Genomic DNA, 58,724 nt, shown 5'->3' with positions numbered 1-58,724 from the left:
TCTCTGGTCCTCACAGTCCCCGACCAGGAGCTAACAAGGCCATTGTACAGTCACTTGGTATACAGCTAGATGAATTGTTTGTTAGCTTATTCCCTACCCGAATTTTCACACAAGATGTACATTTCCGGTAGGGTTCATATAGACTGAAAGTCTGTCACCCTTTGTGGACCCTGTTTGATTCGCTCTTTATGTAGCATTTCTATGTACAGGCCTGGGCCTCGTTTCCCAGTTGTGATGTAACTTAAGCATTACGATGATCGTACCAGATGCATCGTTATTTACAAACCAACTTTTTAAAGAGCTACTGCCCCTGTAATTTTGGTCATAAAGTCAGTCTCGTCCAAAACGGAGATTTGCGAGATGATAGGAAAAAATGGTATGTCACGGAATGAAGGGTACAGTAACAGTTTTCCGTAGGTTGGGTTGCCCACTGCTGGCAGCACACAAGTAATCATCTATTCAAAGCGACGCTGCACACGACCCGATCATAATGCCCATGGTCAATTTGGTTTAACATTGAATATCCCTATGGGGCAAGTTAGGGACTATCAGTAAATTACACAATATTGGGACGATATTTTAAAACGTCAATAGCTCCAAATTTCAATGACTTAACCTCAAACCAACTATAAATTGTACAAATTAATATAGAAATATTTAAAGCATTTAACCTTTTACTGCAGTGGGCTAAATCAGGGTCACAGAGTGTTTCTTGGTAGTCTTAAACAAATCTACTTTGAAACAAAAGTATACACCTCACACACATGGTTATGGGCTTACAAAAAAGGAGACACCTGTACCTTGTCAGATATGGAGTTTAAATGTATTCCAGTTTGATTTTGCATTCCAATATTGCACTTTATATACATCACAGAAGACTGAAATTTAACAAAAATGTTTGACATAGAAACACCAGAATTTCAACTGGTTTTTTGAAATAATGTTGATTTAATTATGAAAAATATTAATAACATTCCACCCATGAGGCCACTAGGTCATTTTACTGCAGGAAAGGGCTACTGAGAAAACTAAAAAATATGCAACATGGCTATCCAAAGTCAAACCATCTTTGCCCCGATCGCACACCAGCCAGCTGAAACTAATTGGCTAAATAATTTGGCTAACTATTCCCACCTGCGAACACACAAGACACCCACATCAAACCACACTCCGAAACCAACTCACGTTTGAATTCAGTCATGGCCGCTAGCATTTCTTAATGAACCAAATCTAAAACGAGGCCAAATTAGGAAGTGCAGTAGTCCTTTAAGAGTGTTTCCCAAACAAGCACGTGGAGAGGTCTAACGTTCGCATGTCGATACTAATTGGATCAAAAGAAAAGCAGTTTCTCCATTCAAAACTTACCTTAACATTAGAATTATTCCACAATCCTGACGATGGATCACCTCCTATGAGATATTACCACCTACAGTATGGCTGCAAATAGGCTATTGAGTTGTCTTATTATGCTTACCCAATAATAATGCACTAAATCACAGTGTGGGCCCATCATTGCGCACATGTTGTCACACACCATGTTACTGTACCCTTCATTCCGTGACATACCAAACACGTTGAGGCAAAAATTACAGATAGTAGCCTAGTAGCAAAATAGCACTCAATTGATTGAACATGAAATTGATTTCAATATGTTTGAAATAGCCTACATAGGCCATGTAGCCTTCAGTGAGGGAAAAAAGTATTTGATCCCCTGCTGATTTTGTACATTTGCCCACGGACAAAGAAATGATCAGTCTATAATTTTAATGGTAGGTTTATTTGAACAGTGAGAGACAGAATAACAACAACAAAATCCAGAAAAACGCATGTCAAAAATGTTATCAATTGATTTGCATTTTAATGACGGAAAATAAGTATTTGACCCCCTCTCAATCAGAAAGATTTCTGGCTCCTAGGTGTCTTTTATACAGGTAACAGCTGAGATTAGGAGCACACTCTTAAAGGGAGTGCTCCTAATCTCAGTTTGTTACCTGGATAAAAGACACCTGTCCACAGAAGCAATCAATCAATCAGATTCCAAACTCTTCACCATGGCCAAGACCAAAGAGCTCTCCAAGGATGTCAGGGACAAGATTGTAGACCTACACAAGGCTGGAATGGGCTACAAGACCATCGCCAAGCAGCTTGGTAAGAAGGTGACAACAGTTGGTGCGATTATTCGCAAATGGAAGAAACACAAAATAACTGTCAATCTCCCTCGGCCTGGTGCTTCATGCAAGATCTCACCTCGTGGAGTTGCAATGATCATGAGAACGGTGAGGAATCAGCCCATAACTACACGGGAGGATCTTGTCAATGATCTCAATGCAGCTGGGACCATAGTCACCAAGAAAACTATTAGTAACACACTACGCCGTGAAGGACTGAAATCCTGCAGCGCCCGCAAGGTCCCCCTGCTCAAAAAAGCACATATACATGCCCGTCTGAAGTTTGCCAATGAACATCTGAATGATTCAGAGAAGAACTGGGTGAAAGTGTTGTGGTCAGATGAGACCAAAATGGAGCTCTTTGGCATTAACTCAACTCGCCGTGTTTGGAGGAGGAGGAATGCTGCCTATGACCCCAAGAACACCATCCCCACCGTCAAACATGGAGGTGGAAACATTATGCTTTGGGGGTGTTTTTCTGCTAAGGGGACAGGACAACTTCACCGCATCAAAGGGACGATGGACGGGGCCATGTACCATCAAATCTTGGGCGAGAACCTCCTTCCCTCAGCCAGGGCATTGAAAATGGGTCGTGGATGGGTATTCCAGCATGACAATAACCCAAAACACACGGCCAAGGCAACAAAGGAGTGGCTCAAGAAGAAGCACATTAAGGTCCTGGAGTGGCCTAGCCAGTCTCCAGACCTTAATCCCATAGAAATTCTGTGGAGGGAGCTGAAGGTTCGAGTTGCCAAACGTCAGCCTTGAAACCTTAATGACTTGGAGAAGATCTGCAAAGAGGAGTGGGACAAAATCTCTCCTGAGATGTGTGCAAACCTGGTGGCCAACTATAAGAAACGTCTCACCTCCGTGATTGCCAACAAGGGTTTTGCCACCAAGTACTAAGTCATGTTTTGCAGAGGGGTCAGATACTTATTTCCCTCATTAAAATGCAAATCAATTTATAACATTTTTGACATGCGTTTTTCTGGATTTTTGTTGTTGTTACCCTTTAAGAGTGTGCTCCTAATGTCAGCTCGTTACCTGTATAAAAGACACCTGGGAGCCAGAAACCTTTCTGATTGAGAGGGGGTCAAATACTTATTTCCCTCATTAAAATGCAAATCAATTTCTAACATTTCTTACATGCGTTTTTCTGGATTTTTTTGTTGTAATTCTGTCTCTCACTGTTCAAATAAACCTACCATTCAAATTATAGACTGATCATTTCTTTGTCATTGGGAAAACGTACAAAATCAGCAGGGGATCAAATACTTTTTTTCCCTCACTGTATGTATCTTTTAAAGCAGTCATCTTGGTTTTCATTTGAAGCATAATTTTATCCTTGACTTATTTGTAACAATTCCAAATACTTTGGTAACTTTGAATTTGTAGTCAACTTCGTTTTGAAGTTATCGGCAGTCACAGTCAAACAGATTTATTCTATTTTTAGCAGAGATCTGTGAATAAAGTGACGCATAAGGGCAAGTGGTGTGCGAAGGTTTTTAAGAGCCACGTTACTAACGAAGGCTCTGGGAAAACACCTGGGCTACTAAAGATACATCGTAAGAAAGTTCGTAAATCGTAACAATGATCTATTAAGATGAAGGCTCTGGGAAATCAGGCCCTTCACAGTAATTGTATGTGTTAGTGTGTGTGGATGTAGCATTAGTTAGAATCACTGGAAGAACACATGCCTCAATAAAAAAAGATTGGTGTTGTGTGAGTAACTGTCTCTGCTCTCATTCTCCCTCGTCTAGCCACTTTACTCTTAATACCACCATCATGTCCTCTTTGCTCTCTCTTCGCTCTCACTCCATCATTCTCACTCACTTCCACTCTACAGATGTAGGATCTTAATTTGAGCCAGTTTGCTACAGCAGGAAAAGAATCCTGCAGCAACAGGAAATGTGAATTATTACGTGGATTATAATTAATGGATCATTGTTATATGGGTTGATACATTTTTCATAAGGGAAAAACAAGTCTGACATTTTTAAGTGGAAATTACAAACTTCAGAAGCTTTTTTAAACTGCGAACACACTACAAGTATAACTGCACTATAATTTCCTGCACTGCATTCTCCTCCAACATATCTCTTTCTTTTGTGAAATAACCTCTACACTTAATCTTATATGGTAAGATAGTGTGCAGAATTCCAATGGGTTTGGAAAATACAATGGTCTCCCAGATTCATTGTGTAAGTATAGGGATAACAAAAGCTTTACTGAAATAGTGCCTACTTCTATGACTGCCAATGACTGCAATCTGGCCTTTCTCTAGTGTGTGTGCCTCAGTGTGTGTGTGTGTGTGTGTGTGTGTGTGTGTGTGTGCCTGTGTGTGTATGCCTGTATGTGTGAATGTGTGGTGTGGGCACCCTCGCTGGCAGAGGTATGTTACAGCAGCAGGGTGCTTTTGGTGTCCTCTTGTCTGCCTGTAGTAGCCATCATCTGCCTAATTAGTCTCTAAGGACCAGAGCATGGAGGGAGGCATGCTGAGTGAAACAATACTTAATGGCACACACAGGCACAAACACAAACACATAAACGCACAGGGACTAAATATATTTATGCTTATACAAGGATCACACATAGTAAGTGGTTGTGATGTCGTTTGCTAGTTTAACACGAGGCTGCTGAAAGGAAGAGGTCTGACAGGTCAGAGATAGAGAAAAGTGGAGATAAAGACAGAGATAGAGAGAGGAAGAGAGTGGGGGGTGGAAAGAGACAGAGGGAGGGAGAGAGAGAGCGGTTCCAGAGGAAGCTTCATATCAGAATGAAAGGCAACACTTAATTTGGATAGTCCATTTGTAGATGCTCTACAGACTATATACAAACTATCAGTAACATTTAAACTAACTACCTACTAACCCTAACCTTCAACCTTATCCTAACCCTAACCTTAACCCTTACCCCAACCCTTATTCTAAACCTAACCGTAACCTTAGCAAGCAGTTGCTTATCAACAGATTGTTTGTTGATAGTATGACCATCTGTAGAGTATCTACAGATGGAGAATCCAGACAATCCAAATAAAGTGTGAACGAGTGAAATCCTCACCTCGAAAGAAATGAATCACAAGCTCTATGTTATGTCACTGACTGTCAAACATCCTCTGGCTATTGGGAGTCCTAATGGGTTCATGTTTGTTCATAACTTACAAAGCAAAATTAATGAATGGCATGCATGCAGGACACATCTCCCAAGGGAAATAAACAGGCTGTCCGCTGTAGCTAGCCTGGGAACCCTACTAAGGTAGATAGAAGGCTGCATGGAAGGCTATCTGAGGGAAGTTCGCTGGCCTGTGCAAAGCCTGATCTTAAGGCCAAGATAGTTTACTACACCTAAGGTGAACACATATACGGGGTGTACAAAACATTAAGAACACTTTCCTAATATTGAGTTACAAACGTTTTTTTATCCTCAGAACAGCCTCAATTCATCGGGCCATGGACTCTACAAGGTGTCGAAAGCCTTCCACACTGATGCTGGCCAATGTTGACTCCAATGCTTCCCACAGTTGTGTCAAGTTGGCTGGATGTCCTTTGGGTGGTGGACCATTCTTGATACACACGGGAAACCTACTACCAAACCCCAGTCAAAGGCACTTAAATATTTTGTCTTGCCCATTCACCCTCTGATTGGCACACATACACAATCCATGTCTCAATTGTCTCAAAGCTTAAAAATCCTTCTTTAATCTGTCTCCTCCCATTCATCTACACTGATTGAAGTGGATTTAACAAGTGACATCAATAAGGGACCATAGCTTTCACCTGGATTCACCTGGTCAGTTGTAGTCGGAAGTTTATTTACACTTAGGTTGGAGTCATTAAAACTCGTTTTTCAACCACTCCACAAATTTCTTGTTAACAAACTATAGTTTTGGCAAGTCAGTTAGAACATCTACTTTGTGCATGACACAAGTAATTTTTCCAACAATTGTTTACAGACAGATTATTTCACTTATAATTAACTGTATCACAATTCCAGTGGGTCAGAAGTTTACATACACTAAGTTGAATGTGCCTTTAAACAGCTTGGAGAATTCCAGAAAATGATGTCATGGCTTTAGAAGCTTCTGATAGGCTAATTGACATCAAACAATAGTACGCAAGTATTAACACCATGGGACCACGCAGCCGTCATACCGCTCAGGAAGGAGATGCGTTCTGTCTCCTAGAGATGAACGTACTTTGGTGCGAAAAGTGCAAATCAACCCCAGAACAACAGAAAATGACCTTGTGAAGATGCTGGAGGAAACAGGTACAAAAGTATCTATATCCACAGTAAAAACGAGTCCTATATCGACATAACCTGAAAGGCCGCTCAGCAAGGAAGAAGCCACTGCTCCAAAACCGCCATAAAAAAGCCAGACTACGGTTTGCAACTGCACATTTTATTTTACCTTTATTTAACTAGGCAAGTCAGTTAAGAACAAATTCTTATTTACAATGACGGCCTACACCGGCCAAACCCGGACGACGCTGGGCCAATTGTGCGCCGCCCTATGGGACTCCCAATCACGGCCGGTTGTGATACAGCCTAGTGACGCCTCATGCACTGAGATGCAGTGCCTTAGACCGCTGCGCCACTCGGGAGCCCAAACATAACAATAGTCATTATGGCCAAACAGTTCTATTTTTGTTTCATCAGACCAGAGGACATTTCTCCACAACGCACATGGGGACAAAGATCGTACGTTTTGGAGAAATGTCCTCTGGTCTGGCCATAATTACCATTGTTATGTTTGGAGGAAAAAGGGGGTATCTTGCCAGCCGAAGAACACCATCCCAACCGTGAAGCACGGGGGTGGCAGCATCATGCTGTGGGGGTGCTTAGCTGCAGGAGGGACTGGTGCACTTCACAAAATAGATGGCATCATGAGGAAGGAAAATTATGTGGATATATTGAAGCAACATCTCAAGACATCAGTCAGGAAGTTAAAGCTTGGTTGCAAATGGTCTTCCAAATGGACAATGACCTCAAGCATACTTCCAAAGTTGTGGCAAAATGGCTTAAGGACAACAAAGGTATTGGAGTGGCCATTACAAAGCCCTGACCTCAATCCTATAGAACATTTGTGGGCAGAACTGAAAAAGTGTGTGCGAGCAAGGAGGCCTACAAACCTGACTCAGTTACACCAGCTCTGTCAGGAGGAATGGGCCAAAATTCACCCAATTTATTGTGGGAAGTTTGTGGAAGGCTACCCAAAACGTTTGACCCAAGTTAAACAATTTAAAGGCAATGCTACCAAATACTAATTGAGTGTATGTCAACTTCTGAACCACTGGGAATGTGATGAAAGAAATAAAAGCTGAAATAAATAATTCTCTCTACTATTATTCTGACATTTCACATTCTTAAAATAAAGTGGTTATCCTAACTGACCTAAGACAGGGAATTTATACTAGGATTAAATGTCAGGAATTGTGAAAAACTGAATTTAAATGTATTTGGCTAAGGTGTATGTAAACTTCCGACTTCAACTGTATGTCATGGAAAGAGCAGTTGTTCTTAAAGGCAAATTCCACCCAAAAACAATATTTTGGTATTTGTTTCATAGTCCCAAACTCTTTGGCTTGTCAGCAACCACATTTTCAAGATATGTAACTTTAAAAATACAGAAATCATCCCCAAAATGCATCATACGAGGATGATTTCTGTATTTTGAAAGTTACAGATCTTGAAAACTTGATTGCTGACAAGCAAAACATTTTGGGACTATGTCAACAACAGACTAATGAAACAAATATCAAAAGCTAGTTTTTGGGTGGAGTCTTCCTTTAATGTCTTGTACACTCAGTGTAAGTTTCTGTCCTGACCCAGAAGAGCCACCACTACAGTAGTAATTCATCATCATTGACTCACCAGCTTCTATAAGCACTTCACTGTGACGCCTGCTGCCCATCTGTTGTGAGTCAAAGCCCTCTGTGTCCTCCTCCAACTGATGAACTTTGATGCTCTGCTGTGGGGGACGACTGGACAGAAACTTGTAGTTAAACAATTCCACCTCTCTCCTCTTCTCTGTTTTCCGTCTCTCTCGGTCTGCCTGTCTCTGACAGTGATCTGTTTCAATCCCTCCCACACTGTCTCATACAGGGGCGCAACTTTGGTTTTAGAAGTGGGGGGACATATCTTTTCTTATTTTATTTTTATTTATCCAGTCGGATAAACACTCCAAACAGCCTACCCGACCGCTCTGAGGCGTCTGCATGGTCCTAAAGCACACTGTTGACAGGTTTTGTATCACATTCCAATGATAACACTGGAGGGGACAAAAATGCAATTTCAGAATGTGGGGGTGACATGTCTCCAGTGAAAGTTGCGCCCCTGGTACACTCGTACACACAGACTCTCACAGACACACTCTCACTCATATCATCCCTCACTCTGTCTTACTCACTCACTCTCTCAATGTCCTTTTCTCTCCTTCAAATCAGTCTGCTTCTTCCTCTCTCTCTCTCTCTTTCCTCCCCCCTCTCTCTATGATGAATCACTGTTGACTGTGAACGACTGACTCACTCTCTATTGTTCATAGTTAATATGGTCCTTCTCTTGATGGGACTTGTGATCTGAGTTATTGTAAGTCGGTCTCTGTTAAGCCTTCATCTATATTCACCCCAACACATTAGGTGATGAGAAGAGGGAGAGGAGTAGGGGGGGGGTGAGAGGAGAGAGGGCACTGAATATGAAATTATTCATTAATAATGGCTCATCTCCTGATGCTGTTCAGGCTCAGCTCGGCGAATGTGTGACTCTAAAGGTACTAAACAGACAGAGAGTGGCAATTATGGGGCTTTATGAATCTGGTTCTGTCTGAGACACTGCACGGTGGTGTCAGTACTGGCCAGGCCCACAAAGACAGACTGGTCCTCAGGGTGGCACACATTGTTTGTGGCCCCTGAAATAAACGTCTGAAATCATTATTCAAAATGCCTCATGCAATTATTACCATCACCGTCTGACAACCTTTTGGCACGGACTTGAAGTCCCCGGATGGCTGGACAGACGAATAGCTTGTGTGTGTGTCTTTCTGTTCTGTTCAGTCCTAGATGCTGGAGAGCATGGATAAATTGGCGGAGAGCGCATCATCCGGTGTGGGTGTGGCATGTTGTTTGTCTTTTACACTCTTTTCACTTTCCCATTTGCTCCTATTCTCTCAGCCTCCACACTGTTCCATTAGAGAGAGTGTGAGTGTGTTTGTGGAGGAGTTGAGGACAATGACTTTGATCACAGAGCTCTGCATTCACGAGAAGAAACGTTGCATCACCAAAGAAAGGGGCTGTGAAATATGGAACAGAGGAGGGAGAGCAGATCAAATGCCAGAGGACTGAGAGGAGTGAGAGGAGAAAGCTAAAAGGGATGAGGTCATAACTTTCTCCAATACACACTCACACATATGGAGACATAATTGCAAACACATGTACACGGACACATAACACACTCATTATACCTAGCAGGTTAAAGTCAAACTGTCCATCTCTCTGGGTTGTGACTTCAGGAGTGATGTCATCGTTATTATATTGTGCTTATACAGTATAGTACATTTGCTCTCTCCTGATCTCTAGTTCATTATAGTGTGATTAGAGAGAGGAAAAAAAGCATAACTCTCTCTCTGTCTCTGTTTCTGTGTCTCTGTCTCTCTCTGTGTGTGAAATGGAATTGCCTTCATTAAATTGGCAGTATGTGAAGTCTCAATGTGGTTTACGCCTCACTACCACGTCCAATCAAACAAACACAGACCACCGTCAACCTCCTCCTCCTTCCAAACCCTGTGCAAAACACACAGCCATTCAACTTAATGGGCAATTCCACAGTAACGGAAATGTGCTAGTTCAGAACAGTACTGAACTATACTCTACTTTTCTTTACTCTACTATACTATACTGTGCTGTATTGTACTGTACTGTACTATGCTGTCCAAACTTGGGAGCCCAATTGTGGTTTGTGACTACTAAGATTTCCCATTGTAGCCAGTTCAACTGCAGAAATTCCATGACACATTTTTTTAAAAATTCCATTACCGATTTGGTAACGGAATTTAAAGTTTTAATCACTTAATAATTAATAAACAAATTGATATCAGTAAAAACACTATTAACTTTCATTATCCTTTCTCCTTTGAAAATATCTTAAAGATATGTGGGTTTTTGGTAACGGAATTTTAAGGCACAGGGCAATGTTTCTTAAACTTTCAGAAGGCAAAATGTATCCAAAACTAAATATGTGTTGATATTGTTGAGGAAAATAACCACTATACTTTATTACAAATAAGGTCTTACAGAGTTTTTGTTGCATCAAGAAATGACTTTATTAAAGTTTTTAACAAAGCCGATACCAGTCTGCAGAGTGGCACACCGTTCTTCCTCACTCACGCCACATTATATACCATCATACCGGGCGGCAGGTAGCTCAGTGGTTAAGAGCGTAGTGCCAGTAACCGAAAGGTTGCTGGTTCTAATCCCCGAGCCGACTAGGTGAAAAATCTGTCGATGTGCCCTTGAGCAAGGCACTTAACCCTAATTGCTCCTGTAAGTCGCTCTGGATAAGAGCGTCTGCTAAATGACCAGTTTATTTTTAATTTATCATCCCCAACTCTTCTAGCTCTAAATCCCTCCCTCTTCAGTTTCCCGCTCTTTATCACTCCACACCCACTTCCTTTGTCCCTGAGGATGGCTGAACTATTACTCCAACCAATCACTCGCTCCCCTGTCTTGCACACACACTCATGTCTAGTTTAAACATGACAAGGCCCTAAATTCTTGAATCATACACAAACCTCACCCCCTCATGCTGTAATCAATCAAGAAGATACCAAGGAGACAAATGTCTAGCCCAAACTCTATTCAACCCTGGTGCCGCTCCCTTCACTGTGTTTGAAGAGAGAGACAAAAGGCCACAAGCTAGTTTCAGTCTCTCATCAGATAAGACAGCCATGGATTTAAGTAAGAGCAAGCAATCTGACGCTAGGGCAGATTCCCTCTCTACTCACCCACACAGTGAAATTAAATGACCCAATACAATTCCTGGCCCAGTAACAAAGATTTCTAACTTTATGCTCTTGATTAACCCAGTTCTACCTCATAGTCCATTAAACTCTACAGTTCATTAATAATAATTCACCACAATATTAGTTGGCAGGGGTTTTTACTTCAACATTAGTGTTTTGATGTGTAATGTATTTCTAATACGTTTTAACCCATCAGAGTCTATGCCCTGTCTAAGCCGGGGATGGGGGGGGGGGGGGGGTGGGGGGGGTGGGGTATTTAGACCCCTTGACTTTTTCCACATTTTGATACGTTACAGCCTTATTCTAAAATTGATTAAATGAAACACTTTCCTCAGCAATCTACACACAATACCCCATAATGACAATGCGAAAACAGGTTTTTGGAAATCTTTGCTAATTTTTATTAAAAACAAAAAACAGAAATACCTAATTTACATAAGTATTCAGACTCGAAATTGAGCTCAGGTGCATCCTGTTTCCATTGATCATCCTTGAGATGTTTCTACAACTTGATTGGAGTCCACCTGTGGTACACTCAATTGATTGGACATGATTTGGAAAGGCACACTTGTCTATATAAGATCCCACAGTTGACAGTGCGTGTCAGAGCAAAAACTAAGCCATGAGGTCGAAGGAATTGTCCATAGAGATCCAAGACAGGATTGTGTAAAGGCACAGATCTGGGGAAGGGTACCAAAAAATCTCTGCAACATTGACGGTCCCCAAGAACACAGTGGCCTCCATCATTCTTAAATGGAAGAAGTTTGGAACCACCAAGACTCTTCCTAGAGCTGGCCAAACAGAGCAATCGGGGGAGAAGGGCCTTGGTCAGGGAGGTGACCAAGAACCCGATGGTCACTCTGACAGAGCTCTAGAGTTCCTCTCTGGAGATGGGAGAACCTTCCAGAAGGACAACCATCTCTGCAGTACTCCACCAATCAGACCTTTATGGTAGAGTGGCCAGACGGAAGCCACTCCTCAGTAAAAGGCACATGACAGCCCACTTGGAGTTTGCTAAAAGGCACCTAAAGACTCTCAGACAAGATTCTCTGGTCTGATGAAACCAAGATTGAACTCTTTGGCCTGAATGGCAAGCATCACATCTGGAGGAAACCTGGCACCATCCCTACGGTGAAGCATGGTGGTGGCAGCATCATGCTGTGGGGATGTTTTTCAGCGGCAGGAACTGGGAGACTAGTCAGGATAGAGGCAAAGATGAATGGAGCAAAGTACAGAGAGATCCTTGATGAAAACCTGCTCCAGAGCGCTCAGAACCTCAGACTGGGGCGAAGGTTCACCTTCCAACAGGACAACGATCCTAAGCACACAGCCAAGACAACGCAGGAGTGGCTTCAGGACAAGTCTCTGAATGTCCTTGAGTGGCCCAGCCAGAGCCCAGTCTTGAACCCGATTGAACATCTCTGAAGAGACCTGAAAATAGTTGTGCAGCAACACTCCCCATCCAACCTGACAGAGCTTGAGAGGATCTGCAGAGAAAAGAATGGGACAAACTCCACAAATACAGGTGTGCCAAGCTTGTAGCATCATACCCAATAAGACCCGAGGCTGTAATCGCTGCCAAAGGTGCTTCAATAAAGTACTGAGTAGAAGGTCTGAATACTTATGTAAATGTAATATTTCCATTTTAAATTTTTAGGGGTATTGTGTGTAGATTGATGAGGGGGGGAAAACAATGTAATCAATTTTAGAAGAAGGCTGTAACGTAACAAAATGTGGAAAAAGTCAAGGGGTCTGAATACTTTTTGATGGCACTGTACATATATTTGATGAAAAACATTTTGGGCCTTACTGCTATTAACCCATACAAACGCATTGGGTAACAGATTAACTACATGGAACAACAGATAGTCCCCCAAAAATATTGAAAGGAAGTTTGTTTTGAAGTGTCTCTTCTAAACTCAGCAAAAAAAACGTCCCTTTTTCAGGACCCTGTCTTTCAAAGATAATTCGTAGAAATCCAAATAACTTCACAAATCTTCATTGTAAAGGGTTTAAACACTGTTTCCCATGCTTGTTCAATGAACCATAAACAATTAATAAACATGTACATGTGGAACGGTCGTTAAGACACTAACAGCTTACAGACGGTAGGCAATTAAGGTCACAGTTATGAAAACTTAGGACACTAAAGATGCCTTTCTACTGACTCTGAAAAACACCAAAAGAAAGATGCCCAGGGTCCCTGCTCATCTGCGTGAATGTGCCTTAGGTATGCTGCAAGGAGTCATGAGGACTGCAGATGTGGCCAGGGAAATAAATTGCAATGTCCGTACTGTAAGAAGCCTAAGACAGCGCTACAGGGAGACAGGACGAACAGCTGATCATCCTCGCAGTGGCAGACCACGTGTAACAACACCTGCACAGGATCGGTACATCCGAACATCACACCTGCGGGACAGGTACAGGATGGCAACAACAACTGCCCGAGTTACACCTGGAATGCACAATCCCTCCATCAGTGCTCAGACTGTCCGCAATAGGCTGAGAGAGGCTGGACTGAGACATCACCGGCAACAACGTCGCCTATGGGCACAAACCCACCGTTGCTGGACCAGACAGGATGGGTAAAAAGTGCTCTTCACTGACGAGTCACGGTTTTGTCTCACCAGGGGTGATGGTCGGATTCGCGTTTATCGTCGAAGGATTGAGCGTTATACCGAGGCCTGTACTCTGGAGCGGGATCGATTTGGAGGTGGAGGGTCCGTCATGGTCTGGGGCGGTGTGTCACAGCATCATCGGACTGAGCTTGCTGTCATTGCAGGCAATCTCAACGCTGTGCGTTACAGGGAAGACATCCTCCTCCCTCATGTGGTGCAGGCTCCTCCTGACATGACCCTTCAGTATGACAGTGCCACCAGCCATACTGCTCGTTCCGTGCGTGATTTCCTGCAAGACAGGAATGTCAGTGTTCTGCCATGGCCAGCGAAGAGCCCAGATCTCAATCCCATTGAGCACGTCTGGGACCTGTTGGATCGTAGGGTGAGGGCTAGGGCCATTCCCCACAGAAATGTCTGGGAACTTGCAGGTGCCTTGGTGGAAGAGTGGGGTAACATCTCACAGCAAGAACTGGAAAATCTGGTGCAGTCCATGAGGAGGAGATGCACTGCAGTACTTAATGCAGCTGGTGGCCACACCAGATACTGACTGTTACTTTTGATTTTGACCCCCCCCCCCCCCCCCCCTTTTGTTCAGGGACACATTATTCAATTTCTGTTAGTCACATGTCTGTGGAACTTGTTCAGTTTATGTCTCAGTTGTTGAATCTTGTTACATCAATGTGAAAGACTGGTGGAGAAAGACTCACTGCAGATGTGAAAGTGCGACATTGGCGGATGCAGTGGATTGAGACGTATCCAATGCAAAACATATCTCTAGCTTAAACTGATGGATTTTATGGGGATTTGTGTATTATGCTAATTCGATTTATTCGACCTTAGGTGGCTTAATGTATATATGCCTTAAATAAACAAATATATACTCTTAGCTTTCATTTGACTCCCAATTTGACATGCTCCCATGAACAACACATGTTGGTGCTCATGGGTATTTTAAAATAGGAAATTACCAACTACAAAACAGTCATCCATGGTGCTGCTAATAGTGCTTGATGCAATTTTCTCTGTTTCCATTCTCTGAAAAGGAGGAAGCACAATCAATAGACAATGCAAACAACAACTTGTCAGAGATTCAAAGCACACGCAACAACTAAATGCTGGTTAAAACACACAGCAGGCCTATATGGCAGACACCTGCTGACAGGAGTATAATGAGTTCTTCCTGTACAACATATCATTAGGCTATCCCCATATTTCACACACACAGTAACACATGTAATGCAGCATTCTCATGCAATGCGGTATATGTATTTCTCACAATCCTGTATCTCTCTCTCTCTCTCTTTTGCTCTCTCTCTCACACACACGCATGCACACACGCATGCACGAATACATACACACAACACCATTATTTCATTCTCCAATAAGTGAATTTGTCAGTAAAAGTAATCAGATCTCATCTCAGTCAGTGGAAGAAAGGGATAGTTGTATATTTTGATCGTGGCTCTGCTTCCGCTCTCCACTGGTCCTGTCACTTAGCTATTTATGATCAAAGACAAATATCAGCAGGATATATTAGCTTTATGGAGGCGAGACAAGTCGCAGGGAAAAGGGAATGAAATGGCCGTGACACCAGATATCCAAGCAAACGCCCCAGGGACCAATTTCAGTGTTGCACAGGGAGAGGCACAGCACAGAACAGCAACACTGAAACGGTATGACAAACAGATCAGATTATAGTACATACCTTATTTTGTCTATTTCTGTACTTTGTAGACAGTAGATATATTTTGCAGTCTAACAATATTATGTTAGAGTATGTGGTGGTGGTAGTATTGTGTGACAGACAAACAGAAACACCAATGTGTCATGGCAGACTGTCTCTTTGACTTTGACTCCCACTGTAGCTGTGAACAGCAGGAGTCACACTAAGGCCAGTAGCCAGGGGGGGAAGTCCTACCTTGGACGGACACAAGTCACAGGTTATATCAGACATCCTGACTGGATGTGACTGGGCTCGGTGTGTTGTGGTTTCAGTTTGGCGGCTGTCTTTTTGGTCTGTCATGACCTTTGTTAAGTTCAAGATCAACCTACCTACTGAATTGATCCACTGACGATCAAATAACGACAGACAATAATTAAGCGTAATCTATGGCAATTGTTTTCAGTGTAAGGATACAGATCAGCTCAGTGAGTTTTTTTTTTTTTCCACACCCCGGCTCGACCCTAACCATAACCATAACCATAAGCCCCTAACCCTAACCCCAGTTCATTGAGGTTTGTCCCTGGTCCAGGATCAGTAGTGCTGGTGTCCAGGGACAGTGTTGGGTGTTTTAGGTCTTACAGACTGGTCCAGGATCAGTAATAGTGGTGTCCAGGGACAGTGTTAGATGTTGTAGGTCTGATACAGACTAGTCTAGGATCAGTAGTAGTGGTGTCCAGGGACCATGTTAGGTGTTGTAGATCTGATACAGACTGGTCTAGGATCAGTAGTAGTGGTGTCCAGGGACCATGTTAGGTGTTGTAGGTCTGATACAGACTGGTTCAGGATCAGTAGTGGTGGTGTCCAGGGACAGTGCTAGAAGTCTCAGGTCTATCATCATTACCCTGCAGAGAATTTGTTTAACACATTTCCTCTAATTAAACTGAGGTGACCCGGCCTCCTCTCTCCCTGCATGCTGCGCTGTATTAATGAAACATGAGCTTCAGCCTCAGCCTCCTCATGGGGCTGTAGTGTACCATGCAGATCGCTCAAGAGGGACTTCGAAATTCTGAGGACGTCGGGAAATGCCTTCAAAACCGGCCACTAGGGGCAGGAGTGAGCACTATTACCGTCAGGAAGGCTTGGGTTTTGCTATGGCAGTTGTGGATAGGGGTGGCGGACGGTGTAATCCTATGACTCTGGATCAGATGGTTGTGTGTTTAATCCCAGTGGTGGACTCTTGTTTTTAAAATGTTTGTTTAAACCCAAACCCAAACCTTAACCCTAACCTTAACCATTTGGAATGAGTGCTTAAACCTAATGTTTTAACCCAATCCAAAACCTTAACATTCTAAATTTTACGTTTGGAGCAACATCGAAATTTGACATTTAGAGAAAAGGAACGATACTGAGCAGGAGGAGTCAACCCAGGGTGTCAAAAACACTTTGAAATCTGCTACACTGCGAAACTGGCTGAGTGAACAATACATATCAAGCCCTTTCCTGTCTCTCTGTAAATCACCTTTCTCTCACAAAGTCCCTCTCTGTCCTCCACCAATAATTTATCAGTATACTCTTCAAATACTAAAGACTATCTCACTGCCACTCACCCTCTCCTTCTATCCATTACACACACTCCTCTTTTCCTCTGTTTACCAAGACCATTTCTATCCATCTCCATTGCTCTCTCCTCCTCCCCTCTTCAGATGAATGATACACCTCAACAAACACTACATTTGTCTCTCTCCTCTCCTCCTTATGTATTTCCCCTGACCACCTCACTGACATAGTGACAGAATACCAGAGAGATTGAATGCAACTACTAAATAAATACAGCAATCATTTCTCAGAGGATGACATGCAGACATACTGGCTATAATGTGAGCTTGTTTGCTGTCTGGTATTTTTCTCATCCTTATTACATTTCTCACAATGTTATTTCCAGAACCAGTTTACCAGTCTCCTGTATACCGGTCACCCCTCCTTGCTCTCACCTTGGTGGTCATGTCAAACACACATCTCCAGGGTTCTCCTCTACACTCTGGCCACTGGGAAATAACGAGACATGCTTCCAGTTACCACAGACACCCCAGCAGATAACACTACCGCAGACACCCCAGCAGATAACCCTACCACAGACACCTCAGCAGATAGCACTACCACAGACACCCCAGCAGATAGCACTACCACAGACACCCCAGCAGATAACACTACCACAGACACCCCAGCAGATAGCACTACCACAGACACCCCAGCAGATAGCACTACCACAGACACCCCAGCAGATAACACTACCACAGACACCCCAGCAGATAACACTACCACAGACACCCCAGCAGATAGCACTACCACAGACACCCCAGCAGATAGCACTACCACAGACACCCCAGCAGATAACACTACCACAGACACCCCAGCAGATAACGCATAGGAGAGGAGGAAGCTGAGACAGAGATAATTTGGTAGAGGATGACAGGCTATGCATGAGTAATTCATTGGTTGTATCCTCTGCAGAACTGACTGCAACAGACAGAAATTTGTACGTTTTTGGTTTCCTATTCCGAACAACAGAGAGTATAAGGAGGGGGACGTTGATTGAGTACCAAAAATATTGTTTGGAAGTTAGTCACTGTATCACAGCAAAGTTCATGTAATCAAACCAACTAAAATGTAATCAAACCAAAATTGCTCCCACCTTTTGATCATAACAAAGATGTCAGTTGCAGCAGAGGTAACAGTCATCCATGGCAGAGTAACTAAAATATAAATCAGACATAAATGAACTCGATACACTGCCGAGATCAATAATGTCACTGTGTCCTTTTCATAAAATCTAGTTTCAGATTCATGACTATATTATGCAAATCCCGGGCCACAGAGAATGCATGATATGGTTCCCCTCAACCTACGCCAGCAATCCCTTGTCAATGCATGGAGTTTGGAGATGTCAAAACTTATTGCTATTCATCCACAATTTAATCAGGGATTGCATTGCTACCTGTGATATATGACCCCTGCTGTGAACTGAAGTGGCAACACCACACAATTCACCAGACAATCAAATACATATATATATATATATATATATATACACACATACACACCATCCTCATAGCCTCCCTCCGCTCGTTGAGCCATCTCACAAGACGAATAGAAATATAATATATTTGCATTAAGCTGGAGAGAGAGAGAGAGGCAGAGAGAGAGAGGCAGAGAGAGAGAGAGGCAGAGAGAGAGAGAGGCAGAGAGAGAGGCAGAGAGAGAGAGAGAGAGGCAGAGATAGAGAGAGAGAGAGGAACTGAGATGTAGGGTGCCCTTTTCATGTATTCATGAAGCATTTGTTTGTTATAACAGGAATCCAGCTGAACAATGTGAGCACCATCCAGGATCCAGAGCCACTAGACAACCACAGAGAAGACAAAAACAACTTCATCAATAATATTGTATTGGGACATGGTATTTGTTCTAATTCACTATTTACCCCTCCAAGGGAAGTGAGTGGCTGTTCCCTAGTAAACCATCACACTGCACCTCTGCCCCCTTTTTGGTTGCTTTCAGTGTCCTGACCACTACTGTGCTGCTGGCTCCTGTTTCCTAGGAACCCAGCCCCCCTGCCTAGATATCCAATCATCTAAGCCAATTTCACAAACAGGAAGGAAGTAGGGTTTATATTGACTCTGAATGCCAACATGAAGCGTCTGCTACTCTGCCTCTCCATTGGTTTGCATTTACATCACTGTCTTTTATAGCTTGTTGATATGAGGGATTCTGAACAGTCATCACTGAGCATCATGGCATGTGACAGAAGTATCAACTTTGGATTGAACATATGGATTGAACAAATGGATCGTTAAAAGCAATTCCTGAAGTATATTATATATATTAACCTTTATTTAAAGGAGCAATCTGCAGTTGCTTCATCCATTGTTGGACATCTGAATTAAATGTACCCATTATTCTTGAAGAATATAACTTTAAAATGCCTCATGAGCTTAGTTCAACTGTCGTACCCCATCAAAACCCCCCAAATAAGCTTGTTTCGCTCCAATGTTTGGAAACACTATATAGCCCCATAAAATGTTACAAATATCATTTTGATATCATGGATGGTCAGTCCTTGCATCCATAGTTTTGTCTATGGATTTGAGAGTGGTTATATTTCTCCAGCCCCATCCCTCAGCTTTTTACCAAAACGGGTGGGGAGTCCGCTTTGTTATTGTTTCTACTGCTGATTGTGGCTTTAAACCAGGCAAGTCAATTAAGAACAAATTGTAATTTACAATGACGGCCTGACAAGAGGCCTCCTGTGGGGATGGGGGATTAAAAAAAGAAAAAACAGACAACACAGACAGAAGACACTGGCAACAGCACAAAAACAACAGCAAACAAAATAGTGAATGTGTGTGCATGGAGGCGTGTGTGTGAAGTAATAATTTTAATAAATAATAGAAATAATAATACATCTATACTGTGCATTTCCAGGAATGCATCTTCATTCCCAGGCAATCAATATTTCCATTATGGTATATAGGACCAGAAACATCGTAATACATTTTTCTTCTTGTAATCCGTCTAAATAGTACTAAAGCTGGGTTCTAGTTATGGAAAATGTTATTACTCACGACAGCTACAGCTGCTATATTCTCAAACTGGGCCAGGGATGGAGGGATGGAGGGAGAAAGGGAGGGGGAGAAGAGGTCTCACAGTTGTGGGTCATCTATTCTGGAGGTAGGAGGGCTAAATCAGGGTGTGGAGGACTGACGGCTAACCTACTTCACTTTAAGTCCCCGTCCGTTTCACAGGGTTCTCCAAATGAATGCTCGGCTCTACAACGGCCACTACCCTCCTCTGATTGTCCTATTTCCCCTTAATCAACCTCCAACTGAGACAGAAGGATGTGGGACAAAGTTATTTAAACCACATCATAGAGCTGCTCCACTACTGCAGTGAATAGCAGGTTCAGTAGAGTCTTGTTACATAATGTAGATGTTCTCTTTGGTGTAGTTGAGCAAAGAGGGTTGAGGATTTGACTATAGGCTACCCATTAACCCAATCTCTCCTCCTCAACTCTGTTACAGCTCTCAGGTCAGTCCCAGTGAGTCAGACTTGTTTGCTTTTGTATATGTTGCATACATCCTGATCAGTTAGATTGTCAAGTTCTGTGTGAGAGTATTGAAAGAACAGCAGCATGATCTAAACTAATCTGCATTATATTGAACTACCCTTAAAGTATAGAATTTTGAAAAAAATTTGAGCTGTGTTGGAATACTCATACTAACCCACTAACCATACTATTTGTGACATAAATTGAGTATGTAGTATGCTTATTTGTCATAGTACAGATATAGTTAGTATGTCGTACTAATCTCCAAAATACGAAGTATACAAGCAGTGGACGCTTTCTGTGCTTTTAGGCCCATAATGCAATTCTTCAGAAAATGGGCGTGGATTCACAATGTTTTCAGATTTGAAGAAAATGGCGGAAAATAGGCAGCCGAAGTCCGAGAGCGGATCCAAATTCCTTGCTTTAACTAATTATGACAAATGTTAAGAAAATGTTCAGCAATGTAATAAAGTAATGACTTTTCAAATAAGTTATGTTGGCTGACAATTTGTTAGCTACACTATCCTTACGAACCGCATAGCATTACAGCAGTATGTACCGGTAGTATGCACTCACTAACTGTAAGTCGCTCTGGATAAGAGCGTCTGCTAAATGACAAAAATGTAAATGTATAACCCAATCAATCAATTCACCAATTAGTCAATGTACAATCTATTCACTCAGGGATCCTTACATCCAACCAGGATATTAAACTGACTACTACTTCAGCCCACTCACTCAGCCATTCTGTAAGCCAAGCTAGCTACTCATCTAGTGCAACGACAGCTGTCATGCCTGCTGGACATCTCTACAAAGACGCTAGTGTGAGTGAGGGATGGAACCATGAAGACAAGCCAGCAACAATTCATTCAATGTATTGAGCTGACCACAAATCAGGATTCAACTCCTTCCATCTACTGTCTCTGTCTGTCTCTCTCTCTACATCTCATACAGAAACAGCCCTGCTTATGCATTCCCATGTGTGGGGCCACCATGACAAATTGATCCAATCTCCACACCACCACTTAGCTATTCAATGCAATTCATTTCAATCCATATAGTCGGCAAAACTGCAATTGGCAGGGAGACAATCAGAAAATCGATAATGAATTCAGGAATAAGCCTCCCCCTGATCCCACCATCCTATTCTTCCCTGCTGAGATAGATCCAGAGCAAAGTATCCAGCTCTGTGCCTCCACTGCACTGTGTGAGGTAAATAAGGAAGTAGTGAAGTCCAGCATTTCAAAGGTCATGACTGGCTGGAATAATTAGTGTGGCATTTCAGCCTGGTCTGATGGGAGAAGGGCTGGCTGCAACTAACAGCGTGTGTGATTCTGATCTGCGCTGTTGCTCTTGTCAGAGCTACAAACCCAAACGTGCAGGTCAAACCAGCCAGCCGTGTCCTGTTCTTGAAACAAAGCCAGTCTAATTCTCGTGGGAGATGATGCTGCTGTGCCAATAAGATGACGCTAGTGGAAAATAGCATGTGCCACAGCCTGGGGCAACCGAGAAAAGCTTACTGTTTAAAATATACTGAACAAAAATACACTGAACAAAAATATAAACGCAACAGCAACTATTTCAAAGATTTTACTGAATTACAGTTCATATAAGGAAATCAGTCAATTGAAATAAATGCATTAGGCCCTAATCTATGGATTCACATGACTGGGAATACAGATATTTATCTGTTTGTCACAGATACCTTAAAATAAAAGGTAGTGGCGTGGATCAGAAAACCAGTCAGTATCTGGTGTGACCACCATTTGCCTCATGCAGCTGTTGATTGTGGCCTGCGGAATGTTGTCCCACTCCTCTTCAATGGCTGTGCAAAGTTGCTGGATATTGGCGGGAACTGGAACACGCTGTCTGACATGTCGATCCAGAGCATCCCAAACATGCTCAATGGGTGATGTCTGGTGAATATGCAGGCCATGGAAGAACTGGGACATTTACAGCTTCCAGGAATTGTGTACAGATCCTTGCGACATGGGGCCTTGCAATAACATGCTGAAACAAGAGGTGATGGTGGTTGATGAATGTCACGACAATGGGCCTCAGGATCTCGCCACGGTATCTCTGTGCATTCTAATTGCCATTGATAAATGCAGTTGTGTTCGTTGTCCTTAGCTTATGCCTTCCCATACCATAACCCCACCGCCACCAGGGGGGGTTGACATCAGCAAACCGCTTGCCCACACGACGTCATACACGTCTGCCATCTGCCTGGTACTTTTGAAACTGGGATTCGTGCGTGAAGAGCAAACTTCTCCAGTGTGCCAGTGGCCATCAAATGTGAGCATTTGCCCACTGAAGTTGGTTACAACGCTGAACTGCAGTCAGGTCAAGACCCTAGTGAGGATGACGAGTACACAGATGAGCTTCCCTGAGACGGTTTCTGAACATTTGTGAAGAAATTATTTGGTTGTGCAAACCCACAGTTTCATCAGCTGTCCGGGTGGCTGGTCTCAGACGATCCCACAGGTGAAGAAGCCGGATGTGGAGGTCTTGGGCTGGTGTGGTTACACGTGGTCCGCAGTTGTGAGGCCGGTTTGACGTGCTGCCAAATTCTCTAAAACAACGTTGGAGGCGGCTTATGGTAGAGAAATGAAAATGTAATTATCTGGCAAAAGTTCAAGTGGACATTCTTGCAGTCGGCATGCCAATTGCACGCTCCCTCAAAACTTGAGACATCTGTGGCATTGTGTTGTGTGACAAAACTGCACATTTTAGAGTGGCCTTTTACTATCCTCAAAACAAGGTGAACCTGTGTAATGATCATGCTGTTTAATCAGCCTCTTGATATGCCACACCTGTCAGGTGGATGGATCATCTTTGCAAAGGAGAAATGCTCACTAACAGGGATGTAAACGAATTTGTGAGTATGGAACATTTCTGGGATATTTTATGTAGGTATATGTATATATACACAGTTGAAGTCGGAAGTTTACATAGACTTAGGTTGGAGTCATTCAAACTTGAACGTGGTACCTTCAGGCGTTTGGAAATTGCTCCCAAGGATGAACCAAACTTGTGGAGGTCTACAACTTGACCAAACTCAGGTTTTGGCTGATTTATTTTGATTTTCCCATGATGTCAAGCAAAGAGGCACTGAGTTTAAAGGTAGGCCTTGAAATACATCCACAGGTACACCTCCAATTGACTCAAATGATGTCAATTAGCCTATCAGTATTTTCTAAAGCCATGTCATCCTTTTCTGGAATTTTCCAAGCTGTTTCAAGGCACAGTCAACTTAGTGTATGTAAACTTCTGACCCACTGGAATTGTGATACTGTGAATTATAAGTTAAATAATCTGTCTGTAAACCATTGTTGGAAAATAGACCATAATAAACCATGCACAAAGTAGATGTCCTAACCGACTTGCCTAAACTATAGTTTGTTTACAAGAAATTTGTGGAGTGGTTGAAAAACGAGTTTTAATGACTCCAACCTAAGTGTATGTAAACTTCCGACTTCAACTGTAAGTTTATGTAAACATACAGTGTAGACATTGTTAATGTTGTAAATGGTTATTGTAGCTGGAAATGGCAGATTTTTAATGGAATATCTACATAGGCATGCAGAGGCCCATTATCAGCAACCATTAGTCCTGTGTTCCAATGGCACGTTGTGTTTGCTAATCCGAGTTTATCATTTTAAAAGGCTAATTGATCATTAGAAAACTATTTTGCAATTACGTTAGCACAGCTGAAAACTGTTTTGCTGATTAAAGAAGCAATAACAATGGCCCTCTTGAGACTAGTTGAGTATCTGGAGCATCAGCAATTGTGGGTTCGATTACAGGCTCAAAATGGCCAGAACCAAATAGCTTTCCTCTGAAACTCGTCAGTCTATTCTTGTTCTGAAAAATGAAGGCTATTCCAATGAAGAAATTGCCAAGAAACTGAAGATCTCAGCCCATCTTAATATTTTATTTTTATTGGCCAGTCTGAGATATGGCTTTTTCTTTGTAACTCTGCCTAGAAGGTCAGCATCCCGGAGTCGCCTCTTCACTGTTGACGTTGAGACTGGTGTTTTGCAGGTACTATTTAATGAAGCTGCCAGTTGAGGACCTGTGAGGCGTCTGTTTCTCAAACTAGACACTAATGTATTTGTCCTCTTGCTCAGTTGTGCACGGGGGCCTCCCACTCCTCTTTCTATTCTGGTTAGAGCCAGTTTGCGCTGTTCTGTGAAGGGAGTAGTACACAGCGTTGTACAAGATTTTCAGTTTCTTGGCAGTTTCTCGCATGGAATAGCGTCTGGTGCATACAGTGGGGAAAAATGTATTCAGTCAGCCACCAATTGTGCAAGTTCTCCCACTTAAAAAGATGAGAGAGGCCTGTAATTTTCATCATAGGTACACGTCAACTATGACAGACAAAATGAGAAAAAAAATCCAGAAAATCACATTGTAGGATTTTTTATGAATTTATTTGCAAATTATGGTGGAAAATAAGTATTTGGTCAATAACAAAAGTTTCTCAATACTTTGTTATATACCCTTTGTTGGCAATGACACAGGTCAAACGTTTTCTGCAAGTCTTCACAAGGTTTTCAAACTGTTGCTGGTATTTTGGCCCATTCCTCCATGCAGATCTCCTCTAGAGCAGTGATGTTTTGGGGCTGTCGCTGGGCAACACAGACTTTCAACTCCCTCCAAAGATTTTCTATGGGGTTGATATCTGGAGACTGGCTAGGCCACTCCAGGACCTTGAAATGCTTCTTACGAAGCCACTCCTTCGTTGCCCGGGCGGTGTGTTTGGGATCATTGTCATGCTGAAAGACCCAGCCACGTTTCATCTTCAATGCCCTTGCTGATGGAAGGAGGTTTTCACTCAAAATCTCACGATACATGGCCCCATTCATTCTTTCCTTTACACGGATCAGTCGTCCTGGTCCCTTTGCAGAAAAACAGCCCCAAAGCATGATGTTTCCACCCCCATGCTTCACAGTAGGTATGGTGTTCTTTGGATGCAACTCAGCATTCTTTGTCCTCCAAACACGACGAGTTGAGTTTTTACCAAAAAGTTATATTTTGGTTTCATCTGACCATATGACATTCTCCCAATCTTCTTCTGGATCATCCAAATGCACTCTAGCAAACTTCAGACGGGCCTGGACATGTACTGGCTTAAGCAGGGGGACACGTCTGTCACTGCAGGATTTTAGTCCCTGGCGGCGTAGTGTGTTACTGATGGTAGGCTTTGTTACTTTGATCCCAGCTCTCTGCAGGTCATTCACTAGATCCCCCCGTGTGGTTCTGGGATTTTTGCTCACCGTTCTTGTGATCATTTTGACCCCACGGGGTGAGATCTTGCGTGGAGCCCCAGATCGAGGGAGATTATCAGTGGTCTTGTATGTCTTCCATTTCCTAATAATTGCTCCCACAGTTGATTTCTTCAAACCAAGCTGCTTACCTATTGCAGATTCAGTCTTCCCAGCCTGGTGCAGGTCTACAATTTTGTTTCTGGTGTCCTTTGACAGCTCTTTGGTCTTGGCCATAGTGGAGTTTGGAGTGTGACTGTTTGAGGTTGTGGACAGGTGTCTTTTATACTGATAACAAGTTCAAACAGGTGCCATTAATATAGGTAACGAGTGGAAGACAGAGGAGCCTCTTAAAGAAGTTGTTACAGGTCTGTGAGAGTCAGAAATCTTGCTTGTTTGTAGGTGATCAAATACTTATTTTCCACCATAATTTGCAAATAAATTCATTAAAAATCCTACAATGTGATTTTCTGGATTTTTTTCTTCTCAATTTGTCTGTCATAGTTGACGTGTACCTATGATGAAAATTACAGGCCTCTCTCATCTTTTTAAGTGGGAGAACTTGCACAATTAGTGGCTGACTAAATACTTTTTTCCCCCACTGTATATGCTGAATTTTAAACATGTTATTACCATGGAGACAGCCAGGGCCCATCTTCCAAACAGCTAGCCTGCTGAATTTAAACTTTAAATTCTTGGAGACCACCTGATGTTCCATTACAATAAATCTTCCAAGCAACACATTGTTTTGAAAGCCCTCAAACACAATTTATAATTAACCCTGTATCACCCTGAACACTGGTGAATCATTTATATTTCAATTATGCTTTGGACACGAGGGCAACAAATACTTTCTGTTATGGTCTAATCTGTTGTAAATTAACTTTAGCAGAAAAAAGGACATGTGGCAGAAAACACATTTCACACAAAGCACCAAAAACAAAGTAATTATAAACGCTTGTACATTACCACCACATAAACACGAGAGAGAGAGAGAGAGAGCGAGAGCGAGAGAGAGAGAGGTTAGCCAGCAGAGCAGCAGACATATAGGCCAGGTTTATGTGAAGGATTAAGAGCTGCCATGGCCTGAGGCGGCAGGAGGAGCCCTGGAGAATGAGCAGAAGAAAAACACAGCAGAAGTAATGACACCAATAGAGCTCCACTGACAGGCTGGAAGGGGGCTTAGCAAAGGCTTTGAAATGTCAAACTGGACCCAACCATATTACAGCCACAACAAAGTCCTTGGAAAACTAGACAACTTGGAATATGATGGTACACTAAAACACAGGCCTTGGACAACTAGACAACTTGGAATATGTTGGTACACTACAACACAGGCCTTAGACAACTAGACACCTTGGAATATGTTGGTACACTACAACACAGGCCTTAGACAACTAGACACCTTGGAATATGTTGGTACACTACAACACAGGCCTTAGACAACTAGACACCTTGGAATATGATCGTACACCAGTGTGTAAAAGAGGATCTGCATGCAAACCATTCATTATGTATAGAGCACACGTTACCTAATATGTACGATTTTGTGTACACTGTAGGTTGTATGGTTACAAGTTAGTCTTTCTGCACTCAGTCCATTTTCTACAACTGGTGAGTTGGTAGGGTAAAAAGTGATTCAAACTGTTAAGGGCTCTATTCAATCTGTAAAGCGTTAAAGATTCCGCGATAGAAATGTAGGTAATTTCCGATTTAGCAGACATATACAGCGTTTACCATGAATGCAGTCTCTGCCTTTACATTTAAATCTTGCTGTAAAACTGAACTTCCGCGATGCGGATTGAATAGAGCCCTAAATTGTTCAATGGGTACGAAATTGAAAATGAAAATTACACTGGACAAAAATATAAACAAAACATGTTAAGTGTTGGTCCGATGTTACATGAGCTGAAATAAAAGATCCCTGAGATTTTCCAAACGCACAAAAAGCTTCTTTCCCTCAAATGTTGTGCACAAATTTGTTTAGATCCCTGTTAGTGAGCATTTCTACCTTGCCAAGATAATTCATCCACCTGACAGTGTCACGAATATAGCCGAGGCTGCCCCTCGTCCTTGCTCGGGCAGGCTTCAGCGTTCGTTGTCACCGGAGTACTAGCTGCCACCGATCAATGTTTCTGTTACACTAGTCTTGTCTTTATTAATCACACCTGTTACCCATTATGCTTATTTGTGTCCCTATAATTACCTCTGTTTTCCCTCCTGAGTTTGTGCGTGATTGTCCGTTGTCTTACGTCGTTTGATGAGCTGTCGTTCTGCTCTTCCCTGCGTGGAGGGTTTGTTATGGTTGACTTTTGTTAAGTAAATCCATTCATTTTCTCAGTTCTGTGTCCTGTGCCTGATTCCGTTTCACCACTTCACCCAGACGCTGACAGACAGGTGTTGCATATAAAGAAGCTGCTTAAACAGCATGATCATTACACAGGTGCACCTTGTGCTGGAACAATAAAAGGCCACTCTAAAATGTGCAGTTCTATAACACAACACAATGCCACAGATGTCTCATGTTGAGGGAGTGTGCAATTGGCATGCTGACTGCAGAAATGCTCACCAGAGCTGTTGCCAGAGCAGTTTGCTGTTGTCAATGTTGTGAACAGTGCCCCATGGTAGTGGTGGGGTTATGGTATGGGCCACAGGAGGTTGGTGGCACCTTAATTGGAGAGGATGGGCTCGTGGTAATGGCTGGAGTGGATTGGTATCAAACACATGGTTTCCATGTGTTTGATGCCATTCCATTCACTCCGTCCAGCCATTACACAATTGCATTTTATCGATAGCAATTTGAATGCAGAGATAGTGACAATATTTTTTTTCTAAGCTCTGTGAAGATGCATATCTGTATTCCCAGTTATTTGAAATCTATAGATTAGGGCCTAATTAAGTTATTTAAATTGACAGATTTCCATATATGAACTGTAAGATCTTTGAAATTGTTGTCTTCATATTTTTGTTCAGTGGCTTGCGAAAGTATTCACCCCCCTTGGCATTTTTGCTATTTTGTTGCCTTACAACCTGGAATTAAAATTCCACAACACGCCTACCACTTTGAAGATGCAAAATATTTGTTATAGTGAAACAAGAAATAAGACAAAAAAACAGAACTTGAGCATACATAACTATTCAACCCCCCCCCCCCCCCCCCCCCCCAATACTTTGTAGAGCCACCTTTTGCAGCAATTAAAGCTGCAAGTCTCTTGGGGTATGTCTCTATAAGCTTGGCACATCTAGCCACTGGGATTTTTGCCCATTCTTCAAGGCAAAACTTCTCCAGCTCCTTCAAGTTTGATGGGTTCCGCTGGTGTACAGCAATCTTTAAGTCGTAGTCCCCTGTAGCTCAGTTGGTAGAGCATGGCGCTTGCAACACCAGGGTTGTGGGTTCGTTTCCCACAGGGGGCCAGTATGAAAATGTATGCACTCACTAACTGTAAGTCACTCTGGATAAGAGCGTCTGCTAAATGACTAAAATGTAAATACCACAGATTCTCAATTGGATTGAGGTCTGGGCTTTGACTAGGCCACTTAAACCACTAGAGTGTTGCTTTAGCAGTATGCTTAGGGTCATTGTCCTGCTGGAAGGTGAACCTCTGTCCCAGTCTGAAATCTCTGGAAGACTGAAACAGGTTTCCCTCAAGAATTTCCCTGTATTTAGCGCCATCCATCATTGCTTTAATTCTGACCAGTTTCCCAGTCCCTGCCGATGAAAAACATCACCACAGCATGATGCTGCCACCACGCTTCACTGTGGGGATGGTGTTCTCGGGGTGATGAGAGGTGTTGGGTTTGCGCCAGACATAGCGTTTTCCTTGATGGCCAAAAAACTCAATTTTAGTCTCATCTGACCAGAGTACCTTCTTCCATATGTTTGGGGAGTCTCCCACATGCCTTTTGGCGAACACCAAACATGTTTGCTTATTTTTTTCTTTAAGCAATGGCTTTTTTCTGGCCACTCTTCCATAAAGCCCAGCTCTGTGGAGCGTACGGCTTAAAGTGGTCCTATGGACAGATACTCCAATCTCTGCTGTGAAGCTTTGCAGCTCCTTCAGGGTTATCTTTGGTATCTTTGTAGCCTCTCTGATTAATGCCCTCCTTGCCTGGTCCGTGAGTTTTGGTGGGCGGCCCGCTCTTGGCAGGTTTGTTGTGGTGCCATATTCTTTTCATTTTTAATAATGGATTTAATGGTGCTCTGTGGGATGTTCGAAGTCTTATATTTTTTTATAACCCAACCCTGACCTGTTTGGAGAGCTCCTTGGTTCCGCTTGCTTGGTGGTGCCCCTTGCTTAGTGGTGTTGCAGACTCTGGGGCCTTTCAGAACAGGTGTACAGTCGTGGTCAAAGGTTTTGAGAATGACACAAATATTAATTTTCACAAAGTCTGCTGCCTCAGTTTTTATGATGGCAGTTTGCATATACTCCAGAATGTTATGAAGAGTGATCAGATTAATTGCAATTAATTGCAAAGTCCCTCTTTGCCATGAAAATGAACTTAATCCCCAAAAAACATTTCCACTGCATTTCAGCCCTGCCACAAAAGGACCAGCTGACATCATGTCAGTGATTCTCTCATTAACACTGATGAGAGTGTTGACGAGGACAAGGCTGGAGATCACTCTGTCATGCTGATTGAGTTAGAATAACAGACTTGAAGCTTTAAAAGGAAGGTGGTGCTTGAAATCATTGTTCTTCCTCTGTTAACCATAGTGACCTGCAAGGAAACACGTGCCATCATCTTTGCTTTGCACAAAAAAGGCTTCACAGGCAAGGATATTGCTGCTAGTAAGCTTGCACCTAAATCAACCATTTATCGGATCATCAAGAACTTCAAGGAGAGAGGTTCAATTGTTGTGAAGGCTTCAGGGAGCCCAAGAAAGTCCAGTAAGCACCAGGACTGTCTCCTAAAGTTGATTCAGCTGCGGGATCGGGGCACCACCAGTGCAGAGCTTGCTCTGGAATGGCAGCAGGCAGGTGTGAGTGCATCTGTACGCACAGTGAGGCAAAGACTTTTGGAGGATGGCCTGGTGTCAAGAAGGGCAGCGAGGAAGCCACTTCTCTCCAGGAAAAACATCAGGGACAGACTGATATTCTGCAAAAGGTACAGGGATTGGACTGCTGAGGACTGGGGTAAAGTCATTTTCTCTGATGAATCCCCTTTCCGATTGTTTGGGGCATCCAGAAAAAACCTTGTCCGGAAAAGACAAGGTGAGCGCTACCATCAGTCCTGTGTCATGCCAACAGTAAAGCATCCTGAGACCATTCATGTGTGGGGTTGCTTCTCAGCCAAGGGAGTGGGCTCACTCACAATTTTGCCTAAGAACACAGCCATGAAGAATGGTACCAACACATCCTCCGAGAGCAACTTCTCCCAACCATCCAAGAACAGTTTGGTGACGAACAATGCCTTTTCCAGCATGATGGAGCACCTTACCATAAGGCAAAAGTGATAACTAAGTGGCTCGGGGAACAAAACATCAACATTTTGGGTCCATGGCCCTGAAACTCCCCTGACTTTAATCCCAGTGAGAATTTGTGGTCAATCCTCAAGAGGCGGGTAGACAAACTCCAAGCATTGATTATGCAAGAATGGGCTGCCATCAGTCAGGATGTGGCCCAGAAGTTAATTGACAGCATGCCAGGGTGGATTGCAGAGGTCTTGAAAAAGAAGGGTCAACACTGCAAATATTGACTCTTTGCATAAATGTAATGTAATTGTCAATAAAAGCCTTTGACACTTATGGAATACTTGTAATTATACTTCAGTATACCATAGTAACATCTGACAAAAATATCTAAAAACACTGAAGCAACAAACTTTGTGAAGACCAATACTTGCGTCATTCTCAAAACTTTTGACCACGACTGTATATATACTGAGATCATGTGACACTTAAATAAAGTCCACCTGTGTGCAATCTAACTAATTACGTGACTTCTGAAGGTAATTGGTTGCACCAGATCTTATTTAGGGGCTTCGTAGCAGAGGGTGTGAATACATATGCACGCATCAGTTTTCCATTATTTAAGAATTTCTTGAAACAAGTAATTTTTTTTTCATGTCACTTCACCAATTTGGACTATTTTGTGTATGTCCATTACATGAAATCCAAATAAAAATCCATTTAAATTACAAGTTGTAATGCAACAAAATAGGAAAAACGCCAAGGGGGATGAATCCTTTTGCAAGGCACTGTAGCTTTATTGGACAAGTTCAGGTGGAAACATACTATGTGCTTTAATCATAACAGGGAGAGCGCTCTGTTGGAAGCAATACTACAGCAGAGACTGGTCATTAACAGTCAGCTGAAGTGGTCAGAGGGGGTTCTGATGGAAGAAACACCAACGCTAGCCATATTACAGCAATTCAGTTTAAGTGGCAGATAGGGGCGGAGATTGATGGAAGAAATGTATAATACAATCTGTCACTGGTCAGATTTAACAGTTCAATTAATCTGCAGTCTTTCAAGAGGCACAGCAATTGTAAAGCTGACGATTTTATGTTTCCATAATTCTCGGCTTTCCCCCTCTACCCTCTCCTGGGGGTTTGGATTAAAGGAGTCATCTAGGGACATGGACCTGGTGCCCGAGCAGAGCCCCGTGCTTTGAAAAATCAAAGGTGGGGGACTAGTTACTCGTAGGTCAGCTCTTTTGTTCATATTTAATGGCTGCTCAAAGGAAAGTTAACTTCAATGCGAGTCAACCTGCACACCTGTTATGGCATTAGGTCTGTAAACTTTGACATTACACAAAATGGCTTCTGCTGTTCTTGACTGGTTGAGGTTGCATTCCTTGGCATCATTAAAATGCAACGAGTCATTACCTCTCTGATCTATAGAGACACAGGACTCAACTCCAGTGTTTACACTAAGGACTGATGCAGGGTAATTGATCACCTTGACAGGTTATCACTGATTTAGTTGGAGAGAAAATAGGTGGCACCAATAGCAGGCATCATCCCCTGCCCTAAACATTACGAGAACCAATGACTTGCCTTCAAATGAATATTTTATTGGGTCAGCTCTGGTCAGGCAGATAAACAAAACTTAAGTGCTTTTATACAGGAAATCAATAAGACCAATAGCTTTAGCTGTACCATAAAATAAATATTAAATTATTCAAAAACTCAAATGGTTTAGATCAACTAAAAGAGCAATGGTACTTTACTAGTATTTACAACTACTTCAATATGGTACTGTCAGACATTATACTTTGGCATCTTCAGGCTACAAGTTGATCCTTTGATTTGACCTTTAACCCTTGATCACAGTGACCTCTGGCTGGGTGACCTCCATAGGGCCTTGCTCTGCAGGGCGGGGGGAGTGAGGGGGCTTGATGCTGAAGAGGTCACGCAGGTTGACTTCCGAGTCCACAAAGTGGGGGATCTTGCGCTCGTTGAAGAGGCCAGAGAGGTTAGCCTCCACCTTGGCCCGTCGTGACACCCTCATGCGCAAGGCGAAGAGGCGCCGCAGGTCGTCCTCCACCAAGGGCAGCTGGTGGTGGCCTTCCAAACGCTTCTGCCAGGCCTTCTTGTTTCGCTTGCGCTTCTGCTACAGAGAGATAAACACGATGCGACAAAGGAAAATTGAGTTGAGGTATGAAATGTCTAGTGGAACAATTCACCACAACTGTTCAGAAGGGTCATTAACTTTAAACCTGCCCACTAGACAGGAAGCATGTGTATTAGGACTTCAGTTAGGAGCTCCAGAGCTGGACAAATTGAGACAAGACCGACATTGTGTGAGTAAACGCCACCCCTCCCTTGAGCCCCATAATGCCCAAAGCTGCTATAGATTCCCTTAACTCTGCCAGACATCTAAGGGACTCTGCTTTCAACTGGTTCAAAGACATGGTTCAGGGTACACATACAGATCAATGGTCACCTGGCCAGAGCCAGACACACCAAACAGTAGCCCCACTGTTGGCTCAAGCCCACATCTTACCCACAGGGGATAGACTGACTATAAAACCATGCTTACCTTCTCAGGGCTGGCCTCTGGGTCGTGGTGAGCCATGTGTCGGCTCAGGCTCTCCTGTGAGATTGAACAGAGATGTTAGTCATGACAACGATGGCGTACAAACATTATGACACCAGCAAAGTATGAACATCCGTCTATTCTAAACCTTTATACTGTACCAGTGCCACAATGGCAAACATCTCCGTCCACAACATGGACAAATGTTTATCTTGAAATTCAAATTCCATTCTGTCCACAGGGAGGTGATGGAAGAATCAGCCACTAGTAGTTCAATGACAAGACATTCAGTGACTGCTTAGAAATTCATGAGGCTGCTTTGCATGCAGTGATTGAAACCCAACTGCATGTCGTCACCACCGTGTAGAAGACTAGACAGTTAAGGATCTGACAAAATGGACGTCAGAAAGAGCAGCCTGAAGAGGAGAGTTCTGTGGCAGCTTAGGGCAGAATGCTACAAGTGTGTTCAACAGATAAAACTAGACTGCCTAAATCAGGGATGGGCAACTCCAGTCCTCAGGGGCCAGAGTGGTGTCACTTTTCCCCCCCATCCTAGCAAACAGCTGATTAACTAATTGCATTCTAAACTGAAGATCATGATTAGTCTATTATTGGAGTCCCCCCCCCCCCCCCCCGTTCACCATTCTTACTCCTACTGAACACAGGACCACAAGGGGTACAGTGCATACCCGCATGGCAAAGGTCCTGGGGCAGTCGGGGAAGTAACAATGGTACTTGAGGAGCTGCAGGTGGGTCTTGCGGATGTGGTGCTGCAGGTTGAAGGTAGTGGAGAAGTAGGCCTTGCAGCCGCTGCTGGGGCACAGCAGGACAGGCTTCTGCAGGGCATGGGTCCGCTTGTGTCTACGCAGAGAGTCCACATGCTTAAACACCTTCTGGCACAGCTTACAGGTGAATGTGGCTGCAGGGACAGGAGAGGCAAATGTTACTACTGGATTCCTGCCCAACAAGTTGTCCATTAGCCAAATCAGATGGTATGAGCAGGCGGCAGAGTAAAGGGTATGGATGTTTCTTGAAACTAAAAAAGGTCCAATAAAATAAGCTTTCCCTTAATTGCATTACTAATCAGCTAACTCATAAGCCATTTCTCAAACACTGTCACACTACAACTAGCAGGGTACAAGGCAGGATATTTACAGAAGTGGTAGAAGACTGATGACGAAAAACCAGAATCACCCTAAATGTGAAAACAATGACATCCGAACAGTGTTTTCCTGTGAGAGGGAAGGTAAGTTGGCCCTGACTGGTACAATAATTAGTACTTTTCATCTCATCACATTCAGTAACAGCTCCAGTTAAGGGTGTTTGGTGGTGGGGGTACTTACCCGGGTGTTTAGCCATGTGCTTGTGCATTTTCCCCCAGGTTTGCTCAAAATGATTGCATTCAGGCTGTGAGCAGCGGTACCCTGCAGAGTGGGAGAGATATGTACGGGCAGTTTTAAATTAAGAGTAAAATGAACTACTACCACCACCCCTTTGATAGTTGTAATACAAAATGATTGCGAGATTTCTTTGAATTTATGCAAGACAGTACAGCAATAGAAGGCCGACAGTCAAAAAGGGACAAACCTGCATGTTTCTTCTCATGGGCTTTGCGAGCAACATGGGTGTCAAACGTGACTCCACATCCTCTCTTTGAACATCTGAGAAAACCAGGGACAGAATAATTTAGCCATTAATCTACTGAGACATGCATACACTTGCAGTTTAAAGAGAGTATACTTCATCAGCTTGCGCATCAGCTTAGGCCTTGTGCAGTATTCAAAGGAAGTAAGGACTACAGGCCCATTTAAAGATTGTGACTTACTTGAAATTAGAAGATATTCCATGCTCCTTCAAATGTAATTTATACACCCTCCGTTTCTTGAATGTCAATGAGCAATTTGGGAAATTGCACTGCACATGGGGACAATTAAGCAAGTAAAAATAACATTCAGCACATTAAGATGACGGTAAATAAAGGGAAATGGTTTCTTACAAATTAAATGCAAGAACCCATTTCATAAAGTACACATAACAGGGCCAAGGGGATCCGATTAAAAATAACTAGAGAGGATGCAGAAAGTGGGCAATGTCCAAATTGCAACGTGGTTATCTGGCGCCATCTAGTGGACTATAACCTTAAAGTACGTGTCCTTTTCTCCGTGGGCATAATGGACGTGTCTCTTCAACTTGTCCGCGTTGAAGAAAGTCTTTGTGCAACTCACAAAGGTACATCTGTTTGGTGAAAAAAACCGTGTTAGTTAAGTTTTTCTAACTATAGCCTAACCCATGGGTATGCAATGAAACGTCAACTGAAATTATTAACCTACCTGAATTTTTTCACCCCGGTGTGGCCAAGTGCGTGTCGGCGCAGGTGAGAATTCCGTGAGAAAAGACGGCCACAATCAGCCACTTTACATTGAAGAGGTTGCTGAGAAACAAAGCGTTATAAATGATACACAATCGTAATGTTTGACTCCAGTCATAAGAGGCTCAAACGTCAGAATTAACTTTGCCATTCGAACTATCGCGCCACATTTATGGCAGAATTAGTCGACGCACTACCGCACATTATTCACATGAACTCAATTAGCCCGAGAATGAGGTTACAGCCACATGGAACCATAATTGAATTCGAATATCACTCAAATATCAGTCATGTCCCCAGATCATATTTACCGCTCCAGTGTGCACGGTCTCGTGCTCTTTCAAACGCCACTCTCGTGTGAACGTTGCCCTACAATCAGCATGGTTGCAGTTGAAGAGCTGTTGTCGATGACCCGAGTCCTGTTTGTGGGGTACCTCGTTCATTGTCTCCTGAAAACAGTCTATTCGGTTGCACACTATCAATCAAAAGGACACTGCACCGCACGCCAACTGCTCTTGTAGCCTCTGAGAGGGCACTGAGGTTAATTGACCCAGGTAGCACCTGTGCCGAATTAATTGCTAAATGCAGGTTTCAGCGTGTGCAGTGAATGGCCTGGTTCCAGGCTGACTGATTGCAGACATGTCAGATATCACAATGCCTGAGGTGCATTCAGTTCGCTTGAACGTTTGCTACGTTGCGGAACGGTTTGCACTGAATGACACGATTCCCCAAAATGTTCTTGAACAGACTTTGAGATACGTTTGCTCCCGTTTGGTGGTTGTGGCGGACTGGCGAGGTGTGGCTTGAAGCAAGGAGTGACGTCTTTAAAGGCCAGTGGCCATGCTGACAGCCCATAACCCCTCCCCGTTTTTCAACTGGTCGTTCAGTACAGCACCGTTTCCGTTCAATTGAACATTCCAGAACACAAAAACATGTATTATATATATATATTTTTGCAATCAACAGATCCCAAATGTTCATCATGTATTCAACAAGCTGCGATGCAACTACTGTATTCTAACAGCAGAGGGTAGCATATTTTACTACAATCAGATTTGAGAGAGAGATAGGGATGTAGCATTTGTTGCAAGAGTTGATGAATTCCTTGATTATACGAAGCTATTATTCCCAATCCCAAGGATTCCCAGACAGAACACATCACCCATGATTTAGGAGCCTCTACTAGCCTACTACAGTCAGCTCTGGATTAGTTCTGTACGCAAAATTACTTGTTTACTGTTCTTATTATGTTGGTAACCAATTTATAATAGAAATAAGGCACCCCGGCCGTGACCAGGAGTCCCATAGGGCGGCGCACAATTGGCCCAGCGTTGTCTGGGTTAGGGGAGGGTTTGGACAGGCGGGGCTTTACTTGGCTCATCGCGCTCTAGCGACTCCTTGTGGCAGGCCGGGCGCCTGCAGGCTGACCTCGGTCGCCAGTTGAACAGTGTTTCCTCTGACACATTAGCTGGCTTCCGGGTTAAGCGAGCGGGTGTTAAGAAGCGCGGTTTGGCGGGTCATGTTTCGGAGGACGCATGACTCGACCTTCGCCTCTCCTAAGCCCGTTGGGGAGTTACAGCGATGAGACAAGATCGTAATCACGAAATTGTAGAGAAAAAGGGGGTTAAAAAAAAGGCACCTCAGGGTTTGTGGTATATCGCCAATATATGGCTAAGGGCTGTATCCAGGTACTCCACGTTGCGTTGTGCAGCCCTTAGCCATGGTATATTGGCCACCATATACCACACCTCCTCAGGCCTTTTTGCTTAAATATACCACAGCTAGGGGCTGTTCTTATGCTGTGTTCATAACCTTCATTCATTGATGGTATTTACCACATACTACTGGGAAAAATCCTCTTGAACGCCCCTCCAACTGGTAATTACTAGTGGGAAACGTCTATCATCCCTGAGCTCCGACTTCTCCCACATGCTGAATTCTGACGTAACCCACTAAGGAAATGCCCTCAATAACATCATTTTCGGCAGTTAAGGCCAGGCACCACAGGCTGAAATGACATTTTTGCATCTACTTATCAATTTTGAGATTTGATGGTATTTTGATCCAGTAACATTATTTTGGTCCCTCAAAATTTTAATGAATTTTAACCACTTTAAAATGGATATACCTTAATAATTTCAAATCTCACTACATTAAATTACACATCATTTAAATCCCATTTCATAGAGAGTGTTACAAACTGGACTATATTTAGTAACTTTGAAGAGATGGTGATTAGGTCTAAATAGGCGTTTGACATTTGGCAGTCTAAATTCAGTGTACTTGTCTTTAACTGACATTTCCAGAAAGTCAGACTCTTCCCACATGCCAACTCATTTTCCTCAGCTTCAGAAGCATCTGCATTCATAAATTTTTTTGTGGTTATCCTTAGATATATTCTCCAGACTTGCCCCGAGGAAATTGTTGATATGTTGTAAATTGTTTATAGTAAATAACATTTTATTTGGAAAAATACACAAAAAATGCATTTTATGTGCATTTCTTTAGTATTTCACAGATAGAAAGTTTCAAAAAGTATTTATTCACAATCTGCTGTGGTAAAGTCCAGTCCTGGAGTGTCTTAACAACATTTAACCAAAATATTTAGGTATGTACATATTTAATGAGATATCACCTAATTTGCATATTTTAATCAAGTATTTCCTTAAATGTGTAATAGAAAATTGTCTTATATTTGTGTCTACATTCAACTGGTAGAAGTTGATTGTGATATGATTAAGGGGACAATATTACCCTATGAATTAAATGCAACAAAACATTATTTATAAAAAGCAATCTATTAATTATGGTTTTTGAACACTATAATTTGTGAGCATGATAGCTGTAATTTTTGTTTATGGTTGACGCAGCTTGTTTGCCATTAGCTAATCGGCGTTTCTCAACGAGTTCAAAGCACATGCATCCAACTGGTATTTACTACATCACAACTGGAAATTACCAACTTCCCACTTGGTTATGAATATGAATGCAGCATTAGGCAGGATGCGAAGTTGGCAAGTGCATCTCTGTCATGGCCTTAGTGCACACCAGGTATATGGGCGCCCCTGAACCAGAAGGATGGTCTGGGTGGCCCATGACCTGGGTGGCTGAGGACAAGATATTCATGATAGAGTTCTCATTTTTAGCCCACAAACCCCTGAAGTGCCTTATTGCTATTATAAACCAGTTCCCAACATAAATAGAACAGTAAACAAGTATGCTTGCGTCATACCTGCGGAATATTGTCTAAAATACACACGACTGGAATGTTGTTTCAGCCAATCAGCATCCAGGACACAAACTACCTGGTTTATAATAGTTAATTAACTTTATCAGTGTGGTGTCATTACTTAGACGCAGTGGCGGCTCCTGAAAAAATTCTCAGGAGGGGCAATTTTTCTGATGATTTAGGTGACCTACACACATTTTAAAAAAGATATGTCCAGCAACAACATGAAGACAGGGGCAGCATATAAGTCAATACCAGAAGCATTTATTGACTGATCTGGGGAGATGGATTCCAGTTTCTGTGACAGATTATAAATAATCTCTGATGCCTTTGTTATATTAGCTTTTGGTTGAATGTACTGTCGTAGTAAATATATAATGTTATAGCTTGGTCTGACTAAAATCTTGTGCATGACCCATTTTGTGTTGGGCGTTTGTTTTCAATCAATGCTGTTCCTATCCTATAACAATGGACAAAAGAGTCCTATCTTGTCAGCCTTGTCAGCAGGTGGCCAAGGACAACACCCACGCCATAGGTCTCTCAGTTCTTCCAACTCACGAGTTCTTGCTCTGAGGACACACACACACACACACACACACATCATCACTGATAACACACACACACACACACATCATCACTGTTAAACACACACACACACACACACACAAAAATCCCCTCTCTTTAGGCTGAACATTTGAAGACAGAGAACCCGACTCAGAGCCAATGCAACAGTGGAGGGGACCTCGCCCAACTCATCAGGACCAATCAGAAGATCAGAACTACTAGATTCAACCTACATCATTTATTGTATAAAATGTCTGCACACAATGTTTTCGGGGCTCTCTTCAGATAGCTCCCTAAGAGTTTGACGAACGAGTCCGTGCACGCGATTCCAGATATCTTTACCTCTGAATAAACTGCCTTTATTATACCATATCCACCCTGTCCAAAGTCTCTACTTGGTCTCAGTTCTCCAGTAAACTTGTGATTATCAACAGTACACAACGGTAACAAACAATTGGGGGAACTCACGGGGCAGATAGTAAGGTCGCAGTGACACAGAAAGCAGTTCAATGTCGGGGGTACAGAGTCGCTCTCTTACCAGGATCGATTTTCCCTGTGACTGTCAGATCGCGGTCCGCTCTGACCAGGGTGAAGCCGGCCGGCTCCACTTCTCTGTCCGGGACTCTGTCATCCAGCCAAGTCTCCCAGCTGTATTGGATTCCGCTGCCAGCAGCGTTTTCATTATTTAGTCCGTTCGTAGCGGGTATGTACACGATCAACAAGATCAGTCCAAAACCCACCACTGGAAATCCATGGTTGGCAAAATGTTTGTAAACTAAGTGTACAAATTAAAAACATAAAATAACGCCACTAAGTGTACAAATTAAAAACATAAGATAACGCCACACTGCAGGTCGCAACAGAGACGCTGCTAGCCGCTATTTTCTTAGTTACGTTCATGGTTACGTCACGTATGACGAAAGCGCGTAAGTGCAAGCCCTCAGACACCAATAGAGATTGTATTGAAAGCTTTGAAATTTGAAAAAAATAGATTTTACATGAGAGTCTATGACAGACTTCTGGGCGATTTTCAACCTGACTGAAATCGCCCCAAAAACGGGCGGGGCCATTTGAAGCACGACTTTAGCCTGATTTGACATTTAGTGGCAGTCAGATCAGATTAGAACACTGATAACTACTGTTGCCGTGATATAATTGATTAGAAAAAAAATCCCTTCCTTTTCCCGTTTGGCAGTGCGTCGCCCATATCGCCCTATTGAACACACCGCCCCTGCTTAGACGTATCAATGTTGATACCTTTCTGTGGCCAATAAACACTGACTTGTAATGATATCCTGCTGTAAACTCAACTCACCTCATAATAATATAAAAAATAATATGCCATTTAGCAGACACTTTTATCCAAAGCGACTTACAGTCATGCGTGCATAAATTTTTTGTGTATGGGTGGTCCCGGGGATCGAACCCACTACCCTGGCGTTACAAGCACCGTGCTCTACCAGCTCATCACAGAAGCCAGTAATGTTGAAGTAGTTAAAGGGATACTTCAGGATTTTGGCAATGAGTTTGTCTCTGCTTGCAGTTTAAAGGAAGTTGCTAACTAGTGCTAGCGCATGCTAGCAGATACCCATAGACTTCCTGTCATTGCGCTAATGCTAGTAAGCATTGGCTCGCGAAACTACCTCTAACTTCCTTCATACTGGACACAGAGACATAAAAATGGTATCCATGAGTTCATCTGACTCTGGAGAAGTAGACAAATGGCCTCATTACCAACATCCTGAAGTGCCAAAATCCTGCAGTATCCCTTTAATGTATGATAGACTGATAAAGTAGAGACATAGCAACAGGGGACACAGAGGTGTGGCCCCTGTTAAAATTATAGAGCTATACATTTTTATAAGTATGAAACTGAACTCATAACTTTGTTTTTGTGGTCATCAGTGGAGTGGAAATGTGGGCTGACAGAGCATAACACTGGCTGTGGTAGTGAGCTAATGCCCTCTCTGCATGGGCCAAAGACTGCTGGTACAGTGCACAATCTCCACTCTCTCTCTCTCTCTCTCTCTCTCTCGGTCTCTCTCTTTCGCTCAATTAAATTTTCAATTTAAGGGCTCTATTGGCATGGGAAACATATGTTTACATACAGCAACTGAAATAGATAATGAAAAAAAATGAACAGTAAACATTACACTCACAAAAGTTCCAGAAGAATAAAGACATTTCAAAGTCATATTATGTGCAAATAGTTAAAGTCTTCTTCTATAACATGCCATTTACTTCAAAAAAAATTATTTGGTTGTACAAAATGTAGTATGAAAATGTATGCACTCACTAACTGTAAGTCGCTCTGGATAAGAGCGTCTGCTAAATGACTAAAAATGTAAAAATGTAAAATGTGAAAATGTAAAAAAGCCAAATTCTCCTTTAATGAAATGGCACATTGAGGCATGATTATTATTTTGTGCACAACAATAGCTCTCGGTCTGCACATTCAGCTATGTGTATGATCATCTAAGACATCCAGCGTACAGGGAGTCGCCTCAGGACACTTTTTATCAGCTCCAACACACACACACACACACACACACACACAGCCTGCTAGTCAAGCCCACTTCTTCCAACAATAGCTTGTTATCGCTCCACACTCTCCACTGTCCCATTTCCCGACGTGGGCCTGCAGCTTCTGTGTCTCCTCATGGTAGTGGACAGCTGGAGATAGAGAGGGAGACTGGAATCTGTATTTACCATACACACATCTGGGCACAATGGGTGCACCATGTCATGCTGTTGGATACCACTTTTCAATGGTTGTGTGGATCTCCATTTTGTTCATTACAATACATTCTGTTAGTGAGTTTAGCTGCACCACAATACTAACCAATTTGTTGGCCCCTGGACAATGCAAGTCAATTTCTATAGGACAATGCAGGCTATTGTGTTTTCTCTGAATAACGTTTTTCCCACCTCATCCATCCATGGACCTATCTGTTCAGGATCTTCATGAATTACTCGTATTGACTCTTGCCATTCATAAGTCCTGATAGAAAATGAATGAACACACAGAACCCTACTATGTTTACCTCAATTGGCACCTTGGTACCCAGGTTGTCGCATCATCTCTTGTGCCACTAGAGAACTGCATGGCAACGGGAGGACGCTTGGAGATAGAATGAGGGGAGGGTACTATGGTCCCACGTGTCCTCATCACCGCAGACCCAACGCAATTCTGTTCATTTTCTATCTACCATTTCCACATACCGCAGATTCGCATACACTCATGCATACATATAGCTACACACGCACAATCCTGTAGGATTTATGCATACGTGCACTCAAATATCCACATTTGACATATTCTACATAATCTAGGCTAATTTGTCAATTCCAATATTGATCGGCTCTGGCATAGGCTATTAGGCCTATTTGTTTCTCAATTTAGTGATAGGCTATTTAATTACATTGCCTGATATCGGTGAGACTGTAGGCTACGAGCTGAACGGGGAGATGAGGGGACGAGCATCAGCTGTCAACCAGATTCACTCGGTGTTTTTTTCTCTCGCCATAATCGTTTGAGCGTCGGTTTTCTTTTTGTCTGCGCCTGTTACATTGTAACGCACTCGATGTTAATTCGGGGGAATATGTGAACATCATGCTGGCGGTGTGGTGCTTGGTCTTTGCTGCAGTGGGCGAGAGGCTTGCGGTGTCAGGTAAGAGGGATGACGGGAGAGAGGGGAAGCACCCTTTTCATTTCCAAGTTTACCCCTGCCCAATGTAGGCTATCCCCAATTTTTGCATCTGCAATCACTTCTTCCTCTGTAGACTAGTCTACAATAGTGTGTGTGAGGGTAGCGCGCAGCTGGAGATAGTTGCCTCTGTGTCAAGAACGTGGTGTTTTTAAGATCCCTCTCCCTTTAGTTCTACGGATGCGGTAGATTTGCTGCATCAACACATTTTCACCGCAGCGCTATCGCGCCTAAATCCAGGGCTCGCGCATAGAACCAGCGCCTGACGCGTTGCCATATCAGCCTATTTATGTCAAATATCATTTTTTAAAACAATAATTATCGTTTTTCTGTGTGATAATCTTTGTGTGGTTTAAAGTTGGCAGTTATCAGGTCGACTCAAACCCCTCATGTTATACCCGGTCTCCCGCGTTACAGGCGGGGGCAGGTCGACTTTGGTGCGGGATGAGAGTTCTTGGGACTGGTTCTCGCCAGAGGAGCGTGGAGACAGCAGCGACATTGCGCCCGAAGTCACCTATCCAAAGCGGCTGGTGCAGCAGATGGAGTCGGAGGAAGAAATGTCCCACGGCTATTTGGATACCCGCGTGAAGAATACCACGGGAGGCACCTCGGTAAGTATAGACCTCTGTCTATAATGGAGAAGTGGGTGTGGCAACCTGTTTTTATTGGAGTGTTATTTATTCGTTTCCTTTCCCTCTCTTGTATTAAACTCCCAGTTCATTGTTGAAACTATAATGGTTTCTCCCCAACCAAATTACTTGTGCGAACCCTTTCTTGCCTGTTTTGGCCTGTCTCTTGTTTACTAAGTTTTCATGAGATCCATCCCAAACTGCACAAGCCTATCGTCAGTCCCATATTGCCCTAACTTCCACTCTGTGACTGGCAGGTGTGCTTTTCTTACTCTGAACCTCCAGGTGTCTTCAGCTAGCTTGTGTCCACACTGAGGGATAAAGCCATTCTTAGTCAGAAACCTGGTTTGGGTGTGACTAACTGATGTAAGACCCACTGGCTCTCTCCTGCTGTATGTCTGGGGCACCTCTGCCAGTTGGTCAAGAGCAATGCAGTACTCTGTGCCGCATGCTCTGCCCTCACTGAATGACAGCGAAGGGAGGTGGTTTGCTGCAACCTCTAAGGCCACTAAGTTTGCCCTTTAACCAGCATCAGAGAATAACCACCAAGTCCTTTCTGGTCTTGCAAAACAGCAACTGCTATATATATATATATATACACTGAACAAAAATGTAAATGCAACATATGTGTTGGTCCCATGTTTCATGAGTTGAAATAGAAGATCCCAGAAATGTTCCATACTCTCAAATTTGGTGCACAAATTTGTTTACATCCCTGTTAGTGAGCATTTCTCCATTGCCAAGTTAATCCATCCACTTGACAGATGTGGCATATCATGAAGCTGATTAAACAGCATGATCATTACACAGGTACACCTTGTGCTGGGAACAATAAAAGGCCACTCTAAAATGTGCGGTTTTGTCACACAACACAATGCCACAGATGTCTCAAATTTGGAGGGAGCGTGCAATTAGCATGCTGACTGCAGGAATGTCCACCAGAGCTGTTGCCAGAGAATTGAATGTTAATTTCTCTACCATAAGCCACCTCCAACGTTGTTTTTAGAGAATTCGGAAGTACGTCCAACCGGCTTCACAACCGCAGTATGGCACTGTGTGGGCGAGTGGTTTGCTGATGTCAACATTGTGAACAGAGTGCACCATGGTGGTGGTGGGGTTATGGTATGGGCAGGCATAAGCTACGGGCAACGAACACAATTGCATTTTATCAATGGCAATTTGAATGCACAGAGATACCGTGACGAGATCCTGATGCCCATTGTCGTGACATTCATCTGCTTCAGCAGGATAATGCATGGCCCCATGTCGCAAGGATCTGTACACAATTCCTGGAAGCTGAAAATGTCCCAGTTCTTTCATGGCCTGCATACTCACCAAACATGTCGCCCATTGAGCATGTTTGGGATGCTCTGGAGTCTGGATCAATGAGTACGACAGTGTGTTCCAGTTCCCGCCAATATCCAGCAGCTTCACACAGCCGTTGAAGAGGAGTGGGACAACATTCCACAGGCTACAATCAACAGCCTGATCAACTCTATGCTAAGGAGATGTGTTACGCTGCATGAGGCAAATGGTGGTCACACCAGATATTGGCTGGTTTTCTGATCTACGCCTCTACCTTTTTGTAAAGGTATCTGTGACCAACATATGCATATCTGTATTCCCAGTCATGTGAAAGCCATAGATTAGGGCCTAATTTATTTATTTCAACTGACTGGTTTCCTTATATGAACTGTAACTCAGTAATATCTTTGAAATTGTTCTATGTTGCGTTTATATTTTTTGTTTAGTATATATATTTAACTGTAACCATCGGGCATTACACCCTATGTTGGGGCACAATATCTGGGACTTGAACCCAAAACCTTCTGACCTACTGTACTCCCCCACTATGCCACCCCATGCCACAGATTCATAATTACAGTCCACCAGAGACAACAGTATCTGAAAGAGATCTGAAACAGAAGCCTGTTGTGTGAATGTGATTTTAGCTGCTTGGCCTCATCTCCTCATGATAAAAGGCTCTGTGTGGTGAAATATTCAGATCTCTCATGGAGAGCTCCTCTCTCCTCCATTCCTATATTATTCAATGGTGTGTTGAAGTATGTCCCCATCAATGATTCAACAGGCCTGTGTGATAAGTGCTACTTGGGCCAAAAACTCCACTGGTACAAAATCACCCACTTTCTTTTTATTCTATCTCTTACTCTCTCTCTCTCTCAGACCTACACTCTACCTCACCCTCCAACCCCTCTCTTTCTTTATTTTTCATACACCCTCTCTCTGTCTCTGAAGAGTAAGGTGTACGTGGGATGGAGGGTGAGGTTCTATGTAGGTCTACATCCTTCAATGGGACACCAGAGATCAATGAGTTAGCCAGCTAACTTGCCTAAATATTCTGATATATATATATATATACAGTGGGGAAAAAAAGTATTTAGTCAGCCACCAATTGTGCAAGTTCTCCCACTTAAAAAGATGAGAGAGGCCTGTAATTTTCATCATAGGTACATGTCAACTATGACAGACAAAATGAGAATTTTTTTTCCAGAAAATCACATTGTAGGATTTTTTATGAATTTATTTGCAAATTATGGTGGAAAATAAGTATTTGGTCAATAACAAAAGTTTCTCAATACTTTGTTATATACCCTTTGTTGGTAATGACACAGGTCAAACGTTTTCTGTAAGTCTTCACAAGGTTTTCACACACTGTTGCTGGTATTTTGGCCCATTCCTCCATGCAGATCTCCTCTAGAGCAGTGATGTTTTGGGGCTGTCGCTGGGCAACACAGACTTTCAACTCCCTCCAAAGATTTTCTATGGGGTTGAGATCTGGAGACTGGCCAGGCCACTCCAGGACCTTCAAATGCTTCTTACGAAGCCACTCCTTCGTTGCCCGGGCGGTGTGTTTGGGATCATTGTCATGCTGAAAGACCCAGCCACGTTTCATCTTCAATGCCCTTGCTGATGGAAGGAGGTTTTCACTCAAAATCTCACGATACATGGCCCCATTCATTCTTTCCTTTACACGGATCAGCCGTCCTGGTCCCTTTGCAGAAAAACAGCCCCAAAGCATGATGTTTCCACCCCCATGCTTCACAGTAGGTATGGTGTTCTTTGGATGCAACTTTGTCCTCCAAACACGACAAGTTGAGTTTTTACCAAAAAGTTATATTTTGGTTTAATCTGACCATATGACATTCTCCCAATCCTCTTCTGGATCATCCAAATGCACTCTAGCAAACTTCAGACGGGCCTGGACATGTACTGGCTTAAGCAGGGGGACACGTCTGGCACAGCAGGATTTGAGTCCCTGGCGGCGTAGTGTGTTACTGATGGTAGGCTTTGTTACTTTGGTCCCAGCTCTCTGCAGGTCATTCACTAGGTCCCCCCGTGTGGTTCTGGGATTTTTGCTCACCGTTCTTGTGATAATTTTGACCCCACGGGGTGAGATCTTGCGTGGAGCCCCAGATCGAGGGAGATTATCAGTGGTCTTGTATGTCTTCCATTTCCTAATAATTGCTCCCACGGTTGATTTCTTCAAACCAAGCTGCTTACCTATTGCAGATTCAGTCTTCCCAGCCTGGTGCAGGTCTACAATTTTGTTTCTGGTGTCCTTTGACAGCTCTTTGGTCTTGGCCATAGTGGAGTTTGGAGTGTGACTGTTTGAGGTTGTGGACAGGTGTCTTTTATACTGATAACAAGTTCAAACAGGTGCCATTAATACAGGTAACGAGTGGAGGACAGAGGAGCCTCTTAAAGAAGAAGTTACAGGTCTGTGAGAGCCAAAAATCTTGCTTGTTTGTAGGTGACCAAATACTTATTTTCCACCATAGTTTGCAAATAAATGAATTAAAAATCCTACAATGTGATTTTCTGGAATTTTTTTTCTCATTTTGTCTGTCATAGTTGATGTGTACCTATGATGAAAATTACAGGCCTCTCTCATCTTTTTAAGTGGGAGAACTTGCACAATTGGTGGCTGACTAAATACTTTTTTTCCCCACTGTATATATATATATATTTAAGGATAAGCTTGAAATGGGCATGGTGTAATTGACTCAACAACCAAAAACACATTTCTAAGTTTAGCTTTCTTAATGAATCAAAAAATCAATAGTTATTTCTGGTTGTTTATCAAAGTTAGCTGGGTAACTTATTGATCCTTCTTTGTAGTATACCCCTCTGGTGGGTTGAGTGTTGAGTTGGTTGAGAGAATCATTACACTCATCTGGAGATAAATCTCGCTCTGATTACACTGATTGGTTTAACCTACCGTGTGATGTGATTGAAATATTTAAAGAGGCTCATGGGTATTTGGATGGAGATCGTGCAAAAAACAGGTGTTGTTGTTGTTTTTGGAGTTGTTTTTGAGAAGTGCTATTATTGGTATAGAGTGATATTTTTACTTAATTAGGAGGATTCTGTTGGTTACATTTAATTTATTTTTATCCTCAGTTGTTTTTTCTGTAGTCATAATTTCTTTTTTTATTTTACAGAGAATTCTAAACAAGTTTAGATGGAATATTCCTGTCACGACTTCCGCAGAGGCTGCCTCCCCTTCTTGTTCGGGCAGGCTTCTGTGTTCGTCATCACCGGCCTACTAGCCACTGCCGCTCCATATCTCATCATTCCATTTGTCTTGTCTTGTCAATCACACACACCTGGTTCTAATCCCCTCATTAGTCTGTGTATAAGTGTTCCCTCTGCCCCCTTGTCCTTGTGGGTGATTGTTTATTGTGAGAGTAGTATAGCTCGGTGGAGCTACCCGTACCTTGTATTGCCAGAGTAGATGGTTTCCCCTGTGCCTGTTTTCTGTTGTCGCTATCCAGCGCAATTGTGTACGACGGAATAAACTCTGTATTCGGTGATATATCCTCCTGCGCCTGACTCCTTCTATCACACTCATCACAATTCCTAGCTGTCATTCTGACTCATGGATTGATAAACTATTCCATAGGTTAACTTTGATTCCAAGTTGTATAGCCTACTGTTTTTTCAAGTGGCTTTCCTTATCAATGGACTGGTTATCAGCTAGTTATTTACAATCACTGGTTGTTACTGAGTAATGACGTTGGGGTTAGAACAGTATTAAGATGCCTTGGTCTTACAGACAAGGGTGTTGCTGGTTACCACCTAAATAACCTGAGGGATGTTATGATTCAGGACTGATAAATACTGATGGATTCAAGCAAATCTATTGATCTATTGATTTACCAAAATAAACAGTCTTGATTACTTCACACGAAACTCCTTGGATTGATATCCATGACACCACATTATAGTCCTTCCTTGAGCCAAGCAGCAGAACTACCCTCTCCTTGCTCCAGCTGAAGTTGAGTTGTGTGGAATCATTGGAGGGAATGATTTCCGAATGGGAGTCTTGTCTCAGTGAAAGTCCAGTGATTCACTGCAGCCTGTATCCTGCAGACTGAATTACCGTGGCATGGGATTGAACGCTGGCACTGTTTGTGCTTTTGGGGACACTGTGTTTTGACTGCTATAAATCTCTGGCAGCCAGTAAAGCTCCTCCTTGCCTTCTTACCTCTCAGTTTTTTGGCAGCTGGCAGTAGGGACACATTGGCTTCACACCAGCTTAATGTAGATGGATATTAAAAGCTTTCTCCTTTCCTGTAAACCCTCTGCCCTTGCATCTCTATCACTGAACACAAATGCACTTCTTGGATGGCTTCAGTAATGCATGTTGGAATGGATTCAGTCCAGCCAAATCAATGGACACTTTATCAATCCAACTATGTTAGCTGCTAAAATGATTTCGATACATATGCAGTATTGTGCTGGCAGAAATGTCTTTGTATGTATTTTTGTTTGTTATACTTCTTAAAGGTTGATAGCTGTCATTGTGACTCACCAAATGGGTGAACTGCTATAAGAGTGGTTTACTTTTAAGTGGTTCTTCCTTTAATGTATCTCTCTCTCTCTCTCTCTCTCTCTCTCTCTCTCTCTCTCTCTCTCTCTCTCTCTCTCTCTCTCCCTCTCTCTCTCTCTCTCGTTCTCCCTATTTAAGCCAGTCCATTTGGCCCAGAGTTGTTTCCAGGTGGAAGCCTTTGGACACACCTTCACCCTGGACCTGGAGTTAAACCAGTGAGTAGATTTGATTTGTGCACAATCTTGATCGACGTATTCGCCACATCCATTTCCATCAGTCCGTATTTTCTTAATCGCCACAGTCATCAACATTGGCATTTCCTTAACTGCTACCATTAGCAAATACACTTTGCTCCTACCACTTATGACACATGATCAAGTGTGTAGTGGAGCATTAGGGACACAGAGACCCTGAGAGCTCCATCAGTACAGCAAACCACCCTAGAGAGACTAGAGAGAGAGACAGAAAGGGGGGGGGGGGGGGGGGGGGGGGACACGGACACGGACACAGAGAGAGAGTGGCCTGGATTATCATAACTTTATTATTCATGTGCTTAATGTACTGTAACTCCCGTACAGTGCAGTAAGGTAGTCAACACAACAGACCATTTTTACTCTATTTTGGCTACTGCCTAGCTACGATAATGTCATAAATCACATCCACATACTGTACTCTACAGCCATGCATTACACTACGCCCTCATGCATGCACACTGAAATGGAATTACATTAAGAACGGACCATATTCATACAGGCTGCATATCTATTCACAAAGAGAACAGACTACAGAGAAAGAGGATAAACCGTCAACCTAAAGGATATGCCTTGTTGACTTAGACATAGTGTGGAGCTTGGCTTGAGGTATAGTTTATGAGAGAGGTGTCTGTCATAATAACAGAGGTGTTTCTGTGTGTTTTCTCTCTACAGCCACCTCCTGTCCTCAGACTATGTGGAGCGCCACTTTCACCAAGACGGCAAACCCTCACAGTCTATGGTAGTGTGTGTGTGTGTGTGTGTGTGTGTGTGTGTGTGTGTGTGTGTTTGTGTGTTTGTATGTTATAATTAGGGCCCTGTATTTTGTACAATCATTTGATATGCCTGGATTTGAACTGTTATTTAAAGCTTTTTCAACAAACTGTCCCATTTTCTTTTTATGTCAGACCAGCACCATCCTCAGACAATTGCTTTCATTTTTGGTGTAATTCATTTTTGGCTTAAAATACAGGATAAAGTCTTGCTATGTCACATGATTGCGCAAAACACATGTCCCTAGTTATAATAGAAGTTCTAACCATGCCTCTGATAAAGCTACTGTGTTTTCTGCGTACTGTAGACATACTGTAGACATACTGTAGACATACTGTAGACATACTGTAGACATATTGTAGACATACTGTAGACATACTGTAGACATATTGTAGACATACTGTAGACATACTGTAGACATACTGTAGACATACTGTAGACATATTGTAGACATACTGTAGACATACTGTAGACATACTGTAGACATATTGTAGACATACTGTAGACATACTGTAGACATACTGTTGACATACTGTATACATACTGTAGACATACTGTAGACATACTGTTGACATACTGTATACATACTGTAGACATACTGTAGACATACTGTATACATACTGTAGACATACTGTAGACATACTGTAGACATACTGTTGACATACTGTATACATACTGTATACATACTGTAGACATACTGTAGACATTGTATGTTATTGTCCAGTAGGCTACAGAGATCTGTTTTGTGTCTTACTGAAATCAGATACGCCCATCCTTATCAGATGGAATGGCATTAGTGTTGACCACAATCTCATGAAAGATAAGTGAAAATGAAAGAGTGCTTCAGTATCAGGAATGCAAAATGTGATTGAGTGGCTAGTAGACTACTACAGGAATGTCAGTGCCTCCAGAAAACCAGTGGGGAAAAGTAGTGTTTTTTCTATTTGGTTCATTGTACTACACACGTTACTAACTGCCCCTCGCCCCCCAGCCTCAGCAATAGCCTCCCTTTCATCCACACCCACTCTCATTCCCAACTCTCCCTCTGCCCACACTAGCCAATCAGGAGCCTGTTCCCATGGCAACGAGTCAGCTCTGCAGTGTCATTAAGTTCTTGGCAGAGAGGAGAATGAAAGAAGACAGAGAGAGAGAGAGGGGAGGAGAAGGAAAAGGACAAATGAGAGTAAAAGGCCAGTGAATACAACGGCAGGATGGGTGATGGTATCAGAGAGAGTAATTCTGTGTTTGTGTTTGCAGACAGTTGGTTCCTTCAGAGAGCAGTGGTGTGGGTGGGAGGATGTACAGTACGCCTGCAGGGATGGAGCCACATACTCGCACTGCCAGACCAGCCAGACCAGGCCAAGCACTTTACTCTATGCCAACTGTGGTTGCTGTGTCTCTCTCTATCTCTGCTTTTATTAGAGTGGTATTGTATTCCTGCTATCCCAATTTCATACTCAGTAGTGGCTCAATGACCACTTTAGTTGAGTCATTACGGGAAAGTGTTTCTAATATTTTGAAGGAGACTAATTGTGAAGGAGAGGCCTTCACCTGGACTAGAGACTTATACTCAGACTTATACTTAGATACACCACCCCGTTCATGAAAATGGTTTGCTCCTACAGACAGTGAGTCGCGTGGCCGTGTTTGCTATATAAAGCAGGCAGACAGGCATCGAGGCATTCAGTTACTATTCAATTGATCGTTAGAATGGGCAAAACGAGTGACCTAAGCTACTTTGAGTGGTATCTCAGAAACGTCCGGCCTCCTGGGCTTTTAAGGCACGACAGTGTCTAGGGTTTACAGAGAATGGTGCGACAAACATCCAGTCAGCGGCAGTCCTGTGGGCGAAAACAGCTCGTTGATGAGAGGTCGAAGGAGAATGGCAAGAATCGTGCAAGCTAACGGACATGTCACGAACAGGCAAATAATGGCGCAGTACAACAGTGGTGTGCAGAATGGTATCTCGGAATGCACAACTCGTCACGAGGTCCTTGTCACGGATGGGCTATTGCAGCAGACGACCACACCGGGTTCCACAACTATCAGCTAAAAACAAGAAGAAGCGGCTCCAGTGGGCACGTGATCACAAACAATGGACAATTGAGGAGTGGAAAAACATAGCCTGATCCGACGAATCCCAGTTCCTGTTGCGTCATGCTGATGGCAGAGTCAGGATTTGGCGTAAGCAGCACGAGTCCATGGCCCCATCCTCCCTGGTGCCAACAGGCTGGTGCTGGTGGTGTAATGGTGTGGGGAATGTTTTCCTGGCACACGTTAGGTCCCTTGATACCAATTGAGCAACGTTTCCATGCCCCCAAAAAATCAGGCTGTTCTGGAGGGCAAAGGGGGCTCCGACCCAGTACTAGATGGGTGTACCTAATAAACAGGCCACTGAGTGTATAACTGTCAAAGCAAGTAGCCTAATATGCTTGTCTTTGTATTTCTGTTTATTTGCCATTCAATTCAAACATTCCAAAGCCTGTCCTGATTACCGGTTGCACACACCCCAACTGCTAATTGTCTTGTTAATTGTTACTATGTTCTCATTGTCTTTCTAACCATGTGTAAGAAGTGTTTGGGGAGTTCTCCAACCAAGGTGATGTTTTTACTGCCAATGGTTTTATTTGCTCTGCTGTTTTAAAAGTGATTGTTTTAAACATTTTAAGTGTTAGAGTAGGCCAGCTCTTTCACACCAATGAAGGATGGGGCTCAGCTGGTTGCAGGCAAGATTGTGAGATGGACAGATGTTTTATTCAGAATGAGCATTGTTGTAAATGGATGCCCTCTTCTTCCTCTGTGTTGAGGTCTCATGTGTGTGGTTCTCCTCTTCCACACTTTAGCATCCACTGCTCTAGGAACAGGTTTATTCTTAGCCAGCCCAATGCATTCTCACCCCGTGTTGTTCCTGCCACGCTGTTCCCACTGTGGAGCAACATAATGTTGGATTTATGTATAAGCTCCCTGCACAGAAGACCCCTGCTTTGTCAGAGCCGTAGCTAAAGTAGGAATAGAGTAGAGTGGAGGACAAGTAGGTCACATATAGTACATACTGCTGGCAGTATAATGGAGGGAGGGAGGGAGGGAGGGAGGGAGGGAGGGAGGGAGGGAGGGAGGGAGAGACAGAGAGACAGAGAGACAGAGACAGAGAGAGAATATAATTAGAAATTGTTTAAAGCACAACTCCTGGGGACTCCATATTATTTTTTTAGGGGACTGTGAAATGAGCATCACTGTCCTCCTCAGTCAGTGTGTGGAAACCTGCAAACCAATGTACCACTACACAGTCGACTTACTTGAGCATGTGACTGTATGTTAACAATAGTATGGTCTTTGTGTCCACAGGGAGGGGAGCACTGCTACTACCAAGGGAGGTTGAGGGGCTTACCAGAGTCCTGGGCAGCTCTCTCCACCTGTCTTGGCCTATGGTGAGCCTCTCCCCATAGTTATATACTGTCTGTCAATGGCCTTGCCTCACCACACTGACTTGGTACAATACTGGCACAATGGCTTTGATAAGTTAAATGGCATCTTTGATCTTCATAGACTAATATCACTGCTATATAATGGGAGTCTTACAGATATATAATGAACATGTTCCCTCTCTCTCTCTCTCTCTCTCTCTCTCGCTCTCGCTCGCTCTCTCTCTCTCTCTCTCTCTCTCTCTCTCTCTCTCTCTCTCTCTCTCTCTCTCTCTCTCTCTCTCTCAGTGGTATGTTTTCTGATGGGATGTTCTCTTATGGAATTGAGCCTCTTTTCGATGGGACCAATCAGGTGAGTGTGTGTGGTGGTTGGGAGATAACAGTATAGATAGCCCTGTGTAGTAGTGTTGATGTTATTGATTCATCCATTCATAGTAACATGGATGCAGATGATGAATATGGATGAACGTGGTAAAGATAGCATTGTTTTCTCCTGGTGTCTCATTGACTCCTCTCCAGACTGAGGGGGCCCACCTGGTGCGTAGGATGCCTGATGTCAGACTATCCCCAGACTGTCCAGGTACTGGCAACATCCTACATCCTCTCTCCTCTCTCCTCTCTACAATCATTCATGTTCATACCTACCAATGAGAAGACTCTTTGATATTGGTAGATCCATGCTCTTTGATGTCATTTCTCAATCCTCCGTGTTGTATTGTGTCCAGACTGCGCAGACAACAGTGAGGGCGTTAGAGTCAGAGGTAATGGTGATGAGCAGACGAAGGATCCCCGGGTCAGTGAGGTGCTGAGGCGCTCTAAGAGACAGCTGCCACGCAGGCCCACCGTGCAGTCAGAGACCAAATACATCGAGCTGATGGTGGTCAATGACTATGAAATGGTGAGTTAGCCTTTTCTGAAAAGAATTGATGTGTGTGTGTTCGTACGTTGCAGCCGTGCGTGTGTGTGACGCACACTGTACCTAACGTTTGCTGTCTGTCTGCAGTTTGTGCAGCTGCGACGCTCCACTACCCAGGCCAGGAACTTTGCCAAAGCAGTGGTGAATATGGCAGATGCAGTAAGAGCTCTGTTTGTCACTCCATACTTAACTTTTGTACCGATACCCATAGTCAATTATGATGATATTGTTATGTCAAAGTCATATCAATGATCATAGGCTAGGTTGTAGCCTATAAGAACAATCTATCATATCTTACTTATTATGTCCATGCTCCTAGATATGAATTTGTTTATACCTTTGAACTCAACGACCCTGCTCCTAACCATCAGTATATGTTTGGCCTGCAGATTTACAGGGAACAGCTGAACACACGCATCGTGCTGGTTGCCATGGAGACCTGGTCGTCGGCCAACATGGTTCCCGTGGTGACGGATCCGTTGACGACGCTGCAGAACTTCATGAAGTACAGGAAGGACAGCATTCAGGAGCAGAGTGATGTTGTGCACCTCTTCTCGTGAGCGCCCCTTGTCTCTGTCCCCCTGAAATGGAAAGGAGAGGGGGTTGATATATGAGGACCTACTCCTGTATCTAACATGGGGCAGTCAGTGTTTGCGTCCCAAATGCCACACTATTCCCTTAATAGTGCACTACTTTTGACCAGAGGGCTCTGGTCATAAGTAGTGCACTATAAAGAGAATATGGTGCCATTTGGGACACAATCAGTATAGTTGACTGGTTGCAGCAGGTTTATATGTACTACATGTCCAGGTTTGACCTCTGTTCTCCTCTCTGTCCTCCAGGGGGCGTACATTCCAGAGCAGTCGCAGTGGGACGGCCTACACAGGAGGGGTGTGCTCTCTCACCAGAGGAGGGGGCATCAACGAGGTAAGAGAGACAACTGTGTGTTTCCTACTCAGCATCACAGGACTGTGACTCACAACAATGAGCTTATACTCCAGGCTCATGGTTTAGGAACTGACACAGCTACTACATTTAAGAATGACTCTTCTTTGATTTCCTTGTTTTTCCAGTGAAGAATGTGAAGAATGTGAGGAGTGTAACTTCAGTCAAAGAGAAAGCCATTGATACAGAGTGGATGTGTGCTTTTGTGTTCCAGTATGGGAATGTGGGTCCTATGGCCATCACTCTGTGCCAGAGTCTGGGTCAGAATATTGGGATGAGGTGGAACAACATACGCAGCTCTGCGGGTAAGGACGATCAGAGCAGGGGGAAGGGTGATGGAGCGAGGGAGGGAGGGAGGGAGGGAGGGAGAGAGTGAGAGAGAGAGAGAGAGAGAGAGAGAGAGAGAGAGAGGGAGAGAGGGAGAGAGAGAGAGGAGAGAGGAGAGGAGAGAGAGAGAGAGAGAGAGAGAGAGAGAGAGAGAGAGAGAGAGAGAGAGAGAGGGAGGGAGGAGGGAGGGAGGGAGGGAGGGAGGGAGGGAGGAGAGAGAGAGAGAGAAGAGAGAGAGAGAGAGAGAGAGAGAGAGAGAGAGATGGAGGGAGTGGCAACGATGGATTGATTTGATTTAAACTACTCGTGAAAGAATTGTAGTTTCTTCTCAAGGATTTACTTCAGTGAGTAAATGTAAATTCCTTCTTGTCAAGATGAATTTCATTAACCACCTCATTTTCTCCCATGACTTTTCACTCCCTCTTTCCCCTCCTTTTCTTCCTTTACCTCCCTCTCTCCATCTCTCTCAGGAGACTGCAGATGTCCTGATGCTTGGCTTGGTTGTATTATGGAAGACACTGGGTAAAGATTGACTTTAGGACTATATATACAGTACATACAGTACTTCAGTCTTCAGAACACACTTTGTGCTCACAAGCATTTGAGGGATTTGGCTTCGCCTTATACAATACCAGATGGTACAATGCTGATTTGACAAGCCATTGTCAAGCTATTGTCAAATCCATCTACTACAATGAGCATGTTTTTACCACAGATGATAACATTTGAGTCAGATTGCAAAATTGCTGAAAAAATGTTCACATTTGATTTGGCACTACATGTTGGAAAAAACACACTATCATTGGCTTTAACCATTTTCTCTCTCTCGCTCTCTCTCTTCTGTCTCTCTCCCTGTATCTCGGTATGTGTGCGTGTACTTGTTGTGTGTGTACAGATATTACCTTCCCAGAAAGTTCTCTCGCTGCAGTATTGATGAGTATATCCAGTTCTTGCTCCAGGGGGCGGGAGCTGCCTGTTCAACAAGCCCAACAAGGTGAGGCTGGTGTGGGTGAGGGATGTGGGAGGGTGGCCTAGCCTGGTGGTCTAGTGGGGAGTGGAGTGTAAGCTGAAGGTCCCTGGAGTGCTGTTATATATAGCCTAATTAATTATCCCAATGTCCTCATTTCTCCATATTAGATATTTACATAAAGCTCTGTGCCCATCCATGATTATCTCTCTCTTCCCCTTCTTTATGACCTTCTCTTTTCTTCACCTCTTTTCTTCCTCCATCTATTATCTCTCCCTCCATCTGTTCTCCTGTCCCTCCATCCCTCCATCTCTGTATCAGCTGTTGGACCCTCCGGAGTGTGGGAACGGCTTCGTGGAGACGGGGGAGGAGTGTGACTGTGGGTCTCAGCTGGTGAGGGTCTCTATAAGGAACTGGCACTGTAACCCATACATGATGAGGAACCAGAACCCTCCAGTGTGGATGGAGCTACTGTCTGCGTCTCAAATGGCACCCTATTCCCCATGTTGTGCACTACTTTTGACCACAGCCCTATGGGCCCTGGTCAAAAGTAGGGCACTATTTGATTGATTTATTTTATTTAACCTTTATTTAACTAAAAAGTTAATAGGGTGCCATTTGAGACAGACACTGTCATGGTGATGTTGGTATGATGAACAGTCTCAGTGACTGTGTGTGTTTGTCTGTGTTGCTGTAGGAGTGTGCCCGTAGTGGAGGGGCATGTTGTAAGAAGTGTACCCTGACCCATGATGCCATGTGCAGTAGCGGACTGTGCTGCCGTGGGTGCAGGGTGAGTCCCTCCACTACCACCACCACTTCATTTACATATTACTCATCACACTAGCTACTCCACTCCATGGAGGCTAGTGCCTCTTCAGTATTTAACTAATTCATTAACAAACATTGAATACCCAACATTTTTATTGAGTTACACACAGCTTTGATGATAAAAGCGTCCGA

The 58,724-nt window shown here is 43.3% G+C and overlaps 1 protein-coding gene and 1 pseudogene across 2 annotated transcripts; one reads left to right on the top strand and one right to left on the bottom strand.

The window, feature by feature from the left end:
• Positions 1–33,088: 33,088 nt before the first annotated feature.
• On the bottom strand, positions 33,089–36,622 carry 42sp43 (P43 5S RNA-binding protein; the record flags this gene model as incomplete). The annotated part of the gene is made up of 9 exons (XM_084199678.1): positions 33,089–33,385; positions 33,815–33,868; positions 34,501–34,730; positions 35,155–35,235; positions 35,399–35,472; positions 35,637–35,725; positions 35,950–36,046; positions 36,142–36,242; positions 36,491–36,622. 9 exons carry the CDS (start codon positions 36,620–36,622, stop codon positions 33,089–33,091), a joined length of 1,155 nt encoding a protein of 384 aa, XP_084055804.1.
• A 6,963-nt stretch (positions 36,623–43,585) lies between these two features.
• LOC311125644 (disintegrin and metalloproteinase domain-containing protein 11-like) lies at positions 43,586–58,554 on the top strand (annotated as a pseudogene). Its single transcript has 16 exons — positions 43,586–43,643; positions 44,097–44,290; positions 50,301–50,377; positions 51,089–51,155; positions 54,533–54,615; positions 54,898–54,961; positions 55,129–55,189; positions 55,335–55,507; positions 55,613–55,684; positions 55,915–56,081; positions 56,368–56,452; positions 56,685–56,775; positions 57,268–57,319; positions 57,693–57,791; positions 58,086–58,157; positions 58,462–58,554. The product of its transcript is annotated as a disintegrin and metalloproteinase domain-containing protein 11-like (transcript).
• The last annotated feature ends 170 nt before the right edge of the window (positions 58,555–58,724 follow it).

The sequence above is a fragment of the Coregonus lavaretus genome (assembly GCF_964263955.1).
Source record: "Coregonus lavaretus genome assembly, contig: HAP1_SCAFFOLD_2049, whole genome shotgun sequence".
NCBI lineage: Eukaryota > Metazoa > Chordata > Actinopteri > Salmoniformes > Salmonidae > Coregonus > Coregonus lavaretus.
This window is presented reverse-complemented; position numbering and strand designations above follow the sequence as displayed.